The 72,089-nt window shown below is 43.0% G+C and overlaps 3 protein-coding genes across 5 annotated transcripts; 1 reads left to right on the forward strand and 2 right to left on the reverse strand.

Moving 5' to 3' along the window:
• On the forward strand, positions 20,494-21,950 carry LOC8080384 (expansin-A23). Its single transcript, XM_002451888.2, has 3 exons — positions 20,494-20,792; positions 20,940-21,258; positions 21,371-21,950. Exons 1-3 carry the CDS (start codon positions 20,648-20,650, stop codon positions 21,681-21,683), a joined length of 777 nt encoding a protein of 258 aa, XP_002451933.1. The 5' UTR covers positions 20,494-20,647; the 3' UTR covers positions 21,684-21,950.
• On the reverse strand, positions 22,770-31,447 carry LOC8080385 (protein LIKE COV 1). Its single transcript, XM_002453625.2, has 7 exons — positions 31,087-31,447; positions 30,879-30,931; positions 25,472-25,581; positions 24,360-24,527; positions 24,187-24,284; positions 23,446-23,572; positions 22,770-23,344 (listed from the first exon to the last, which is right to left on the reverse strand). The coding sequence occupies exons 1-7, from the start codon at positions 31,300-31,302 to the stop codon at positions 23,247-23,249; spliced, it is 870 nt and encodes a 289-aa protein (XP_002453670.1). The 5' UTR covers positions 31,303-31,447; the 3' UTR covers positions 22,770-23,246.
• Positions 35,129-52,709, reverse strand: LOC110434388. Of its 3 annotated transcripts, XM_021458318.1 has the most exons (8): positions 52,544-52,709; positions 52,295-52,451; positions 51,339-51,389; positions 49,225-51,238; positions 48,758-49,051; positions 48,583-48,652; positions 35,973-36,065; positions 35,129-35,574 (listed from the first exon to the last, which is right to left on the reverse strand). In XM_021458318.1, exons 4-8 carry the CDS (start codon positions 49,389-49,391, stop codon positions 35,461-35,463), a joined length of 738 nt encoding a protein of 245 aa, XP_021313993.1. In that variant the 5' UTR covers positions 49,392-51,238; positions 51,339-51,389; positions 52,295-52,451; positions 52,544-52,709; the 3' UTR covers positions 35,129-35,460. The 3 variants fall into 3 exon arrangements, 1 of the variants encoding a protein (XP_021313993.1); XR_002451879.1 differs by lacking the exons at positions 35,129-35,574; positions 35,973-36,065 and adding an exon at positions 48,099-48,482 and having other exon boundaries at positions 52,544-52,708; XR_002451880.1 differs by lacking the exons at positions 35,129-35,574; positions 35,973-36,065 and adding an exon at positions 48,173-48,447 and having other exon boundaries at positions 52,544-52,708.

Genomic DNA, 72,089 nt, shown 5'->3' on the forward strand with positions numbered 1-72,089 from the left:
GTGTCGATTAAGGACCGATCGTTGACGGCCCTCTTGTCATGTTGAACGCATGCCCCACATTTAGCTGGAAGGATAAGTCGTTCCGACCGCGAAGCCTGAGCACTATCCGGGCCGGGAATCGGCCCGATGTACGCGCTGTATTGGTGATGGTTGAGGAGAACGACGAGGGCGCGGCGCACAACCTTGGTATACCTTGGATACCTCGGTCGCCGGAACGGTCCTCGGGTACGGGCGGTGCCTGTCGAACCCGCGAATTGGTCCTGGATAGTGCAATACGGTGACCTGTAGCTCGCTTGATCAGTGAGTGTGGTTTGTGTGGGGAATAAACTCGCCAGCTGGTTAGAAATCGATTCGAATCGCCATCGCTCTTGGATAGTGAGCACTTGACATGAGCTTCGTCCTCGTAGTAAGGACTATGGAACACTTGGGTTATAATGAAAGGGTTTATGAATGCTATGATGAAGTACTATCATATCCCTATACTTGCTTGTAATAGTGCATGTGCAAACCTAGATAATAGGTAATGATACTTTCAACTGGAGCAAAATAAAAGAAGAAAGATTTATGTAGGTTATGATAGTAAAATTTCGCGGTTTTGCAAAATGGTTGTCAGCTACCCCACTATATAGCCTTCATGATCCTTGATGAGTCTTTATTTTAAGTTTATGTCGGGTAAGTCTAGCTGAGTACCTTCTCGTACTCAGGGTTCTACTCCCATGTTGTTTTGCAGATGGTCAAATGTACTATGGTTATTGCATCCTCTGTCTATACCCAGCCATGGGTGATGACTAGACCAAGGGCGATGGTCACTCCGTCTCTTCTTTTGCTTTTGTGGGAATGACCGAACTATGGCACTGTATCAGACTAAGCGTGTGTGTTGTATTTTCGAACTATGAAGCTTCCGCTACTTGAAGAACTTGGTTTGTAATAATTTTAAGAACTCTGATGTATTTTATGAATGTTGTAATCTGGATGTATTTGTGAATGGCGATCGCTAAACTTATTACGATCTTGGCTGTTGTGCGATGTGTGGTTTGAAATCCTTCGAGATTTCACGAACTACCGGGATTATATGGGCTTAAGCGTGACGGTTTGACTACGCAAATGGTCACTGTTAGGCTTAATCTCTTATAATTTGGTCGGTTCTGTTACAGCTGGCATCGGAGCAAGGTTTAGCGAATTACTGTTCATAAGTACGTTCTAAACAAAATCTAAACCGGTCTAATAAAGGATTTTATTAATTAATAATGATCAAGGTGTTAAACTAAGTTTTGGAAAACTATCTAGTGTGCCATGGTCATATCCTTTATGCCCAGTTAAGGACTCTAAGGTGGCTAGTTAAGTACTGACGTGGGGGTTAATGCATCATATTTTTATTTCGTCGCTCATACGGCGTGCAATAGTATGAGTACCATTCATTTGAGTGGTAATGTATGGATCCATTTTTCCTCTACGCCACAGTAAGTGGGAGCTGTGAGAGCATGATCGGATACACTGCCGGTCTAGGGGAGTGTTGTCAGGTACTGTGTCATGCACACATGTTTGGTGTGTCTTGGGAACAGTACCGCATGTTGGGAATTCCGTCTTGAGAGGTGATGCCGTCATTAGGGCGATGATGTGGGTAGTGACACGTCATATGCATGGACGGGTGTCCGTGTATGTGAAGTGCATAGTTTTAAATTCTTGTTCTGCACGATCATACTGTGGGTGGGCTGAAATGAGTTTTTCTGCAGGTACACTAACCACGTTCTCGCTTAGAACGCTAGTTACGTTTTGAGAGAACGTTGTGTGCCACCGCATATACCGCTTAGTGTTAATCTTTGTTTCTAAGTTTGTGAGGTCGTAAGTTCGTGCATGCATCATGTTCATGTCATATCATTGCTTACTTTCCCCCTTAATTTAATCTGTCCCAATTCTAAATAAAATAATTAAAGGTAATCCTCACTCTTACCCACGGTATTCCATTTGCAGCAGATGGCACGCACTAGGCTCACCGCTCGCAAGTCCACTGGTGGGCGGGCCCCTCGCCATCCGTTGGCAGCTAGGAGCTCACGACATAAGAGCAAGTTCCTGGAGGAGTTTGGGATGCCCACTTTGCTTTGGAGGGTGCTCAGTTCGATGGGGTATCCCGAAGGAAGGGAGCCTCGCTACTATTGGGATAAGGAGCCGCTTGGTGACGAGACCCTGGTGGGGATCGAGGCAGTTGTCCCTACCAGTGGAGGTGACCCTGCTTGGGGCGGCTGGGTGTACGAGTCCCGAGGTGTCACGCCTTTCCACGGTGCCAGCAGGGCAGCTTTCGCAGTTCTGAGGAACCTCATGGAGAGGTTTCCACAGGAGCTGGCCCACGCCTTCGCTGGGGTGTTTCCCCTGGGTGACCCCTACACTTCGGTGTGGGATCAGTCCGAGGTGAACGCTCTAGAGAGGAGTGCGGATGAGGACCAGCACAGTGACAGTGCAGCTATGAGTGCCATGTACGCGTTGATGAAGACCTATGGAGGCCTAGAGCGTTGTTTGGGTCGCTTGTCCGGGTCTCTTCTCACCGTCCAGGATGAGAAGCGTCAGTTGCAGCGTGAGTTCGACTCTGAGGTTGAGAGGCTACAGGCAGAGTTGGCCTGTGTGACCAGAGAGAGAGATCAGGCAGTCCAGAAGAACAGTGAGCTGAGTCGGGACCTGCTTGCAGTGCGAGAGCAGAGGGATAGGGTGACCACTACTCACAGGAACTGCGAGCGCATGCTAGTCCATGTGCTTGGACAGAGGAATGAAGCCTGGCACGAGGAGGACACTTTGAGGGCCCGACAGCTGGAGCTAGAGCAGCAGCTAGCTAATGCTGAGGAGTACAATGAGAACTTGTATGAGGAGATCCATCAGCTGCATAACCAGCTCCACCCTCAGCACCTGCCTAGAGCAGCTGAGCTAGACTCTGAGGACGAGATGGACGCGGATCCCGAGATAGGAGCAGCTGCTAGTGGAGATGAGGATGAGGATGGCTCCGGCATGGACAGTGACCATAGCAAGTAGATGCTAGGGCTCTAGAGCTAGTCCTTCTTCTTGTGTTGTTGTATGTTGCATGGCATGTCATGTACTTTTGGATCTGGGCTATGTAAGACTTTATGAGTTAATGCTAAAAGTCCAGTGTATGTATGCTGGCGAGTTGGATGTAGGCGAACCTTGTTGCGTGAACGTTAAGCAATCTGTTAGTGATGTTGTGCGTAGATGATGAATTGTTGAGCCTCTATTTATTGTGCGAATTTATTCCCTCAGTAAATTCAGTACGGCACAATTCTACACATTTCTACCGTTGATGGCAACTCCTAACAAATGCTTATCATTGACGTATGCAGATGGTGCAAACACGTGGCGGGGGTAACAGCAATCCGGGCCTTGGAGCAGGTAGATCCGGAGGTGGGGCTCAACGGAATGAGGACAGAGCACCAACACCGCCACCACCACCGCCTCCTCCGTACACTGCGGACGTGTTTTTCGCGCAGTTTCTGGGGAGCCAACGCAACATGGAACAAATGCAGCGCAACATGGAAGAGGCTCTGCGCAACATAGCTGACAACACCCGTCGTGGGGATAATCAGGGTGGCCGAGAGGTCAACCAGTACAGTTCGTTCAAGGACTTCATGGATACCAAGCCACCAATCTTCAAAGAGGCTTTGGAACCGCTTGAGGCAGATGAGTGGATCAACACTATGGAGCAGAAGTTTCATCTTCTCCGAATGACAGAAGAACTTAAGGCTGAGTATGCGGCACATCAGTTGCAAGGACCCGCTGGGATTTGGTGGTCCCATCACCGTACCACCTACCCAGAGGGGACCCCAATCACCTGGAACCGCTTCACCACCGCTTTCCAGGGAAATTACATTCCTCCGGGTGTGGTTGAAATGAAGGTTGGGGAGTTCATGAGGCTGTCCCAGGGGACGAAATCTGTGAAGGAGTATCTACACGCTTTCAATAATCTCGCTCGCTATGCCCCTGAGTTTGTAAACACGAAGGCTAAGAAGATTTCTAGTTTCCAGAGAGGCTTGAACCCAAAGATGCTGAAGACCATGGGTACAGGGGCCAGGGCTACCTTCAATGCCTATATCAGTGACTGTCTGACACAAGAGAACAATAACAACAACTACAGTGCATCCAAGTCACGTAAGAGGGCTTTTGAAGCCGGATCATCCTAGTCCAGGGCACCAGTGGCAGGGCGACAGCAGTATCGTCCTCCTGCCCCAGGTGCTAGGTTCCGCCCGCCGCAGAGAAGGAACACCGGGCATCCAACACAGCAGAAGCCGTACAAGGTGGCGATAGCCCCTGCCAAGCCAAAGGCAATTCAAGCTGCAGCACCTGCCGTCAACAATGCGCCCAAGGGTCCGTGCTATAACTGCCACAAGATGGGGCACTTTGCTAAGGAATGTCCCTACCCCAAGAGGCAGCAGCCAACCTATCCAGCTCGTGTGCACCATACCTCGATCGAGGAGATCCCGGAAGGAGAACCGGTAACAGCTGGTATGTTTCCTGTCAACCAACATCTCGCAGTTGTTTTGTTTGATTCTGGATCATCGCATTCATTCATGAGCCAAGCATTTGCACAAAAACATGACCAGCCAGTTACTGAGTTAGGTTATGGCTACCGCATCAGCTCAGCCGGAGCCGATGTGTTGACTAATAAAACAGTAACAGGAGTTACTTTGGATATCGGTGGCCGGAGGTTTCGCGTAAACCTTGTGGTCATGCCAGGACTGGTTTTGGATGTCATCATTGGAATGAACAAGATGACTGACTGGGGCGCGGTTATAGACGCCGGGAATAGAACCCTTTCCCTCAGAGACCCGCAAGGGAAGGGTGTGCTTCAGGTCAAGCTACCCCGACGGTTGGACTTCGCCAGTCTTTCGTGTGCAGTGCAGGTAGTTCCACTAGAACACATACCTGTGGTATGTGAGTTCCCTGATGTTTTTCCTGAGGAATTACCAGGACTTCCCCCAGATAGGGAAGTAGAGTTTGCAATCGAGTTGATACCAGGTACAGCACCAATATCGAGAAGGCCGTACCGGATGCCACCAAACGAACTCGCTGAGTTGAAGAATCAACTAAAAGAGTTACTGGATAAAGGGTTCATCCGGCCAAGCTCGTCGGAATGGGGTTGTCCCGCATTGTTTGTGAAAAAGAAGGATCAGTCATTGCGCATGTGCGTGGACTATCGTCCACTCAATGCAGTGACAATCAAGAATAAGTATCCTTTGCCAAGGATTGATATCCTGTTTGATCAGTTGTCCAAGGCAAGAGTGTTTTCTAAGATAGATTTGAGGTCTGGGTATCACCAAATCAAGATTCGTCCGCAAGACATCCCGAAGACTGCTTTTTCCACCAGATATGGGTTGTATGAGTATCTTGTCATGTCCTTTGGATTGACGAATGCTCCTGCATACTTTATGTATCTGATGAATTCAGTCTTTATGCCAGAATTGGATAAGTTTGTTGTGGTGTTTATTGATGATATTCTGGTTTATTCAGAAAATGAGCAAGATCACGCCGAGCATCTGAGAATCGTGCTGACACGATTACGAGAGCATCAGTTATATGCCAAGTTCAGCAAGTGTGAGTTCTGGTTGAAGAAAGTTCCTTTCCTAGGGCACATTCTGTCTGAAGAAGGGATTGTTGTGGATCCATCAAAAGTGCAGGAAGTCATGGACTGGAAGGCACCAACTTCTGTCTCGGAAGTTAGAAGTTTTCTTGGTCTGGCCGGGTATTATCGTCGTTTCATACCTGACTTCTCCAAGATTGCTAAGCCAATGACAAGTTTGCTACAAAAGGATCACAAGTTTGTCTGGACGGAAGGGTGTGAGTTAGCCTTCCGCACCTTGCGAAAGTTGCTAACCACTGCTCCCGTTCTGGCGCAACCTAATATAGAAAAGCCTTTTGATGTGTTTTGTGACGCATCGAAGAGTGGCCTGGGGTGTGTGTTGATGCAAGATGGCAGGGTGATAGCTTATGCTTCCCGACAGTTGAGAAAGCACGAAGTCAACTACCCAACGCACGACCTCGAGTTAGCCGCAGTAGTGCACGCTTTGAAGATTTGGAGACATTATCTGCTGGGAAATAAGTGTCACATTTATACCGATCATAAGAGTTTGAAGTACATCTTCACTCAGTCCGAGCTAAATATGAGGCAACGACGGCGGTTAGAGTTAATCAAGGACTATGATCTGGAAGTTCACTATCATCCAGGCAAGGCTAATGTAGTAGCAGATGCGTTGAGTCGTAAACCGCACTATCAAGTGGTTCAACCGTTGTTTGAAGATGGGTTCAATCTTATGCATCCTGAGGTCTTATGTCACATACAACTCAGTTGTTCACTCGAGAGTCAAGTCATTGAAGGACAGAAATCAGACAAGGGTATTTTCCACATCAAAGAGAAGATCAAAGATGACCCAAAAACTCAATTTCGAGTTGATGAAAAAGGGGTACTGTGGTTTCAACATCGGTTAGTAGTCCCGAAGGATCGGGAATTGAAGAATCGCATCATGGATGAAGCCCATCTCTCTAAGCTTTCTATTCATCCTGGCAGTAGCAAAATGTATCAAGATCTAAGACCCCACTTTTGGTGGACCAAGATGAAGAAAGAAATAGCCGCATATGTAGCCCGTTGCGACACATGTTGCAGAGTTAAGGCCATCCATATGAAACCTGCAGGTCTGTTGCAACCGTTATCAGTTCCAGAGTGGAAATGGGAAGAGGTCAGTATGGACTTTATCACAGGTTTACCAACCATGAGGAAGGGGAATGGCTCGATTTGGGTAATCATAGATCGGTTAACCAAGTCGGCTCATTTCATTCCAGTTAAGAACACATACAGACCTCCCGAGTATGCCGATATATATATGGCTGAGATTGTCAAGTTGCATGGTATTCCCAAGACCATCATATCAGATAGAGGACCACAGTTCACCGCTCACTTCTGGGAGCGAATGCATAAGAATTTGGGAACCAGTCTGATAAGGAGCACGGCGTATCATCCCCAGACTTCAGGCCAAACGGAGTGGTTAAATCAAGTGTTAGAAGATATGCTGAGGGCCTGTGTGCTATCGTCCAAAGGATCATGGGAGTCATGGTTACCTCTGGCTGAATTCTCCTACAATAACAGTTGTCAAGAGAGCATCAAGATGGCACCGTTCGAAGCCTTGTATTGTCGAAGGTGTAGAACTCCGTTAAATTGGGTTGAACCTGGTGAGAGAAGATACTATGGTATCGACTTCGTGAATGAGGCAGAGAAGAAGGTACAAATCATACAACAGCATATGCGCGCAGCGCAATCACGACAAAAGAGTTATGCTGATAAGAGAAGAAGGCCACTTGAATTCAAAGTAGGTGACTATGAGTACCTCAAGGTTACGCCGATGAAGAAAGTCCAGCGTTTCCGAGTTCGAAGCAAGCTTGCACCCAGATATGTGGGACCGTACCAAATACTGGAGAGAAAAGGCCCCGTGGCCTACAAGATTCAGTTACCTGAAGAGTTGAGCTTGATCTTTCCGGTTTTCCATGTGTCGCAACTGCGGAAATGTTTGAAAGTACCTGAGCAAAGAATTGAACCTCGAGGGATCAAAATAAAAGCAGATTTAGAGTATAAGGAGCAACCAGTGGGAATTGTGGATACCAAGGAACGGGTAACCCGAAACAGAATTGTCAGAACATATAAGGTGGTGTGGAGTCATCATGACGATAGGGATGCCACCTGGGAAACAGAGGATTACTTGAAAACAGTTTATCCAAAATTTCATAAGAAATGGTTAGTAACCCAAAATCTCGGGACGAGATTTCCCTAAGGGGGGAAGGGCTGTAACACCCTAGGTGTTAAGCATGCATTTAGCCCTATCACCACATGCATAAGCATTCTCATCAAGCATAGCATCATGAGCATGTCATTCATCCCAAAACATGATTTTATGTGCTTTATTTCATGTGTTTTAATTATGATAAAATATGATGCTTGCTTCTAAAAATGTGAAATATTCAAACTAGGTTGATTTATGTGTAAGAAGGATTTAGAGTATTTTTGTGCAATTTTTGGAGCTATGGAATTTGAGAAATGGAATTTATACAAGATTTCCAAATTGAATTTATTTAAAAACCTAGAACTAAGTTTTAATTTGTAATTCAAATTCTATTTAGAATTTGGTCTTGCTTATTAAAGCAAAGTTGTAGAGTTTTTGTTTTGGAACAACATTGTTTTTGGGAGCAAGAGGTAAAAATGATTTTAAACTGGTCCAAATGAATTTAGAAATAATTTGGAGAAAAGAAATTCAAAAAAAAGAAAGGGGCAGGCGCTGCTGGGCCAACCCCGCTTCCCTTTCGGCCCAGCGAGCGGCCCGGCCTGCCTCCCCTTTCCCCTCTCTCCCGCACGCGCGGCGCCCGCCTCGCTCCACCCGGCGCCGGCCACGTGGCGGCCGTACGCCGGCGTTGGACGCGCCGCGGCCGGCCTCCAACCCCCCCTGGTCGGGACGCCGGCTCGGGCACCCAGGCCATTTCCTCCGTTCTGTCCCCCGCGCCCTCCTTCTCCTTCCTCCCTCCGCTCGCACCGCGCAGCAGCAGCAGCTCCTCCGTGCGCCATCGCCGGAGAAAGCCCCGCCGCTCGCCGCCGACCGCACCAGAGCCTCAAGCTCACCGCCGAGAGCACCAGCGCCTTCGCCATCGTTAGGGTAAGCTTGTGCGCGCGTTCTACCGAGGTGAGAGTCCGTCGAGCGCCGTGAATCGCTCGCCGGAGTTACCCCGAGCTCGCCGGAGTGCTCCGCCGCGACGGATCTTGTGTTTCTCTGCCTCATTTCGTTGGTTCTTGGGTGCGCTAGGTCGGTAGGGTGGTGAGGAAGCTCGGAGAGCCGGTTGCGCACGCTCTACCGCACCGGAGCGGCCTGGCCGCGGCGAGCAGCGCCGCCGTGCCGCCATGCATGCTCGTCGGAGGTGTTCCGGTCATCCTCCGGCCAATCCAAGGGTACCGTTGGGTGCGCCTCGCTGCGGGGAGCACGTTGGTGCTTACCCCGTGGCCGGAGACCTCACCGCCGGCGAGATCTGCTCGTCGGAGGTGAGCTCCCTCTCGGTCTCGCTGACCGGTGGGGTCGGGGACCCACTGTCAGTCGCAGGGGGATCCCGGTGGGTGTAGATCTGGGTGTGTGTAGCCTTTTTCGTCGGTTTTCTTGAATAAAAGTTTTCTAGAAATTGATTTAAAACTTGTAAAATTCATATCTTGAGTTCTACAGCTCCAAATTGGATGAAATAAATTTTGGTGTGTTCTATATTTCTAGATCTACAGTTTGATGTAATTGCATGTCATGTTTGAATAACTTTTCTGTATGAATGTATTTAATCTATGTTTTTGCTAAATTTGGGAAATGCATAGTAAATAAAATATGGTTCAGAAAAATGTGAAACTTGATTTGTTGGCTCTGCATGTATGTTTACTCACTGGGAAAATATTGCTACATATTATTTGGTGTATAAATGAATTTATGGTAATTTAAATACTTGCATGGCAGTGATTTATGATTTTTAATAATTAATTGGATCATGCAATAAATCTGGAAAATTTTGTGGGTGTTTCTTATGATATTAGACAAATTATAAAAAATATGAAATCTGTTGTTTGACACTTATATCATAGTAGAGTGATTATACTTACCTTATTAATTAATCTTGTGATTTTTGTGACTCAAAATAAGTATCCAAAAATTTTGAAAAATTTACAGTAAACTTTATGCTTAGCTGGTAGTCTCCTGTAATTTTTGTGGAATTTATTGATGAACAAAACTGCATGTAAATTTTAAAGGGCCTAGAAATGAATAAAGCAAATTTTGAATTGTTGTATATATATATATATAGGTTGAATAGAATAAGTTGAGTTTGGTGTATCTTTGAAGCATCATGAGGGTTGCTGGTTGCATTTAAAAAAAATATAGTTGTGGAAGAGAATACAATAGATGTTTGATTCAATGGTTTGTTCTTGGACGATGTTGACTACCTTGTAATGAGCATGACCAAGTACATTACATATGCATCATGTCATGACTCCTTTGGTACTTTCTCATACAAGCATCCACTCGGGCATCTCGCACTCCACTCATAAGCACACATGCATCATACAGGCTCGCAGGAGAACGAGGTGGGACCCGAGGAACCCGAGGAGATTCAGGAGCAGGAACCTCCGGAAGCACAGGAACCCGGAGAGGAACTGCAGGAGTGTCCGGATCACCGACCCAGCACGTTTGAGAAAGGCAAGCCTCAGAGCATTCTAAGTCTCCCTATTCTCGCTAACTTATATGAAGTACTATACTTGTTCTACTATATTGCATCTAAGTGATAGGAATTGCTTGATACCGTTGATGCATATGTACTCCTTGTTATCCCTACTCGTTCACCTACCTTGTCCTATGTAGATAGGCACGGAGTCTATGCTTAGCTTGCTTAGTCCGGTAGAAGTCGGGTGATTTCCTGTCACCTGCGAGATATAGGTGGATACCTGCTTGATTAAGCATTGGTTGCTCGGGGAAAAGAATAACCAAGTGTGGAATGAATTTGGGGACCGGGCAGGGTCTTATGGTGGGTTAACCATAGTGCCCCTGCCTGTGTCGATTAAGGACCGATCGTTGACGGCCCTCTTGTCATGTTGAACGCATGCCCCACATTTAGCTGGAAGGATAAGTCGTTCCGACCGCGAAGCCTGAGCACTATCCGGGCCGGGAATCGGCCCGATGTACGCGCTGTATTGGTGATGGTTGAGGAGAACGACGAGGGCGCGGCGCACAACCTTGGTATACCTTGGATACCTCGGTCGCCGGAACGGTCCTCGGGTACGGGCGGTGCCTGTCGAACCCGCGAATTGGTCCTGGATAGTGCAATACGGTGACCTGTAGCTCGCTTGATCAGTGAGTGTGGTTTGTGTGGGGAATAAACTCGCCAGCTGGTTAGAAATCGATTCGAATCGCCATCGCTCCTGGATAGTGAGCACTTGACATGAGCTTCGTCCTCGTAGTAAGGACTATGGAACACTTGGGTTATAATGAAAGGGTTTATGAATGCTATGATGAAGTACTATCATATCCCTATACTTGCTTGTAATAGTGCAGGTGCAAACCTAGATAATAGGTAATGATACTTTCAACTGGAGCAAAATAAAAGAAGAAAGATTTATGTAGGTTATGATAGTAAAATTTCGCGGTTTTGCAAAATGGTTGTCAGCTACCCCACTATATAGCCTTCATGATCCTTGATGAGTCTTTATTTTAAGTTTATGTCGGGTAAGTCTAGCTGAGTACCTTCTCGTACTCAGGGTTCTACTCCCATGTTGTTTTGCAGATGGTCAAATGTACTATGGTTATTGCATCCTCTGTCTGTACCCAGCCATGGGTGATGACTAGACCAAGAGCGATGGTCACTCCGTCTCTTCTTTTGCTTTTGTGGGAATGACCGAACTATGGCACTGTATCAGACTAAGCGTGTGTGTTGTATTTTCGAACTATGAAGCTTCCGCTACTTGAAGAACTTGGTTTGTAATAATTTTAAGAACTCCGATGTATTTTATGAATGTTGTAATCTGGATGTATTTGTGAATGGCGACCGCTAAACTTATTACGATCTTGGCTGTTGTGCGATGTGTGGTTTGAAATCCTTCGAGATTTCACGGACTATCGGGATTATATGGGCTTAAGCGTGACGGTTTGACTACGCAAATGGTCACCGTTAGGCTTAATCTCTTATAATTTGGTCGGTTCTGTTACAGGGAGAGAGAAGAGGAGAGCGGAGGAGGAGCCGGATCTGTCGGATCTTCCTCAGCATTGTACTTTTGCAGCAACTGGTTCGTTCTTCATCGTTCTTCAAGTTCTTCAATTCATAATTCCTGAGTTCTTTAATTACTTTTATTTACATTCAAGTTATTTATTGGATTCCCGCTTGCATCAAGTGCTCTAGTCTTTATAACGCTAGAGTAGTAATTAATAGATTAGACGTGGTGTTTAGTCTTACAATTACCTGGAATTGCACCAAATCTTACGGATTGTTGTGGTAGCCCTAGGGTAGTGACAGCCCTAATGGTCGACGTATCCCACCTTGTTCGGATCGGTGTTTGTAGGACCATAGTCAGAGCTTCCAAGCCCCCTTCTCATCTCTTTGTGTGGTTAGTGTTCTGATGTCCCAAAATAAATAATCTTTGAAGTAATTCTTGATTCTTAGATCAACTAGAGAACTCTGAGGAAACTTCCTCTCTTCCCACCAAAAATAATTATATAGTTATCCTTGGGCGATCTTGAATCTTAATTAGTACACTCACGTTCCCTGTGGAAAATCGATACTCTAGAATACGGGTGAAAGCTACATCGGTATCCGTGCGCTTGCGGATTTTTCTGTTTGCGTTTAAAATACCCAACACATGCCCAATGAATAGAATCTTCAACGATGTCTCCAAGAAGACAGATAAAGCAAGTTACACCATCATTGCTCCCTAGAGTAAGAAGTAGGGTGGTGTTTTCATCGAGAATCCACTCGTCCATATATATATATATATATAGTAGTTACTCCCACTAGAGAGTATGCACATGATTCAAATTCTATCCCGTTAGCGGGTTGAGAAATACAACCCGATTTTAGTTGCCGTGAGTTTTTTTTGGACTGCATATATAGTTGACCAGAAGCCAGCCGGATAAGTAGCATGGAAAGCGGATCCGATTGTCATATGTGCACGGAAAGCGTATCTACACATACTCTAGTATAGGAGTTATTACGTATATGCATGTATTCAAGGGATACGTTACTTATAGGTTTCTTATTCGTTCAGAATCGGTTAGTTCGTCTTTTAGTATGGGCCCTTCACCACAGCATTGAATAAAGTATGGATGTATACTTTAAATAAGAAAAATGAGTATATATTTGTATACTTGTACGTAGAAGTATATCCAATAATCTGGGAATTATTTTTATTGTTTATTTTATACAGTATAACTTTTTAGCAGAGTATTAGTACGTACGCATTAACATGAAGCACGTACTATTTGCGTGCATAAAGTATGAGTACATACTTTTTATAAAAATGAGTATGTGTGCATACTTTGTATTTGAAGAGTATATCCATATACTCAGGGAAAAATATTACTGTTAGTATGAAGTGATACTTCCGTGATAGAAGTATCTGAGGATACAATAATTTGAAAAGAAAAGTATGCAAACTTTTTTAAATAGACTATGCATACATACTATTTATACAAACTTTTTAGAATATAGTATGTATAGATACTTTTGAAATAGAATATGTATACATACGCCAAGATTTCTACAGTATAACATAGTTAAAGCACACGGTCTGAGTATTTATACATATATTTTGGAATTTAATTTGTACATACTTTTTAGAAAAGTATTTATACATATTTTTTTGGAATGGAGTACGAATACAATTGCCAAGATTTAGATAGTACAAGTGCATACATGGCAGGATCAAGTATATGTACATATCATTCAAAAAAGAAGCATTACTACATATACATACATGTCCGTATAGGACTGCTGAAATGCGTAGATGGGTAGTATGAGTAGAAACATGCAAGGGAGTATGTCTATACTATTAACCTGGAACATAATATTTGAAGTATACTGCACGGAACATGTATCTAGTGATACTCTAGTCTAAATGTATCGAGACTGCATCATGCACAATCATCCTGCGAATGCCGACGATTAATTCTTGGAGCAGTAACACTTGAAAGCAGTGAGAGAAATCAAGTGGTTCAAAATCAGCAAATCAGTAGTGTTACAATACACTTACTACTCCCGTTCATAGAGTAAATGGCGCACCATCTCTGATCCGAACTGAAACTGGTGGCCATCCATCGCACGGCATCGCCACCAATGATGAGAGACAGAGAGAGACAGAGCTTAGCCGTCGGCCTGCAGGGAGGGGGCACCACCACCAGATCGATTGCCATCGACGCCTGTCCGCATCCTCCGATAAATGGAGGAGGTGCCACCAACGGACCCTTCAATAGGGAATATTTTTTTATTTTTAGCCCATTTTTAAAACAAATTTCAAATTTAGACCGTTTAGGAAAAAAATTTCAAAACTAGGCCGTTTGGCCCCGCCACCATGCATGGCGGGGCAAATACACATGACCCCGCCATGCATGGCAGCGGGGTGCACTAGTGACGTGGCGCATGGCTGGCAGAGTACGCTGACGTGTACCCCGCCGTGACTGATGGCGGGTTTGCGCACCCCGCCGTGGATCATGGCGGGGCACGCCCAGGACCACCAAAAGCTCTTTCTCTCCCTCTGTCCTACCCTACCCGCGCCCGCATCTTGTTTAGTTTAAAAAAATTTGGAAAATCGGTACTGTAGCACTTTCGTTTGTATTTGACAAATATTGTCCAATTATGGACTAACTAGGGTCAAAAGATTTGTCTCGTCAATTTCGATCAAACTGTACAATTAGTTTTTATTTTTGTTTTATATTTAATACTTTATACATATGTCTAAAGATTCGATGTGACGGAAAATCTAAAAAATTTTGCAAAATTTTTTGGAACTAAACAAGGCTGACAAGACTTGGTGGTGTGGTCACGTGAACATGCACGACCGACTCGGGAAAAGTGGCCGAACTGACCACTCAGGCCTTGTTTAGTTATGAAAAAATTTCGGATTTTGCTACTGTAGCACTTTCGTTTTTATTTGACAAATATTATCTAATTATGAACTAACTAGTATCAAAAGATTCATCTCGCGATTTACAGATAAATTGTATAATTAGTTTTTATTTTTGTCTATATTTAATGTATTATGCATATGCCACTATACTCAATGTGACGGGAAATCTAAAAAGTTTTGGGAACTAAACATTGGGAACTAAACAATGCCTGAACTATGGGCGCAGCTTTATGGACATGATGATGACTACGGCTGCTGCTAGAGCTAGGCTTTGTCCAAAGCGACATGATGACCTTAAAACTCAAAAACTTTTCAAGATTTTTTATAACATTAAATCTTGCAGCACATATATGGAATATTAAATATAGATAAAAACAAAAACTAATTACACAGTTTGCCAGTAAATTGCGAGATGAATCTTTTGAGTCTAGTTACTCTATGATTGGACAATGTTTGTCAAATAAAAACGAAAATGTTACAGTACCAAAACCAAAAAAATTTCGCAACTTAAACAAGACCCTAGACTAGACTCCATGATGTGCTCAATTCGTACGAGAGGACAAACATGTCCTGTCAGCCATGTTTAATTTCCAAAAAAATTTGCAAAATTTTTCAGATTCCCCGTCACATCGAATCTTAGACGTATGTATGAAGTATTAAATATAGATAAAAATAAAAACTAATTATACAGTTTAGTCGAAATTAACGAGACGAATCTTTTGACCCTAGTTAGTCCATAATTGGATAATATTTTTCAAATACAAACGAAAGTACTACAGTATCGACTTTTCCAAAATTTTTTGGAACTAAACAAGTCCAGCTCTCTGCCTCGTGTGCATTGCATTGCTTGGTACGTACCCCGCCATGATCCATGGCGGGGTAGCCCTAACCCGCCAGCGATCATGACGGGGTCCAGGTCAGCCACCTCGGCCATGCAGCGCCACGTGGCAGGGTCTACCCCGCCACCATGCATGGCGGGGTGCAGTGTTTTTGCCCCGCCATGCATGGTGGCGGGGCCAAACGGCCTAGATTTGAAAATTTTTTAAGAAGCGGTCTAAATTTGAAATTTGTTTTAAAAATGGACTAAAAATAAAAAAAAATTCTCAATAGGCCACTGCGGGTGAAGTGGGAGGGTGGAGATGAGAGCGCCGCCATCAGTGAAGTCGGAGTCGGGAGGAATCACCGTCTCTAGATGCGGCTGGCCTTTCGACCGGATTCCGCTGCTGGTGTGCCGCAAGGCCGCCTCCACCGGTGTGGCATGGGGCCGCTGCCACCGATAGTGTGGGCCCCGATGCCGCCGATGGATTGAGGGTGAGCACGATGAGCACCATGGGGAAGCCGCCGCCGCCGCCGCCGGCAGCACCTGTGCTTGCGGCCAAAAGAGGGTCGAATTTTCTTTTTTAAAGAATCACATGGTCAAATTTTCTTAAGATATATACAGTCCATTAACAGGCCGGGAAGCTTTTCTCAACCCGTTAACCAGTCTACCACTACGGTCAAACATGAGGAGAGGTTTGACGGGCGTATGGATGCGTGATTAGATGTAGGGAGTAACTACTCCTAGGGAGTAGAAAAAATTTACCCTATATATATATATATAGGCACAGGACATGGCCACCCGAAGCGGCCCGAGCACAGGCCGCAAGTAGGTGAGGGCGCAAGCACTGGCCATGGAGGACCCAAGCCGCCAAGGACAATAGCACGAACACGGCCTCAATGCTGTCGTGCAAGAGCATAAGCATTCATCAGGAACTCGCCCCCAGAGCACATGAATGACGATCCCTAGTAGCACCACCAGGGCCCAGTAGGATTCATACGACTCCAACAAGGAGGAGGTAGCACGCTAGCAACCTCAGGAAGCACCCCTGCGTGGAGGAGGCCACCTAGGAGCCATGCCCAACCCAGTGCCTCGCGGGGATCCACGAGGCCTGCCACGTAGGACGCCGCCGTGCTGACCAACGCTACACCTGTAGTAAATGAAAGGCTACCACTGTTGTACCACACTCTAGATTTGGGGAGAAAGGTGGGAGATCTGGGCCTAGATCCCCCGAAAGTCACTAGATACCCACTCAACCAAAGATGTAGGGAAGAGGAGTGGTGGTAGAAGAAGTGGAAGGTAGAAAGGAGAGGCACTATGGATGACACCTAGTTGAGCACTACCACTTGCTTGATAGTGGCACTGGAGGTTGGAGGGGTGGCCGGATATATAGGAGAGTTTGTGGCAGCACTGGAATCTTTTGTGTGCGTCTCTTACGTCACATGTCGAGGTCATGGTTGTTCCCAAAATGTATGCTGAGAAAGAAATACATAATGCTACAAACAATTGAAGGTTGTTGTAGACCATATTTATACTTTAAACGATCTCAAAATGATTAACATGGATCTTCTCGACCTTGCTCCACCAACCGCTTCATCACTTTTCGAACCAAACACCTAGAACTGAAACAACTTCACCCAAAAAAACTCCTTAATTCACGTTGACCAGGGCCAAAGATGGATGGTGAAGCTGAAAAAAAACAACTTCGTTCACCCACCGGCTTCGTTGTGGTCCCGTGGATCTAGCACACGACTGTGGATTAGTTTATTGAGTTACATGCATCGACCAATTCAACCTAAAAGCTTTATTGGTAAGATGGGCAATTCACTTTATATTCTAATGTTGGCATTTCTTAGCATCACTTAAAAGCTGGGTTGTTATCGCCAGCATGATGCTAAAAATACTCTATTGGTACTAATGCAAATTCCTTCTTGATATCCACAAGCGCACAAATATAATACCATTGTAGCACTTCACTAGAAGTAAACCAGATACCGTTATTTATATTTTTACCCATGGAAAAGGATGGCTAAGGAAATGATCATCACTTACATGTGACAATGGAGAGGCAAACCATGTCTTATCTATCTTTCTCATAAGGGTATATAGTAACTACTACTGGGAGTAAAAAGGAATTATATATATATATATATACGTGTTTTTTCTACACGCGCGTGTAGTTACTCTCATGTCTATATCTCTAGATTTAAGGTGTATATGATCGAACGAAATGTATATAGAGGAAATATATGATCATACTAGAACATATAGGGTGATATGTATGTTAAGTATCCATGCATACATAGAGTATATGGTTATACTTATTGTATATAATATAGCATTTTAGTAATATATTAAAAATATGAATTCCTTTGAAAAATTTTCGCGTGATAAGATCTAGAGTATCTTAAGTATGAGTATATAAACATACTTAAACTGATAAACAAGTATGAACACATACACAATGTGGTTTATTAAAGATGAGAGTAACTACATGACATGTAGAATGGAATTTTCCTATATATATATATATAATGAATAAATGATAAACCACATGTAATAATAGATAAACATCTCGTCAAAGTACTCTAGTCTATAGCACTAGCATCAATTAGGTAGAACTAAAGGATAAATCCAATGTTATTCTAACTGTAAGTCAAAGCATACTATGATTAGTGCAATTACACTTGGAAACATGGCAAGACAGATTTATATGTACGCATAGGGACATTGCTAATTAAGAAAGATCAAGAATAGAGCAATCCTTTCTTCGTAATCAGGTCCTACAGGATCTACATTAGTGTCACATCTGTGATCTACCACAAGGCCTAGAATAAACACAGACGAACCTAGTATAGACACCACGCCTACACAATGTCGACCACTCACCCATGAGTTCAATGAGCGAGCGCTATATGATCGTATGTTTGAATATAAAACTAATCCAACTATACCAAGCATATAATCAAAGTACACTAAGAACATTATAATTAATCACATAAGCAAATAGAGTAAAGTCGATCATATCCAATAGAATAGAATAGAATAGAATAAAGTCATATTCATTGTAGCTAGATGAATAATATGAGTAATACAGAAAGAACTCAAAATAGAAGACGTCACAAGGATTTACTGAGCAAACTCTCTTGGTAGATCTAGAAACCAAGCTGATGCTTGCCTCCTCTAATTCTAAACCTATGTAGCTAGGCTTCTAAACTATATGGATCTCTAGATGAGATTAGATCTTTCTAGCTTTGGTGGCTTGATCAAATGACTTGATGACTTTAGATGTTGTGAAATCCTTGAGCCAGGGCCTGATTATATATCCCCATAGAATGAACCGTGTCCTTTGGATCAAACCGCCTTTTGCTAATGGCTGAGATGATAGATCAAAGACGGTTTAGCACCGACATAGAAGCTGAGGCCGACAGGTGGACCCACACCAGGGCGGGCGCCTTGGGGTGAGGGCGGCCACCTTGCCCCTATGGCAGGTGGGCCCCACCTATGGTCTAGTGCCTTCTAGTTATATGTAGCCTCTTTATCTCTATGTAAACCTGACATGTTGGTCTTCCTTGGCTCTTTTCATATAGAACCCTACAAAAATAGATATTTACCAAAACTCATGGAATTCTATCAATGTACACCTTGTATCTATGTGGTGATTGCTTTTAAGTCCTTTCTCATGTTTCGTTGATGGTTTAAAATTAGAGTTATCTACTATCAACATCCAACATGTTTTGCCCCCAAAAACAACATAGGGAGACATTATTGGGGCAGCACTGCTTGGGTAGTAAGCAACCCTGAGGTCTGGGGACAATGGCACTTGGGCATTGAAGGTGACACTAGGGGCAGTGGACATAGGCAGAGGAGAGGTGTAAGGGGGTGGCAATGGAGATGAGCGGGTTTGGCGGTGGTGGAGGAGGTGATGCGTGAGGACAGGAAGGGGCGGGATGTGTTGCTAGATGTGTGCTAGTAGCATTCGTAGAGGGTGAAAATGTTATATTGGTTTCTTTAGGATTTTCTGCATGGAGTGCTGTGCATGACCCCCTTTTTTTGCCATGACTGCAATCTACAGGAAATTTTCTATAGGGCATGAAGTAATATTCTTTTTGTGCCATAGGTCAAGGATGGGTCATGTCTGTTCTTTCGCCATAAGAGCAAGTATTATAGTGGGCTGTAAGCTGGCTAAATACTGAGGTGGAGGACAGAAGGGAGGAGAGAGAGAGGAGAAGCAGGCTGTAAGCTTACAGCCAGCTTAGGCACAGGAACCAAAAACCTTGTGAGAGAGATAAGTGGGCCATGTATTAATAGTGAATAGCTAACTATTGTATGGGTAGGCTGGGAGAAGACTGCAAGAAACCTTACAGGCAGCAGTGGGCTGTATTATTAAACTTGCTCTAAGATAGCATTGCTATCGATTTTTGGCGGTCGTCAAGAGTTGTCGACCTACACATAAGTTTTTGGCAATCTACGCTGCATGAGTCTAGATTTTTTTTGTTCCTTTTTTAAATCTCCTTGAGATGGAGATGCTCGAAGAACGTGTCATTAATAAATGTCACTTACACGCAGATGGGCGCAGCCAATATATAGCAGATGTTTCGTTCAAGTCCAGGTGCAGATCATCACTCGTAGGTACGTGCCTCTGACGAAACAAACGACCGACGATCGACATCCTTTCTTAGACAAGGGGATTATACTAGTTGATTATACTAGCAAGTATTATATACATATATGATCATATATAACGCCCATCTGTGGCAGCGGCGTACTTGCGTCTCTCTTGTGGATTGCACCTTAAGCCATGCATATGCTGGGGCTGCACATAGCCATAGATATGTGCACGCTAACTAGTGGATTACCAGGCTTGCTTCGTTCGACGCACTTACCAATTCCCAAGCTGACCTCGCGCCGCCTTGCAATCAACCGTAATCACGAAGGCCTCAACCGTCATTACGAAGGCTAGTGGTGGCTGTTGTGTGTGTATATATACACGACCAATCATCGATTCATCACAACAAAATCCATCCATACCCATACTTACATATATATACACACACACACCAACAATTTATTCAGGCAACACGATCTCCACTTTCTGAGCTACATATATACAGTAGTACTCCAGATTCTTCTCGATCGTACGGTTCATAGAGGTGGTATCTATTATGGCTCAAGCTCGAGTCTTCACGCTCTTGGTGCTCGCAGCTGCCGGTTGGGTGTCGGCCATGGCAGCTAATGCTCCGGCACCAACCGGGTGGCTGAAGGCACATGCCACCTTCTACGGAGGCGCTGATGCCTCCGACACCATGGGTAAGCTAGCTAGCCGCTCAAGAACCTGCATTGTATAGCTTTCCTATGCCACGAAAATGATGCACGCACTGTGCCGACCGATATCACACATATGTCGTCGTCTAATCTGTTCTAAGAATATATATGTGTGTGTATGCATGGTGGCAGGCGGCGCGTGCGGGTACGGCAACCTCTTCTCACAGGGCTACGGCACGCGGACGGCGGCGCTGAGCACGGTGCTCTTCAACGACGGCGCCTCATGCGGGCAGTGCTACAAGATCGCGTGTGACCGCAAGAGAGCCGACCCCATGTTCTGTAAACCTGGTGTCACGGTGACCATCACGGCCACCAACTTCTGCCCGCCTAACATGGCGCTGCCTGAGGGCGGCTGGTGCAATCAGCAGCGCCCGCACTTTGACATGGCGCAGCCGGCGTTTGAGAAAATCGGCGTCTACAGCGGCGGCATCATCCCCGTCATGTACAAGAGGTCTCTTTAATTTAATTTCCAACATGTTCCTAGTCCGCCTCGACCTATCATCATAAAAAAAAAGACAAACAAATTGGGATGCAATATCTTACGATGACTTTCTTGCTTGTAGAGTTCCTTGCGTGAAGCGAGGTGGAGTCAGGTTCACAATCAATGGGCATGACTACTTCAATCTTGTGCTTGTGACCAATGTTGCGGCTGCCGGCTCCATCAAGTCCATGGATGTCAAGAGCTCGAATTCGACCGAATGGACCCCAATGGCACGAAACTGGGGCGCAAACTGGCACTCTCTGGCCTATCTCACAGGGCAACTGCTCTCGTTCAGAGTCACCGACACGGATGGACAAACTATTGAATTCACAAACGTGGTGCCACAGGGATGGAAGTTTGGCCAAACATTTGCATCCAAGTTGCAGTTCAAGTGACGATGAGAGCTCCATCATCCAGGATTATTTCCGGTGACTCGTCACTAGTCACAGGAGTATGATTCAAAAAAGTTGCTGGTCAAAATGCATGAATAATGGAGTTGCTTGTGCTAGCTGTACGCTATATATGTGCATGACTTGTATATACCGCCTATTCATCAGAGCGACGGCTATATATGACTTGTACCTCTCACTCTTTTTATTTATATTGTAATAATAATAGTCATGTCTAAATTCAATTTATATGGTGTATATAAATATGTTCTTAATTTTATATCTTCAACAAGTCTGCTGCAATGACGGGATTTTGTTGGCATATACTTGGGGCATGTTTGTTTCATCTTAATTATAATCCCAGTTTTCACCGCACGAGACACATCCACATCAAAAATGAACTAAGGACTCGCGTTTCCCATGCCGCGTGCAGGAGGTACTGATGCTGCATTGCACGGCCTCCCCGCCACGGTGGCAAACACGCCGCCATGGTGGCAAACACGCCCTTATATAAGCAACTACTCCCTCCATTCCTAATTATAAGTCATTCCAAAAATATTGGAGAGTCAAAGCATCTTAAGTTTGACCAAAATTATAGAAAAATTTACAAAGTTTTGTGACATCAAATAGATATACTATGAAAATATAATTAATGAAGAACCTAATAATACTTAGTTGATATCATAAATATTATTATTCTACCATATAAATTTGGTCAAACTTGAAATACTTTGACTCTCCAAGATTCTTGGAGAGTCTTACAATTTGGGATGGAGGAATAACTGTTTATGTAAGCCTCAAGGGATCCTGCATACGGCATTCTAAAAAATTATGCTAAGGGATAATGGATCATGTTACGAACAAGAACAATTGAAGGTCGCCGTAGACTGTAGTGACATTAAATTACACCTTAAACGGTCACATAAAGCTGTCAATGCATGAGATATCGATGTTAAATGCTCAATTTATTATTAGGTCCTATATTTTCTGAGTTCTAACAGATAGCCAATATCAAACAATTGCTGCCACAAATTTCATGCAAATCACAGATACCAAACAATTGATGTTCACCCGGCCACTTCTGAACAGTCCTGCTGCATGCAACTGACTCCGTTTGTACCATTATAAGTTGTAGTAAAATTGAAGGAATGGAAACTGCTGGAGGCCTTTTAGACCATCACGTACTAGTACAACCTTTTTGGGATTCAGATCAAGTTTGAACCAGACTGCAAAAGGAGGCAAAAAAAAAAGGCAAAAAAAAAAGAGAGAGGATCGCTCCCACTCAAACTGGCCTCACAAGACTCTTGGGACACGCATGAACCAATGGGTTAAAAAATTCTTCCACGGCAAAACTTGACAATTCTTGACATAGGTCAACTCCACTTCAACTGCTAAGTTACATTTCTGAAGAAGCTGAGACTGCCATACAAGCAATCGCGTTCAGGTGACATGTGTCCACAAACAGATTTTGCTTTCCACCCAGGAGAACTGTACAATCTGTCAGAACCTACTCCTGTACTTACACAAACAAGGACTCTGGAACACGAAATTACAAAATGTAAAGTCATCTCAGCTTCGAGTGGATCTGATCCTGTTCAACTGGTTTGGCTCAGTTTCCAGAATCGATAATACTTGAGGCATCGTCGTGCCCACAGAGACAACAATTTCTGCAATAGGATGATGTTTAATATCAAAGCAATTCAAAGCATACTTATCTGAATATATAAATAAGACGGAAAAAAAAGGAAAAGAACTGTAATGTGCATACCAATGCCTTCGCGAACAGACATGTTCGGCCTAATCACGTCACTTGAGCTGACCAGAAATATGTCCCCAATATAGAGATGGTTGGTTGGAACATAAACACAGTACATCTTTTCTTCACTAGAATAACCCTGAGTTCAAAAAGTGTAATACATCAGCAATAGTTTTTACACGAACTTACAGTCCAGATGAATGCAGTTAATTATGCAAACTTTTATCTCAGCTGTGCATAAAAAAGGGAATATCCATATACAATATTACATCCACATTAAACTAGGTAACACAGTTTCAGGAACCAAACGCATGAATTGAATCTACATGTTTGGCTCAGAGATTCTTTTTACTTAGGACACTGAATGTTTTCAACTTACAAAGCATATGACAATAGCACAAACTCCTGTTATCTCTAGATATGTTCCTAGGAAAAATCTGTTGTTCCACATTTGGACAACACATTAAGTACAATTAACAAATCAAGATGAATTTTCAGATAGCCTGTATCCAATAGCTCACACCAACACCCAAAGTTCCCAAACAAATATTAATTTCTGACTTTCTCAGTCTTTGTTAATTATAATAGTGACTGGTTCAGCAGATTCATAAATTGCTTAACTTGTTTAACAGGCATAACCTAAAATGTGGGGGAAAAAACCTGCAGGGAGCAGGAACTTCTATATGTATGAAAATAATCATGATATTATGATAATGGTTAATTGACCAGATCAAATAGTAAAAGCATACAAACCTGAAGTAGAACTTCCGAAGTGATAAATCCAAATGCATATTCGCCAATTCTTGGGTGCCTAATGATGACCACTTCCTTGAATGCATGCTTGTTTTGATCTGCATGAAACTGTGATTTGCTTAGAAACATTTGAATTATGATTTTTAGAATCATAAAATGGCAATGTATCTAACCAGGTGAAATGGCAGCACTGATTTGCTTAGATGCATCATAAATATGGCGAACAAATGGCATTCGTTTTATGAACCACTCTCCGAGACCAAGGATAGATGCCCCCAGCCAAGATGACATGAATACACCAACCACGAAAATGAAAGATATCGATGTTACAAAACCAAGCCCTGCAAGAAGGTAAAAAAAAAGGCATTAAATTTAAAAATTTAGTGAAAAAACAAAGATGATTCTAAAGATTTCCATATAAAGCTACTCAACGTAGAAAGAACATCAAAGAAGAGAGGATTCCATGAACATGCTAAAAGAGAGTTAGTTTGCTTAGTATACAATGGAACTGGGCTTTGAATTTGGGAAAACAGGGCACTGATAGTAAACCAAGAGGATGGAGTTTAGGAACCAAGTTGAAGGAAAAGCTTGAACCCATCACTAGATTAAAAACAGTCATTCCAATGTCTCGCATGCACTTGCACAGTGCAGAAAACTATGGGCAGCAGGACAAGGTAGGCTCATGGTCATTGAGAGATATAAGCATTAACGATTTCATGAACTGACATAGCAAAACAAACAGCTAAATAGACCATGCGGTGTTTCCAAAGTCTATTTGTTATTGCATTTTACAGATACATGGAAATGCACTTAGATGGCTAGGTCTCAAGGTTGCCCAACATGTCAATGATAATGCAGCAGTTTGGATCCTCTGGTAAAGCTTGCCTCGTCTTGCCCAGCGAGGATTTGCAGCTAGATATGTGTTTGGACTGCTGGCAAGCACACCTTGTAGGCTGCAGAGGCAAGCTTGCTGCTGTGAGGGAGCCAATTCTGCTCTCCTATCTTGGCAAGGCAAAGCTCGCCTGGCAATCAAACACCCCAATAGGTGCACACATCACTCTTACACTATGAATTAAGATTCTGCAGCAAGTCTCATGACCATTATAAAATAGACAAAGGTAATAGTAATCTAGACTGAAGCAATACTTTGCTAATAGTGAGCTACATAAATAAACATTATTAGTTTTCAATAAAAATTGCATCTCACCATATGTACAAGTCAGAGTTCTGGTAAGTATTCTAGAAAGTAAATTGCAGCAACAATCACTCTGCATCTCATACATACCAAATATTTTGATTCCCAAGTGAGCATATATTGGGGAGAAAAAGCCATCCACAAAACGAAAGAACCACCATGTCACATAGAATGTAACTGCAATTGGGAAGAGGATGACACTGCAAGAGAATTAGGGAAACCACATCAGTTGAGTGATCAAGAAATAACCTGAAAAGAATGTACCTTGCACTAATCTCTACTTAAGCACACAACAGTACAATAGCTTGTGAATATGCCAAACTATAGTGAAGATAATATGATCAGAACATTGGTCCATCTCAAATTTCATTGTATGCTGATCCTTCCCTGACACAAATAGAGAAATCATGCAAACATGGCTGACCCGATCTAGATAAACAGAAGCCTTGCCCAAACAAACCAAAAAAAAAAACTCAGTATAGTGTACTATTCTAGCCCATGGGTTTAATGCTAAATCAATTTTATAGTACCACTTTTTAACATTACAAATAGTACATATTTTGCTTAAATCATGTTGACAAAGCATATGTCAGGCCAAAACAAATAAAGTAGACAGAAAACTCAAAAAAATGCTTCTTTCCTAAATATTCATTTGCATAGCCAACTTATGATGAAATGCATTCATGTTAAGTTTATGCTATGACATCATTAATAACAAGATAGATAATGATGAAACCGAAAAAGAAAAGTAGAAAGTGGAATTGAAACGTTATTGTGAGAGATATAGAGAAGAAAAGAAGATACAGTGAGACAATTCTAAATTCATCTTTTCAAGAAACTTATCCATAACTTTCTAGATCTAAATGCACAAAATTATAGTTCATTCCGTGTTTCACTAATATCTTCTGGTGCTACACTCTGCATCTTATTCAATTTATGCATGTCATTTATGGCCAGCATCAACATACTGGTACTAAGAACCCCTCTAGTGGTACTAACTCTCATTTCTACCATTTTCCAACATCAAACACTTCGAAAGCACTCAAGGATAATATAATATTCTGTCACCCTCCCAAATGGAGTTCCCCATAGCGGGCCTAGCAGGCCGGCAGGGGGCCAAGACCCAGCAGCTGCCGACGCTGGGGGCACCCCACGCACACCAGAAGGGGACACGGCAAGGGGGGTCCGTCCACCACTGCCACTGTGTTATCCCGGATTTTAGAAGAATTAGGAAAATAAGGAGATTTAAGGGGGAAATAGGAATGATAGGTAGAGATTTGTTTAGGAAAAAGAATTGAGATTACTTAGGAAAGAACAGAGATTTGCTTTAGGAAAAAAGAGCTCAAATCTATAAGGACTCCTTCATAATTTCCTTGGTGTGCAAGTCCAATAAGCCATACTTTTTCTGCCGTACTTTTTCAGGGCTCCGTTCGCTTGTCTTATAAGCCGTACTTATAGGGGCATTGTAAATATTTCAATCAAGCAAAGGAATAAGCATTGCTCTTTAAACAAATCTCTCCCTCTCTCTCTCTAGCTCTCAAGCCGCTGCCGCCCCCTCCCTCTGCCCTAGCCGCCGCCACCACCAACGGCACCAGCAGCAGCTGGCACGGCCTCACACCGCCACTGATCAGCCATGCCGCCTCTCTCCCTGCCCTAGCCGCCCCTAACCGGCCACCACCAAGAAAGACCGTGGCATATTCACGTTGCTCCATTTGTACCCAGAAGAAGGATAACTGACAATATTATTCAGCAAAATTATCAGAAAACATAGCTAAAAGTTCTGCTAGGACAGTACACATAATATGAGGGCAACAGCGAAGGTAAACAACTACTGATAATGTTTTCATGTCTGGTGGCACAGGGGCGAAGCCCAGTAGTGGCCCGTGGATGCGGATGCACCCCCCAAAAATCAGAAACTAGTTATTACTATCAGATTTCGGCCCTGTATGCACCCCCCTTGGGCCAATATGCTGCACCCCCCCCCCCCCCCCCCTAGCCCAGCTCAGAGCAGCCAGTCCAGTTAACTTGAGCCCATCGCTGGAAGATGAAACGCGCAGCGCCGGAGTGCGTCGACTCCGCTGCTTTCCCTCGAGGCTCGCATCCGTCGCGACGTTCTTTCTCCCCCTCCGTGTGTCTCCATGGCCATTGGCCGTCGCTGAGCCTGAGCCTAAGCTTTGGAGCATGCCTGCTGTCTATGTCTATGCGCCCCTGCTCTGCAATCCAGGCATCCGCCGGCTGTCGACAGTTCCGTCTTGCCAGTTCTGAGTGGTGAGCCTTAGTTTGCATTTTGCAACGTTTCTGCCTACTGAAGTTCACAAAGCTCAAAGTTGTTGTCTCCTGTCTGGCCGGTATACAGTCTCAGTGTCCAGGCATCAAGGATTCAATCTTTCAAGGTACGAAGTAGTATTTTAGGTCTGTAGCTGTAGTCTTGTACTCATGTAGATATTTCATATTTGCCTCTATTTCTTTCTCAAGTTATTTACTGGACGGTGTACTGATGACAGATTAATCAATGGAAAGATTTTTCAAAAGAAAAGCGCCAGAACCAGATAGTGCCAACAATGCTCGCAATTTGTGTTTGGATGATATCAACTGGGAAGAGGAGATTAAATATGATCCTGGGTTGCGGAAACAAATTGATGACTACCATCCTAATCAAAGAGAAATGGTGAGAAGGAAGTACTTGGAAAAAGGGCCTTGTCAGCCTCGCACATTTAGTTTTCCAGTGACAAATATTGGAGGAGGGCCAAGAAGGTTTATTCCAGAATGGTTCGATGAGTTTGGAAGTTGGCTTGTGAAGCTTTTGTGAAAAATGGTTGGAATGGTTTTCATAGAAAACAAAGGCTCAAAGATCATGTGGGTGATGTCGGTGGCTCACACTATCTAGCAATGAAGAAGTGTGATGATTTGCTGCAAACAAGACAACACATTAATGTGGCTTTCCGTGGTGTGAATGAAAGTGCTAAGAGGGACTATATTACTCGATTGAATGGGTCTATTGATGTTGCTAGAATGTTAGCAAAGCAAGGCTTGCCTTTTCGAGGCCACGATGAGTCGAAGGATTCTTTAAATAGAGGAAATTTCAGGGAATTTCGTGATTTTGCAGCGGAGCAAAATCCAATCTTAAGAAAGGCAACAAGTAAAGGAAAATCAGAAAATAGTCTTTTGGTTTCCCTTGAAATACAAAGGGACATTGTGCATTGTTTTGCAAAGGAGGTGCTACAGGCTATTCTAGAAGAAATTGGGAATGATGTTTTTTGCTTGCTAGTTGATGAGTCAAGAGATGTTTCTTGGAAAGAACAAATGGCTGTGGTCTTGAGATATGTAGATAAATATGGAATTGTGAAAGAGAGATTTGTTGGACTTGTTCATGTGAGTGAAACAACTTCAGCCCATCTCAAGTCTTCTATTGATGCACTATTTGCTGAACTTAACTTAAGTTTAAAGCAAGTTAGAGGCCAAGGATATGATGGTGCTAGCAATATGAGAGGTGAGTTCAATGGCTTGCAATCATTGATCATGAGAGAAAATAGTTCAGCTTATTATGTTCATTGTTTTGCTCACCAACTCCAATTAGTCCTTGTGGCTATTGTGAGAAAGCATAGAGGGGTTAGTGATTTTTTTACCAAGGTTTCCATGTTACTAAATGTTGTTGGTGGATCATCTAAGAGAAGGGAAATGATTAGAGATATTAACCTTACAGAAATGAGTAAGGCACTTGGGTGTGGGCAACTTCAAACTGGGACAGGGTTAAATCAAGAGCAAAGTATTCAAAGACCTGGAGATACTCGTTGGAGTTCTCATTATAAATCTCTCAAGAGTATAGTTGACATGTTTTCTACAATAGTCAAGGTGCTAGAAATTGTGGAAAATGATAAAAAGGACTAGAAAATTAGAGATCAAGCATCAAATCTTCTAGAGTATTTCCAGTCTTTTGACTCTATCTTCTATTTGCATCTCATGTTGACTATATTAGGAATCACAAATACCTTGTCCTTAGCACTGCAGCGCAAGGATCAGGACATAGTGAATGCTATTAATTGTGTGAGAGCCACTAGATGCCAATTGGATGAGCTTAGAAGAGAAAAGTGGGGAAAACTTTTGGATGACGTGTATGAATTTTGTGAGAGGAATGATATTTCCATATTGAAAATGGAAGATGAATATATTGATCCAAAGAAGAGGAGGCAAAAATCTGGAATTACAAACCAGCATTACTATCAAGTAGATTGTTTCAATGATATTATTGATTGGCTACTTCAAGAGCTTGACAGCCGCTTCAATGAGACAAGCTCTCAATTGCTTGTATGCTCGGCCTCTTTTAGCCCAAGAGACTCATTTTGTGATTTTAATGTGGACAAGTTGTTGACCCTAGCGAAGCTTTATCCACATGATTTTGATTCCGGAAATCTGAGGGACCTTAGCAATGAACTTGGCCTCTACATATTTGATGTGAGAGATGATGACAGGTTCTCCAGCATACAAACTATTGCCGAGCTTTCTCAGAAAATGGTGGAGACTAGAAAACATGAACGTTACCCACTGGTTTATCGACTTTTGAAGCTTGTACTAGTACCGCCAGTTGCTACTGCTACAGTTGAGAGGATTTTCTCTCACATGAAGATTGTGAAAACAAATTTACGCAATCGCATTGGTGATCAATTTATGAGCGATTGTCTTATTTGCCATGTGGAGAAAGAAGAATGATGAAAATCACGAATGAGTCCGTGATTCGTCGCTTCATGAAAATGCAGGAACGCAGATTTGATGACAATTAAAGGTAATAGTTTCATGATAATATATTTTGTCTATCTTAATAGTTTTGACCATATGCGACTAGTACTTACATTGTTGTTTTTTTTCATTACTTCTTTATAGTCGCACCCCCCTTTATTGCGCTCTAGCTTCGCCACTGTGGTGGCATATATAGAAATCAAAAAATTACTTTAAACCAGTGTCCACATATAAAACAATTGTGAAACCCATGGCAGGACCAATAAAAGTTTTACTAGACTGTAAGCTTTTGCTTAAAGTTGACAAAGTAAAAGATGGGAATTTTGAGCTTTGGTATTTTGGTGCAAAAGCTTATAGCTTAGCAAAATGACCAATTGCATTGCAATCTCAGGTGCAGACATGTAGTCTATACTCAGTTTATAGTCCACATGATTTTCAATCGCAATTAACTGACAGTACAAAACCGCATTGACATTATACAATGTACAGAACAAACAGCTTCAGCATGCATCCATGTTCAATCTTAGGATATAAACCCAACAGTAGAACCACAAAACCTGCTGCATTTTTCATGTTTCAATGGTTTTAGCCCTACAAACGAAATACCAAAGCTTAAAAATCCCATCTTTTCACAGTATACAGCTACAGCAGCAAAAGATCCATTGGATTCAACGTCGCACAAATAAAATCCCTACAAAATGCGAGTCCCATAACGATACTACCAGTCCGGATTAGAGATTCAGAATCCAAGGAGCATACATACCATCCGGTCATGAACTTCTTGGACGCCCAGCTATGCACAACCTTATGGAACGCCTAAAACAAAAAGCACAAAAAAAATCAGCTACATTTCATATCCCACAACAATTCGCGCATTGACATTTCTCGGGCAGACCAAATCTGACTCGAGAAGCCACCGCCATGCGAGGCGAGGGGGAAGTAGGAGGAGGGGAAGAGGGAAGGGCGGCGACCTCGCGGCCGGTCTGCGCGGCGGCGGCGGCGGCGGAGGCAGAGGAGGGCTTGCTCTCGTCGTCGTCGGAGTCGGCGACGGCGCGGGCGGACGGGGACGCATGGGTGGCGACGGCGGCGGTCGGCACGAGCAGGTCCCGGTCCCGGTCCCGGTCGCGGTCGCGGTCGCGGCTGGGCATCGGGATTAGCACCGACGGCTTCGCGTCACCCATCGCCATCCGAAGATCTCCCTCCCTCTCGAGGCTCTCAGCTGGAGGCTGGAGCGGCCGGCTCCAGCTGCCTCCTCTCTCTCTCTCTCTCTCTGGTTTCTTGTTTGGGGACTTGGGATGTTCGTGGTTTTGGGCTACTGCTGGCCTCGTTTTCGGTTTTTTTTTTTTTTTTTTTTTGGCTGAGGCCGACGCCCTCCGGAACCAGAGTAGGCGCAGCGGCGGCACATGGAATCGGCTGTCGATTCTCGGAGGTTCGGATATGTTTGGCTCGAGTCAACGTACTTCATCTTGGGCCTTGTTTACTTCCTCAATATTTTACAAAATGTTTCAGATTTTTCGTCACATCAAATCTTACGGCATATGTATAAAGTATTAAATATAGATAAAAATATAACTAATTATACAGTTTGTATGTAATTTACGAGACGAATCTTTTGAGCCTAGTTAATCTATGATTGAACAATATTTGTTAAATACAAACAAATGTGTTATTGTTCACATTTTGCAAGTTTTTTTGCAAGTAAACAAGGCCTGTATGTTATTCTACAAATTATAGGTTACTAGCAAAACTACCCGTGCGTTGCAATGGGAGAAAAAAAGTTATCAAATCTATATCTATATTTCTATTATATAATTATATATAATAACAAAGAGGCAAAATTTTAGCCTATTTTTTGTCCATCTATTTTTTGTTCATCTCCCTCTAACTACCGGACAATGCAGAGTTTCTTTCGTCCGAAATTATATATAACTCGTGCTTATACGAGTTAAAATAACTCTTGTCTAATATGATATGGAGTTCTATTCTAGTTTTATATAGGTCATATATACGGTAACCTTGATAGCTAGAAAAAGTCCTAATCTTAATATAAATAGATTACTTTAATCTTTTGAGTAAGCTAAATAAGAATTCTAATTCAAGAGTTTGATTCCAGATTTATATTGATACTATATAGGGTAATATTGATAGCTAGGAATCCTAATCCTAATCCTATACAAATAGATTACTCATCTTTAAGTAATCCAAATAAAAAAAGATATAAAATTTTCTATTTTATTGGTTTACCTTTTTTCTATTATTTTTTATCTATCTCGTCCCGGACTACTCCCGCAAACCCATGGGGTTTTTAAACCCGGTTCACCATATCATCACACAATATAATTAGTACATAAAGAACAAAATGCAAGAAAAAATAAACAAAATAGAGAACATGCATGCTCGATACTTTTTTAGTAGAAGCTCCTTATGTAAAAACTACAGGTAGCTAGTGCGTCTTAGTGCATGCACTTAGTTTATCTGGACTCAAAGATATGACAGATGTTGACACTAAGCATTAGCAGGTCATGGCCCAATGCATGCTAGAGGTGAGTGTTTCTGTCTCAACTCGCAAATGTCTAGTGAGGAGGTGCAATAACACACAACATGATTCTCACCTTGCCAATTGATTCAACTTTAAGTATTTTGGTGCGCTATAAAGTAGACTTGCTCACTTGACTGGATGACCATCTTGTGACATGCTGTGACGGGCACGGGCAACCCGTTAAATACCCGTGACGTGACGGGTCATGGGTTTTTTAGTGGGCACATTATGTTAATGGGCATGAGTTTGGGATAGCAAAACCCAGCGGGTTTATACCCGTTGCCATCTTTAGTTAGGTTGGAAGGGACGTGTCAAGGAGAGACTTGTTGTTGGCCAGAGAGACACGCTACGAAATGGAAAAGATGACGATGTGATCGGATACTGGCGGACAGGATTGTGGCGGACAAAAAAAAGACAGGCTGAAATTTTTCTTTTTAATCAAGCATCACATTAAATAGGCTATCATAAAATTTTCATAATAATTGGAGTAAGATAATTACAATTTTAATTTTACACTAAAAAATATAGGCAAGCATCTCCGACAAAAACAAATATACTAAAAATTATGATATTTTTTGTTTACGACATGGATCTAAATATGTGGAGCTGAATAAAATTTGTTTTGTAATTTTTAGATTTATTTATGAATTACTATAAATTTATTAATTTTATAGGAGATTTTACATTAGGAACCTTAGAAAACTTTTATTTTTTTTTCTCTTTCAGCAGGCTACCTACAAGCTACAGGCCGATTGCGGAATGCGGATGCAGCCGATTGACGGCCAGATTTGCACTTAGAACCTTGTACTTTCTTTATTCTTAATATGCTCTAATATATATAAATGATTTTACATTGGGAACCCTAGAAAAACTTCTATTCTTCTTTTTTCTACTCCACAAGGTACAGGATTCGGATATGGTGGGCAGAAAACTTTTGGACGGAATGAAATTTTCCCTCTTTATAGATAGGTATAGATTTTGATTTTTTATGGCAAAATAATTTTTACCAAACATCAAAATATATATGGTATGTCTGAATATCCATTCTAAATTACAAAATTATAAGATGTTTTGGTTTTCTAAATAATATATCTAGAAAACCTAAAATATTTTATAATTTAAACAAAGGGATTGGGTACTAAGAATGATATACTTAAAATATTTTTATTGCAACTATTTATAATTTGCATTGAAGGAAGTATTTACTGATATGCGTAAGAGTATCTTCAAGAGTTTCCAAATTAACTCTACTTTTGATCGCAAGAATTCCATAGGAATTGTGTAGTAATTTTATACAAATCAGTTAATTTTCATAGAGAAAACGTAGAAAACTGATAAATCTCGCAATCCAAAGTGGTCTTGAATCTTGTTTTTTAGCAAGATTAGGAAAAAAACTCAGTCTCCAATAACCCCTTAGAGCATCTCTAAGAATAGAGCATTTGCATCACAAACTCACAATAACTAGGAGAATTCCCCGCGCGTTGCCGCGGATATGAAGGAGGAATATAATAAATATATAACTCTTTTATTAGCATAATCATTGGAAATTGTATCCATAGTGGATGATGTGTCTCGTTGATGTGGATGTCATAATTCTTGTGCTAGTTAACTTTAATGCAAACGATAGTAGATTGCTGAGGTGGACACCTTGCATGTCAGGAGAAATTGATAGAGGCAAATGATAGTGGACTGCTGAGATGGACGCTTTGTATTTTAAGAAAAATAGATAGTGGAGTTGATAATGGACTGCTGAGGTGGACGCATTGCATGTCAAGAGAAATAGATAGTGGGGTTTTGCTTTATAAGAGTTATAGATATGTATACCTCATAGCACACCTAGAGAGGAATACTAAAGTTTATTTCACTGCATTTATATTTTTATTAATTCCTTAAGAAATTAATTTGTTTCTCCAACATAAGGCAAATATAGCAAACAAATCATTATAAAGTAAAAGGTACATTTGCAGATGTTTTTTATAGTTAGGAAACATCATAAATTTAAGGAAATTGGGTTTTTCAAATTTTAAGTGCAATAGTTAGTGCTAGAGGAGCCAAACCAGACAATAGCTTTATACTAGTGGAGCTATTAGCTAACCTATGAGAAGAGCTCCATTTGGATCCTAGATCTAATAGTTAGTCGGTCTTTAGGGCCTATTTATTTGAGATGCATCTTTTGGTGTATTGGCTCAAAAGCTATTTTCTGTTTTTTGGTTTATGGCTTCTGGCTATAGACTTTTGTAATAATGTTTTAGCTTCTTATCTGCGACGTTTGTTGGCTACACGTGTCGCAGATAAGCCCTTATCTGCGACATGTGGAGCCAATAAGAGTCACTGATAACGAACTATCTGCGACGCGTGTAGCTAATACGCGTCACTGATAACAATTTCCGAAAAATAAAAAAAATCATATATATATATAGGGCATATATATATACCCTATATATATGTATATGATTTTTTTATAAATATATATATAAGCACACACAAATGTTTCACCATTTCAACAATACATTCTTTACAAGGTTTTTAGATACAATTCATACTACAAAATATTCATGTCGTCTCAGGGTGAGCCAAGCTCATTACATAGATATCAAGTTCTTGCATAGATATCAAGTTCTTGTAAGTTCAACAGATAGCAAATAATAGTACTCTATATGAAGAAACTCATTACATAGATATCAAGTTCAACAGATTCACATTCATGTCAAATTCATCGACAACAAGTTCCGTCACAAGATTGTACAACTTATTCACTCACACACTGGACACATTGATAATAATGGCAATCACACATCACTGGAGCTTAACTAGGATTATGGAACTCCCCTCTCTTGTTGATGATCTGTTCCATAAAGAACTTGCTCAGCTTCTCCCTAATTGCGTTGAAATCGATAGGCGCCGTCAGCACTTCAAATTCCTGTGTCAAGATATAACTCTAGTAAAAATGAAAACATGGCACAATGCAAAGTACAAATCATATTAGTAAAACTCAAATGCACTGTTGGCTTATATATATTTCTTGTGTTGGATAGGAGAGGTAGAAATGAAACCATCCTAATGCCGCCTATTTCATTTTTGAAAGATTCAACAATTGATAATTCCATTCTAATCTAGTACCTTCTGATCTAGTAGTAGGGCACTAAAAACATGGACACTAAAATGCTGTAAAGCAAAGATTTATAGAATCCAATAGATTTTCTGATCAGGTATGCTTTTAACCATTTTAACAGTGAAGTAATGATGTCAAATGGAAGATTTGCAGAGCTGGGAAAACTGTGGCTAGTAATTTATTCAGAGATCATTCTAGAAGAATACCTCAGGGCATTCCAAGTCTGTCTTTTGCATGGCTAACATCAAGTTGTGTGCAGCATAGAAGCTGGATGTCTTGCTAGAAGTTTGTTGTTGGCACTGCAACATATATATTAATTAGAGGTGAATACACACAATCATTTGAAAATGGAAGTGGGACACAATACTGTTGATGCAAAAGCTGATCTGCAAACACAAAGGGCTAATACCCGATTTAAACGTTAAGGCGTGCCAGCCGATTTGACCTTACTATCGGCAAAGGTGGTAACTCGAATACTTTGGTCCCGACAACAGCGATGCGCCCGGATGCCACGGCCAAAAGGTATTCACACGAAACTTGAGAACACGTCGAGCTTAAGTCGACGAATTCCTAAGAACTCGTAACGAAAAGGAAAAAAGTATGACGAAGTCGTCGAAAAAGTAGATGCTAGAATTTGAGTAAAAACGTGTGTTTGATTGATTGATAGATAAATTCTTTACAAGGCCCTAGGGTCTACATTTATACCCTGCTCAAAGAGCTACAACCAGACACGACTAGGATTCGAATTCCAAATTTAAACAGAATCCGTGTACAAAACGACTTAAATAACTAAGGAAAACGCAAAACTATCCTCACGTGACAAACTAGAACACCCCCACAAGCCGACCGGCAACTTCCAGGCTCTCCCTCCGTATCATCGGCAGACTCCCTTATCATAGCCATCGGCACAAGCACATCGTCACCTATGGACTCGGTCACGTTCCGCCATACTTCCATCGGCAACCATCCTCATCGGCAACTCACCCTGTAGATCAAGCACTGCCGTCTTATCTTACCGACCTACACTTTACCAATCATGGACACGTGCCTAAAAACGGTGTCAACACATGCCCCCCAATTTCGGAGTATGAAATCATTAATACTCCAAAATTCTCTGCAGTAATGATGCCTTTCCGCAATTAATGCTCCCAATCTGGTAACCGACAGCCTTAATCTGAACAACTCTGATCATATTCCTCTGCAGATTCCTCCAAATCCTCAACCTCCCAAACGGACATTTCCACTTTAGTCGCGCATCTGCAATATTACCGTTACAGGGACTTGCCGATGGACGTCCATATCCCATCCTCCCAAACGGCTATCTCCACTTTATTCGCCCATCGGCAATATGACCGTTACAAGGCGCTGCCGATGGACCGACCAGGAGATCTCGCACAGTGAAATATCTGTGGACAATGACCGCTTCCTGTCAAATCGCCTGCACAATCCCTTGATTACCGTGCGAACAGTTACCCCTCGGATTTCACGGATACGGCGAAGAGATAAGTCAAATTTACCCTTGCCCGTTTTGTTCTATAAATAGTTCCTTCTCGGGTACTCCTTCTTCATCACATCATTCCACAGCTCCAACTTCACTTTCCCGGCGGCGGTGCTGTTCAAGAGCTCCAAGATCCCCAAGGAAACCCCTTCTTCACCAACTCCGAAGCCTTCGACCATCCTCTTCGTGACAAGATGGCCATCAACTTCACCGTTCCTGAGGTTAGTTCTTCACTCCACCTTTTGTGCTTTTTCTCACATCCCTGTTCATCCGCAATCCATTTTACTGAACATTTTCTTTTTCTTTCTTTGTTCTTCTTTTACCTTCAAAAACCATTAGGATCTGTCCAACAAAATTGTCATCCCCACCGATCAACCACACCTCCAATGCCTTGGTCCGTTAGGGAATCCAGATCCAACCGAGCTCATTAACGCAGAAACCAACAGAATCCCTTTTAGAGCCGAGAACTTTTCTTTAGATCTATGGAAGGATACTTTCCGTTCTTGGCTCAGTCCTACCGTGGGATGGACGGATTGTTTCTTGAGGGTTAGCCACTCAAATGAAGTCCAGTGGGGCGAGAGAAAACTAGACCAATGCATCAGGTTGTCTATTGCCGATATGCATAGAAATGAATCACTGCTGATAGCTGCATCACACTTCTGGTCAGACACGCTCAACGCTTTTGTCTTTGGCCACGGCCCTGCCTCCCCTACTCTTGCCGATGTAGCTATGCTCACTGGCCTAGATGTATCTTCTGCCGATAGCACTCATTTCTTCGATACCAAACCCAGTGCTAAGATAGAAACTCGTGTCATCGGCGGTTGGTCAGGGTACATCCAAAAATACAGACGAACAGGCCCTGTCAACATAAAGGAGCAGACCAGCTTCCTGAACATGTGGTTAGATAAATTCGTGTTTTGCGGCCGATCGGCAGGACCAACTTCCGTTTACCTAGCAGCAGCAAGAAAATTTGGCTAACGGTGGCCGATTTCCCCTCGGCCGATACCTGCTCGGTGCAGCCTATCACCTCCTTCACCAAGTGACTAGGAAACTCCTACTCGGCCAGTCTATCGTCAACTTGGGAGGTCCCTGGTGGTTCATCAACATGTGGCTCAGTCTCCACATGCACAAGCGTCTTGAGTTTGACCTTTTTGCACAGCGTTTTCCAAGAGACATAGCCGAGGACTATGAACTGGATGAAGAAGAATCGGCAACACGCCCTCCCCTAAACTTTGGTGAAGCTGTCATAGTTCTACCTGGTACAGGGGGTAATGCAGACCAGGTCAGTCGATTCTTCCAAACCTTGTATGAAGGCTTGACCAGAGAGGAGCGAGCATGGTTGGCTTATGACGATCCAGACACCATGTTTCCTCTGGTTTTCAACCCATTCAATGATGCTCTTATCACGGATCACGAAGTGAAGATGGCACTGGTCACTCCCAGAGCTATACCAGTGAATTTCTTTGGCAGTGGGAAAACCTCCAACCAGACCTATGAGTTTTACAACCCATCGGCATTAGCTCGTCAATTAGCTTTTGGCCAGCTGCCGATTGCACTCTGTTATGACGATGTGATAAAACCCAGGGAAACCATCACTAGCCTCCTTGAATGGATCCGAGTAGCCCAACTGCCATCAAGTGCCGATACAGATGTAGACTTGTCAGAGTGGGTTCCAGCCGCCTTCATCACTCAGGCGTACAAGCAATGGTGGGCAGAATGGAAGGAACATCTGTTCTGCAGATCGGCTCTTACGTATCGCGGCATGATCGACCCCGAGTACAAAGTTCCCGATAACACTGTAAGTATCTTCAAACCGATGTTTCAATTTTCTCATTTTTATTTCCATTGGCGATTTACCTTTGTATCATCCTGCAGGTTGACAACACCCCTCCATCGGTCAGCAGGAGTGGCAAGCCGATTGACCTATTCCCATCTGGTCCAATCTCTTCAATCGGCAACAACTCTCCCACCCTGGCCGCCATCATGCATCGAGGTGTACGCCTCAAGAAAGTCACCACTAGGAGGACTCAAATATCTCCATCGGTAGCCGCTTCCACTTTGGCATAGGTATTCAAGGTAATTGTTAAACCTTTTCATTCATACCAATTCTTATTTTACATCTGCCACACTTGTACTCATAAACCTTTTCCACATCAGCAGACCGGCGCATCGGCAAAGACCAGAAGCAAAAGTGCCGATGCCCCCCAGTCCAGTCAACCGAAGAGAAAGGGTGCCAAGAACACCAGGGCACAAGCAAAGCGCCAAAGGGTAGCAACGCCTCCTCCTCCTCCCCCGGTATCTCCAATCCCAGTGGAATCTTCTCCTTCTTCTCCAGAAGCCCAGATGCAACAAGTGCCATCTCCCCCTCCAGTGCAAGAAGCACCACAAGTGGAAGAACCCCAACCAGAAGAGCCTCAACCAGAAGTACCTCAACCAGAAGACACATCGGCTGATGTGCATGAACGAACTACCGATCCAGCAGGTTCCATTATAGCATCGGTGGTCTCTTCCATCCAGACAAGTACTGCTCTTCCTCAAGGTAACACACTTTTATAATATTACTGCCGATGAACTTATTTTTCCAACTTTATAACCTCTTCTGTTAATTTTTAGCTGACATAGTTCCATCGGCAACTCTGGCCGATCAACCCGTGGCTCCATCGGCATCTTCGAGTCAGAGGCGGGAGATTGCCCTGAAACAAGTAAGTTATCCAACCCCTGTTTGCATCATTTATCAATACCTGACCATAGAATAACTCGTTTTATTTCCTTTTCAGGAGCAGGACTCTCCCGACAGCTTGTTCTCTTTCGCCATCGACATCTCCGAAGATGAGGGTGAAGAAGCAAGCTCTTCTCGAGCAGTTGTGATCACATCGGCAGAAGTCAGGGCGAAGCTGGAAGAATTATCGGCTCTCCTCCACCAAGACACAGCCCAGCTAGTCGATGATTCCGATCCGGCTAAGGCTTTATTCATGACTCTGAGGGGCCACATCCCCGTCGATGCCGAAGAAGTTCTCTTTCAAGCAGCACACCTGGAGAGCCGTCAACTGCAATACCAGAGGGCTGCCCAGCGCCTTGCCGACAGAGTCGCTCAGACTCGTCTTTCCGAGGAGATGATGAAAGAAAAACTTCTTACCGATGAAAAGCATAAGACCATCGGCACCCTGAAGTCCCCGGGAGATGCACTGAAGCACAAAATCTCCGATCTGTCGGCAAAAAGAGAAGCTCTATTGGCAGAACTTAAACAAGTAGAGAATGCCCTGTCCCAAGCCAGACAGGAAGAAAGCCAACTGCCGGAAACAATCAAGCTTCTTGAGCAAGAGCGAAATGTCCATAGTCACAAAGCACTGTAGTTGAAGAAGAAGTTGAAGCCAGTAGAAGGTTCTGAAGATGAAGACGTCAAAGAGATAGAAGCAGCCAATCAAATCCGCCTGCGTGCTATATCAGCCATCCAAGCGCTGCTAAACATGTGAGCACTTCATCGGCAACATACTCACCTCTCTCTGCTTTCCAGCTTTCTTGATGTTTAGTCTAGCCGATAGGACTGTTATCGGCATCTTTTGAAACATTAAGCTCGGCCTCAGACACATTTCAATTTAGCCGATAGGAGTGTTATCGGCACTTAAACCTTTATGCATCGACCCATATGCTTGGGTAGTACTTCTTCAGATATTTGCCATTTAATGCTCTGGGAAATTCAACTCCTTCGAGAGTTTCTAGAATATAGGCATTACCAGGAGCCGATCGACTTATCCGATAGGGACCCTCCCAATTGGGAGACCACTTCCCAAATTTTGAACTTTTAGTCCCGATCGGCAAGATCAATTTCCATACCAAGTCTCCATCGGCAAACTCCTTAGCCTTCACTTTCTTATCGTACCATCTAGCAACTCTCTTCTTATTTTCTTCTATACTCATTAAAGCCTTTAACCGATGTCCTGCTAGATCGTCTAACTCATCGGTCATCAAAGTGGCATAATCATCGACAGCCAATTGATCTTGAAAAGATAGTCGCCTAGATCCAGTCTTAATTTCCCAAGGTAACACTGCATCATGCCCATACACCAACTGATAAGGTGAAACCTTAGTTGATCCATGATAAGCCATTCGATAGGACCATAAAGCTTCACTTAACAATGTGTGCCACCGCTTAGGATTTTCTTCAATTTTTCGTTTGATAAGCTTGATAATTCCTTTGTTAGATGCCTCGGCCTGTCCATTAGCTTGAGCATAATAAGGAGAAGAGTTTAACACCTTAATTCCCATACCGATTGCGAATTCATCAAACTCCCCCGATGTGAACATAGTACCCTGATCGGTAGTGATTGTTTGAGGAATCCCAAATCGGTAAATAATGTGCTCCTTCACAAAATCAATCATATTGGCCGAGGTAACTTTCTTCAAAGGAATAGCCTCAACCCATTTGGTGAAATAATCGGTGACAACCAAGATAAACTTATGCCCTTTGCTAGATGGCGGATAAATCTGACCGATTAAGTCAATAGCCCACCCCTGGAACGGCCAAGGTTTGATAATAGGATTCATGGCCGATGCGAGTGCTCTTTGAATGTTGCCAAATTTCTGACATCCTTGACATCCCTTGAAATATTTAAAGCAATATTCAAGTATGGTCGGCCAATAATACCCGTTCCTCCTAATCATCCACTTCATCTTAAAAGCCGACTGATGTGCTCAACATACCCCTTCATGGATTTCTCCCATCAAACTCTTAGCTTCATCATCACCTAAGCATCGGAGAAGAATCCCATCAACAGTTCGATAATACAATCCATCTTTGAGGAGCACATACTTGGTGGCTTGAAACCGAACTCGTCTTTCGACTTTCTTGGATGGATCTTTCAAATAGTCAACGATTTCTTTTCTCCAATCATCGGCACCAATTGCCGATATTGCATTAATCATAGCTGATATCCCGAGGCTTGCTGAGCCAACCGATTGGTCTCTTCATTATGCAATCGAGGAACATACTCTAATCGAAAATCCTTGAATTCCTTTAACAATTGCATACTCCGCTCGTAATAAGTTATGAGAACTTCATTTCGGCACTCATAGCTTCTAGTCAATTGATTTATAACTAGCATAGAATCCCCAAAAACTTCGACAGCATCAGCATGAACTTCCCTTAACAATTCCAATCCCTTTATTAAAGCTTGATACTCAGCCTGATTATTCGTCGACGTGGCAACAATTGGCAAGGAAAACTCATACTTCCTTCCCCGAGGGGAAATTAATACTATACCCATTCCTGCCCCCTGGTCACATGTAGATCCATCAAAGAAAAGCGTCCAAGGTACAATTCCCAAAGCCTCCACTGTACCGCAATGTTGAGTTACAAAATTGGCCACAATCTGCCCTTTAACTGCCTTAGCCGATTCATAACGCAGATCGAACTCCGACAGCGCCAAAATCCATTTACCGATCCTGCCACTCATAATCGGCATGGACAGCATGTACCGGACCACGTCATCTTTGCAAATAACAGTGCATTCGGCCGATAACAAGTAGTGCCTTAACTTGATACAAAAGAAATATAGGCACAAACATAGTTTCTCAATAGCCGAATACCTGGTCTCAGCATCAATCAACCTCCTGCTTAAGTAATAAATTACACGCTCCTTCCCTTCAAATTCTTGAATTAAAGCCGAACCGATGGCCATCCCATCGGTAGACAAATACAATCTGAAGGGCTTCCCTTGCTGAGGTGGAATTAGAACTGGAGGGTTCACTAAATAATTCTTGATTTCGTCCAGAGCCAACTGTTGTTCCTTCCCCCAAACAAACTCTTGATCGGCCTTTAACTTAAGAAGAGGACTGAAAGCACGAATTTTACCAGACAAATTAGATATAAACCTTCTGATAAAATTTACCTTGCCGATCAAGGACTGGAGCTCGGTCTTGTTGGTAGGGGCCACTATCTTATTGATGGCATCAATAGATCTTCGACTGATTTCAATCCCCCTTTGGTGCACCATGAAACCAAGAAATTGTCATGCCGATACACCAAATGCACACTTATTGGGATTCATTTTCAAACCATGCTTCCTTGTGCACTCTAACACCTTTCGTAAATCGGCAAGATGCTTTGTGAAGTCTCCAGATTTTACCACCACATCATCAATATAAATCTCCACCAGCTTGCCGATGAACTCATGAAATATAAAATTCATGGCCCTTTGATAAGTAGCACCAGCATTCTTTAAGCCGAAGGTCATGACTATCCATTCAAACAATCCAACATGACCAGGGCACCTGAACGCGGTCTTTGGAATATCCTCTTCAGCCATGAATATTTGATTGTATCCTGCATTGCCATCCATAAAGCTAATAATCCGATGCCCAGCCGCAGCGTCAACTAGCAGATCGGCAACTGTCATTGGGTATCCATCCATCGGTGTAGCTTTGTTGAGATTCCTGAAATCAATGCAGACCCGAAGCTTCCCATTCTTCTTATAGACCGGAACAACATTGGAAATCCGCTCGGCATACCGACACTGCCGAATAAACTTGGCTTCAATAAGTTTGGTTATCTCGGCCTTAATATCAGGGAGGATATTAGGATTTCATCGGCGAGCCGGCTGCTGATGTGGCCGAAATCCAGACTTGATAGGTAACCGATGTTCAACAATTGATTGGTCCAAACCAGGCATCTCAGTATAATCCCAAGCAAAGCAATCTTTATATTCCTTTAACAAATCGGTTAACTGTTGCTTACACTCAGAATCTAATTTAGCACTAATAAAAGTGGGTCTAGGCTTATCACCACTACCTATATCTACTTCTACTAGATCATCGGCCGATGTGAATCCCTGGCCTAACTTTCCATCATCGGCGAACCTATCCATTAAAAACCTTCATCAGAACCGACTGCTTGGATCGGTGGAATCTCGTAATCGGCAACCTTAAGAAAATCCTTTTCCCAAATTTCTCCTGAAATACACCTAGTCTTTTCGTAGGTGTCTGCCTCTGCTGATGTGATGACATAAGAAGAATCTCCTGGGACAATTTCAATCTTGTCACCTACCCACTGGACCAAGCATTGGTGCATTGTAGACGGGATGCAACAATTAGCATGAATCCTATCTCTTCCCAACAGTAAGTTGTAAGCACCCTTTCCACTGATCACGAAGAATGTTGTCGACAAGGTTTTACTGCCGATGGTCAACTCTACGCATATTGCCCCCTTTACCGGAGACACATTTCCTTCAAAATCCTTAAGCATCATATCAGTCTTGGTTAAATCCTGATCCCCTTTCCCAAGCTTCCGATACACTGCATATGGCATGATATTAATAGCGGCTCCACCATCAATCAGAATCTTGGTCATCGGCTGACCATCCACTTTTCCTTTAACAAACAGGGCCTTGAGGTGCTGCCTTTCATCATCGGCAGGCTTCTCGAAGATAGCCGTCATCGGATCCAGAGCCAACTGAGCTATCTGGTCAGAAAATTCCAACTCATCATCACTGGATGGTGCAAGGAACTCCATCGGCAACATTAATACCATGTTGACATCTGCCGATGGACCTTTCCCCTTAGGATCTGATTGTTGCTGATCCCCAGACTGTCCAGAGTTCTCCCCTTTGCTTAACTCTTCTCGCCTTTCGTGCTGCAGTCTTCTCTTTTGAGTCCTGGTCAACCCCTCTGGACACCATGGAGGCAGTTGCTGCTGCCTTACCGATGGGCGATGACTCTCCCTTGACTCCACCCGATAAGTATTGGCATCCCTACAAAATACGAACTCATCGGGAACCCGAGCATTAGCCATTTCTTCAAGTTCTTCCTGGTTCCTGGGAGAATATTGAACACGATCGCCAAGCCTGTCGTGCACGCTGAGCCTGCCCCCAGCCGATCGTGAACGGACGCTCTTCCTCTGATCGGCCCATTAGATCGCCGATTGTCGTCGTGATAGCGCCGATTGGATCTATCATACCGATCATAACCGTTGCACTCAGGGCACTCTCTGACAGTGGGAAGCTTAATATTCTCCTCCCAACAATGAATGAAGAACGGGCAATTCCAGTGATCCCTATGCCGATTCCATTCTTGTCGGCGTCTTTCCTCTTCCCGACGATAATCCTCTTGCTGGCGCCGGTACCGATCTTCACGTTGCTGCCAAGTCTCCCGAGGCCTCCTGTGAGTTATCACAATACCAGATCGGGGAGGCCTTCCTGAGTTAGCTCCCTCCTGGATCAAGCCTTTTCCTTTGGCATCGGCAGTAGTGATCTGATGCTGAGGATCCACCGATGCACTTCTTTCAGCTGCTTCCGACGTCAAGACCTTGGCCTTTCCCTTAGCATCCAACATGTTCGTTGGGAAAGGATGTTGATCAATCTTCATCGGCTTCTGGGTCTTGGAACTATCAAATTTGATCCTTCCAGACTCTATAGCCGATTGCAGCTGCTGTCTGAAAACCTTGCACTCATTAGTGTCGTGAGAAGTTGCATTGTGCCACTTGCAATACTTCATCCTTTTTAATTCTTCAACCGATGGGATCACATGATTAGGTGACAGCTTGATCTGACCTTCCTGGAGCAGAAAGTCAAATATCCTATCAGCCTTGGTGGTGTCGAACGCGAACTTCCCTGGTTCTTTATGTCCAAAAGGACAAGACATCGGCTTTTTATTTTTCACCCATTCTGCCAAGCCGATGACTGGTTCTTCATCGGAGTCCGAACTTGCCGCTTCATCCACAAATGATACCTTTTTATTCCATGCTCTCTTGGATTCAAACGGCTTGATGTCCTGATCAGAGATTCTCTGCACCAAATGACTTAAGCTTTCAAACTCCTGAGATGCATATTTGTCCCTTATGTGCGGCAACAAGCCCTGGAAAGCCAAATCGGCTAGCTGCCGATCATCCAGAACCAGGCTATAGCATTTGTTCTTGACCTCCCGTATCCTCTGCACGAAACTTTCAACCGATTCATCATTGCGTTGCCTTAATTTGACCAAATCGGTGATCTTCTTCTCATGGACCCCAGAAAAGAAGTATTTGTGGAATTGTTTCTCCAAATCGGCCCAGGTAATCACTGAGTTGGGAGGTAATGATATAAACCAGGTGAAAGCTGATCCAGACAACGATGACGAGAATAAGCGAACCCTTAACTCGTCTCTGTTACCAGCTTCCCCGCATTGAATGATGAACCTGTTGACATGCTTCATGGTTGACGTGTCATCCTGCCCAGAAAACTTAGTAAAATCCGGTACCTTGTACTGATTTGGAAGCGGCATAGACTTTGGGAGGATACGGTGTCCGATAAGAATAAGTGTTGACTTTGGGCTTTATCCCAAATTGATCCCTCATTACTTCAGCAATCTTATCGGCCCAATAAGCATCGACATCTTGCCGATGAGGTGGTTGCGGATCCGGCGCCTGCTGGTAAGCTTCCACGTGTCTGTGCGGCGCACGATCTGCATGAAACATTGGGTTAATCATTTGGCCCCCAATCTGCGGACCCCCAAGCTGTTGCCTGCCAATCTGCTGTCCGCCGACCTGCTACCCGAGATTCATTGGCTGGTTAGGGATCCCCTGATTCTGGAACCCGAGATGGATCTGGCCTTGCTGGAACCCTGTAGCCTGATGACTCTGTTGGGGTGTTTGCGGAAAGACTTGCTGCCCAAGCCATCCACTATTAGCATTCATCGGCATAGGCCCTGCCGATGATTGGTAATTGGGCATTATCATTGAATTGACATACCCTGGTTGAGTCATAAACCTCTGTTGCATCAGCATTGAGTCTGCCGATGCGTTAGGCATCTGGAACGTTGGAGCTTGAGAATTCCCAGTGTAAGGTCTTGCAGTAGTAGTTGTAGTATACTGGGGACTTTGATTCATCGGCATATTAGGAGGTGTCGATGCCATAGGAGCCTTGCCTCTCATGTCAGTTGCCTGAGATGTGCCAGGCGTCTTCAAGTATTCCGGGGGCATACCGAAACCCCACCAGTTAGGAGGAGGAACCGGTCCTGACATTGCCGATGCTAATAGATCTGTAGTGAGCCTAATCTGCTCATCTGAAGTCGGTGGATTGGCTGTCATCGGCGTAGATTGTGCATTAGTGACTCCCAACGTACTTGGAGGAACGGTAGTCTGTATTCCCGCAGCGGGTGTAGCGGCTGGTGGAGCTGTGACCACCGGTGACCCTGGCTAGTGATGAGAGGAGCCCACATAATCTGGTGGCAATTGTCTTTCCTTGAAGGTTCTGGCCACGACATTGAAAACCGTATTGGACAGTACACCAGCTTGGTTGATCAAAGCACGGTTGATAGCACTATCAACCATCTCTTGAAGTTTACCAGGATTGGCTTCAAAAGTAACCTGCCGAGGCGTCGGCAGTGCATCCTTCTGGATCACTTCGCCGCTCCTGTTCATACTGAAGGATCTCAGGCACTGCTGCTTGTAATCCTCCATGGCTTTAGCAATAGCTTGCTTCTGCTCATCCTTGAGATTGGCTTCCATCACGGGGATGACGTTCTCTTGATCAAACTCAGAAGTCGACATGTTGATCTTGATCTTGAATCTGTCCCACTGGGCATGCCAAAAGATGTGTTGATGCAAAAGCTGATCTGCATACACAAAGGGCTAATACCCGATTTAAACGTTAAGGCGTGCCAGCCGATTTGACCTTACTATCGGCAAAGGTGGTAACTCGAATACTTTGGTCCCGACAACAGCGATGCGCCCGGATGCCACGGCCAACAGGTATTCACGCGGAACTTGAGAACACGTCGAGCTTAAGTCAACAAATTCCTAAGAACTCGTAACGAAAAGGAAAAAAGTATGACGAAGTCGTCAAAAAAGTAGATGCTAGAATTTGAGTAAAAACGTGTGTTTGATTGATTGATAGATAAATTCTTTACAAGGCCCTAGGGTCTACATTTATACCCTGCTCAAAGAGCTACAACCAGACACGACTAGGATTCGAATTCCAAATTTAAACAGAATCCGTGTACAAAACGACTTAAATAACTAAGGAAAACGCAAAACTATCCTCACGTGACAAACTAGAACACCCCCACAAGCCGACCGGCAACTTCCAGGCTCTCCCTCCGTATCATCGGCAGACTCCCTTATCATAGCCATCGGCACAAGCACATCGTCACCTATGGACTCAGTCACGTTCCGCCATACTTCCATCGGCAACCATCCTCATCGGCAACTCACCCTGTAGATCAAGCACTGCAGTCTTATCTTACCGACCTACACTTTACCAATTATGGACACGTGCCCAAAAACGGTGTCAACAAATACTAAATATACTAGAGGCACAATACTGAATTTTATATTTGGAAACACTTACCGGATATTTAGAAGCGTGCGTCAATGGTTGCGGCCTGTCTTTCATCTTGCTTGTGTGTTTTTCATAAGCCCTACATGCAATCCAGTACAGCACACACATATATGCCTCATTATTTTTGTTCAATGACATTGGCATTTATAAAACAAGTCATATAGTAGGTAAGGAAAGAACTCACTCATCAATCAAGGATTTTAACATGCTGAAATCATGTTTTGCAGATCTGTTGGAATCAAGGTATATGACCTTATTCCACTTTTGAATTATTATCACCACGATCCAATGAGCACCAGCTAAGCCACCAATGTTGTAGGCAAACATTATGAAGTCTCTATTGGTATACCTAGTGAAGGCCTTTTGAACATTCTGCATAACTCGGTCTCTATCAAAGTTTATGCTATCTAGTGACATCAGTTGTGGATCAAGAAAGCCCACATGAATGTTCTTGGTCTTAGCTTCCAGAACCAGTGATCTAAAAATAATAAAGAACATGTAGAGAAAATAAGAAATAAGAGGTACTTGCAGCTGAAGATAAGTGCAAAACAGACCCTAAATCATGTTAGCATCACAAGCATATATTCTATCTTTAGTCATTGCAAATGCAGAAATAATAGTACTATCAATAGGACTATAGCAGTTACTTACAATGTCAAACATTGAAGAAGCGAGGAATCCAAAGCACCGAAGTTGAAAAGGTCATAAAGAACATTATATCTCACAAGGCTGACCTCAAAGTCTGCTGAGTTTAGCATATAAGTACCTCTGAACCGAACCAATATCCCACTCTTCACATTTTCAATGCAATCTTTCATGTAATAAGAATGAAGAGCGATACATCCCGGTCCTGCCTTCTTGAGGTCCAGTGAATGGAGAAATGCCTGCCCACACTTGTACTTAGAAGCCCCTTTTTGCTGCTGTTGTTGTTGTTTTAGACTCCCTCTAGCATCCTCACTAGCCGCCTTGTGTTGCTTAGGTGGCTTTGCACTCCCTCCAGCATCCTCACTAGCCACTTTGTGTTGCTTGTGTGGCTTTGCTGCATCAGATGTGGCAGGAGATTGCTGCTTTGAAGGAGCTGAATTGCCTCCACAAAGTTGCTTTGTCGAGATTATAGCACTATTGCCCTTCGAAGCACTCTTGGCACTATTTATGTTCTCAATTTGTTGAGATTGGGCTGGCTGGGTAGGATTGACATAAATGCGATCCCTCCTCCATTGTATTCTCTGCAGTAGAGCGTCTCCAAGTGTTTCGGTCTCATCATTGGGGGGAAGCTGCAACACATGATCCTCATGCCCCTAACATACACATTCCACTTGGACTACTGCATGATCATACTGTATTGGGACTGTGTGTAGCTCAAGTTGCTTTGGGAACACTCGACCCTCTGCAACCACAACTCGTAAGCCTCTAAGGTCTGCCAGAAGAGAACATTGTGTTGGCTCTGTGAGAAGATCAGTAGTATCCGGATCAATTGAATTAGGCCCCAACTCAGCAGCATCGGAGGCAGAGCCACAACTGCTCCTTCGTCCGCAAGCAGGACTAGGGGTCCTAGAAGGTGGTGGTCTTACCAACAATCCTTGGTCAGCAAGAGTTTTGATGACATCCTGTGTAACTTCTCATCTGAGTTGTTCCAAATCTAATGCACTAGGCCTCTTCCGCTTTCTGTACGTGCCAGAGCACTCAGGCCAACCATGCTTCCAGCTGGTATAACTTGAAACAGCGCGTACTCGACCTGGCTGTTCAGGGCCCAAACATGCAGTTAGCAGATCATTCTCCCTGACCCAAGTGATGCCCGATGCTTCTGCAGCTGAATGCTTCACTTTGATGTCTTCAGAGATTTTTTTGTTGCATCTTATGTCCAGATGATCTCAGCTTTATTTTCTGATATATCAAGCTTACTCCTTCCTCGCATAAACCTCATGTGGCGGCCTTCAGGGAATTCTTGCCATGGGTTACTGATGCCTTTACTGGCTAAAGTTGCATCCTCCGTCTCCCACTGTTTTGATTTGCCCTCATACCCTGCTGTGCCCAAACAATGGTTGTGCACATTCTTTTGGCAAAGAATTTTGTATTTCTCACTTATTGTTGCTGCTTCTGTGGACTGCTTCAATGCCACAAATTCATCCCAATCATCAGGTTCAAGGTATGGGTGCTTCTCAAAGGGACTAAGGTTTTTCTCAATATAACCAGTTACTAGCCTACATTTGTGGCTTCTCTCTTAGATATCACCTTCATTATATACTTAAACCCCCCTGTCTTCATTGCAGTTGGGAACTCCAAGTAAGGCATGACATGTCTATCAAACAATTTCCATTTCCTCTCATCAGTAAGGTTTTTGAATGATGGCATCACTAAGGATAGTTTTTCCATAGCAATAAACGAGCAAGCAACCACAATCTTCGTTGTGCTCTCACCTCAGTTGGCATCCCATCCGGACGAATCACTGTGACGACAATCTTGTCCGTCGGCCACTTAGACGGTGTCTTTGGTTTTCTAGGACGACGCATAGGCCCAGGCAAACACTGCTGCTGCTCGTCTTCAATGGAACATTGCTGCTGCTCGTCTTCAATGGAACACTGCTGCTGCTCGTCTTCAATTGGTGACTCTACGTCCTCAGAAACATTTCGTCGTCACCACTTGACGAAGATTCCGCGGAAGACACCTATCAATCAAAGATGCGGTTCAACAAATTGCACAAGACTAAATTTAGATGCTAGAAATATGTTATTCGCTGGAAATGATTGTGGAGACTGATAGCTTACCATTTTGATGTGGAACTTGATTCAATAGCACACACAACGCCAGCGACTCAGCTTCAGCATATCATACATGGGTTTGTTCACATGTAAAAAAGTGACCATCAGCACATTGTAATTATACTGTAAATAATCTGCATTAAATCAATACTGATGCAAAATGAGCTGCTACTCTAGTGAAAAAGAAATCAATACCCATGCCCAATATTGACTGAGTAATCATACAAATATTGACTGAGGAACAAATCACAGCCAATAGGAAGTTGTTGGGTTCACACAAGAAAGAAAAGGCTTACTGATATGCACAAGTTTTATAGAAAAAAACAGTGACATTATATATTCCAACTCTGCTATCATAGTGTAAAAAAATAAAAGATGCACATTCAGAGTTTTGTAGCAAAGTTTGGATAGCAGGTAAAAAAAGCCATTCAGAGTTTAGTTGTATAGTATGCTGTTACTGTTACTTATTCATTCACCATGCAGATGCACTAGTGTAAAGTGTAGTAAACTTTAACCACAGAAAGAAAAGAAAAGGCTGAAACAGTGAACCCTATCTACACATCGTTTTCAGTTTTCAGTTTTTCACCAATGACAGACACAAGACCACAGACAATTCCCATGAATTGAAATGCATCAAGCACGCAATCAAAGAGGCATACAAATTGTCAAAAGAGGCATACAAATTGTCAAAAGAGGCATACAAATTGTCACATATATACAGTCCTTCACATTTCAGCTTAAGTCACATATATACAGAATCTAAGATGACAAACCAATAAATAGGTCTCTCATTTTCAGTTCAACAATATCAGTAACTACAGAAGAACACAAGTTTCAGTAATGAACTAATAATGATATAGGCATCTAGCAAGGCACTCATCAACGAACCATAGGTGATGTTTGATTGAAATCAGAGCATTTGGAAGGAACAAATGAAATCAGAGCAAGTGGGGAGCACTCACCCTTTCGAAATTGGACTGGGAACACGCAGCTGCTGCAGGTGCTAGTCGCGGTGACTGGTGGATCTCCAGCCCGAGGCCCCAACTCTGCGCGCCGCCGGCGAAGCCGCTATGGCTTCCCTGCGTCGTCTACACCATCCTCGCCTCCTGACCTCTTGACCTATCAGCACCATGAAAAACAAATCAGTCGGCTGCGAGACTTGGGGACTTGGGGACTTGGGGACTTGGGGACTTGGGGAGTCAATGGCTTACCTGCTTCTTGCTCGAGAGTCGAAGGCGGCGCACAGGAGAGAGGCGGCGCACGGGGGAGAGAGGCGGCGCACGGGAGAGAGGCGGGACTTGGGGAGAGAGGCGGCGCACGGGAGAGAGGCGCACGAGACTTGGGGACTTGGGAGAGGCGGCTGCGAGACTTGGAGATATACTCGTACTTGGGCCTGTACGCTTCCGGCCTAAACAAAATAGAATGACCTCTGCACATGAGGAAACAAGTCAGCTTCACTGTCAATGCTCCCTCCTGCACCATTTGCTTGCCATTCTAGAATATGAATATGAGCAGTTAGCATGTTTACTAACCATGATATCAAATTATTTGAAGCAAGCTGAAACCTAATTCAACACAAGTAAATGCATACCTGAAGAAGAACAAGTAATTTGTTCACGATTCCATCCAGGTAAGGCTTCAAAATTTCCGGTGTACAATTCTCACTAAAATTCAAAATTGCTGAAGCTGCATGTGCCTGCCAACAAGAATAGCAAATTAGCAATAGTCGCCAGGTCCTAAGATGTATGACATGAATAGGTACACAGGCCGATTTAGAAAATAAGCATAAAGAATTGTCAGGCCAACAGCTCTTGCAGAATTGGTAATTTAGTATTTGTCAGGCCATTCCACAAGATGAATCCATGGAAAAAAATATTGTTCATAACATCCTGTTTCCTGATGCTGTGATGCAACATGCTAAAAATATCAATTTTATAACTACCCAAAAAAGAAAAACAAATATCCTTTGGGTTGATCAACTGATTACTAAATATTTGACATACTTATAAAGTTAAATCAGGCTAACCTTTGCACATCCTTCCGCAATCTGTGCAAGTGTAATGAGCGCAGCATGGTGCTTCTGCCACTCAGGAGCAGACAGGTACTGTGGTAGCAGCTCAGATGCAATTGGCACAATTGTGTTCCCACCAATGGCGATGGCAAGGCGGTCAAGTCCACTTGTCCTGTTGCCAATGCTCCACTGTTTTTTCAAAATCAACACGACCCACCATCTCAGCAAGGCCGACAAACTGGCCACTTGCATTCACCTTCAAAAAGAGAATACATAACAGCATAAGCATGGTGAATGATCTCAATGAAGCATTAGTTTTTGCGCGCTTGCAGTTTTCGACGACGTTTTGCCACGGTGACCTCTTCTACATGACCTTGTCTTAAGTATGGAGTTTTCTCACTCTCTAGAATCACAGGGAGGGTCCAATCACCAAATTGAGGGATTTCACCAGATGGATTGTACTCTTCCTCATCCACATCATCTTCAACTCCGGCCACCCGTTTTTTACCGGGGAGAACTACAAGGCGTTTCTTGTTTCTCGTGTCGAGCACATAAAAGACTTGTGAAACCTGAGCTGCAAGTACGAATGGTTCATCCTTGTACCCAACCTGTTCAAAGTCAACAATGGTGAATCCATATATGTCCTTCATGATGCCCCTTGTGCCCTTAACCCAACGGCACCGAAAAATGGGCACCTTGAAGGGCACCTTGACGCCAGGATAAGTGAGCTCCCAAATCTCCTCTATCTGACCATAGTATGCATCCTTTTGTACATCCGTGCTGTCGAAAGCATCTACGCGAACACCACTATTTTGGTACACGCTTTTCTGGTCTTGAGCCAAGGTGTAGAATGTGTATCCATTTATGTCATATCCCTGGTAAGTTGTGATTGTGAACAAAGGGCCTTCTGCTAGGTTCCGAAGGCCCTCATCTATACAAGAGCTGAAATGGAGGATTCACTTTTTGAACCAAATGTTGAATCCCTTCATATGTGCCTTCGCTATCCAAGCTTCGCTCCGACCTGGATTCTCTTCACGCAACTTGTCCTTATGCTCATCGATATAAGGAGACACCTCTGCTGTGTGTTCCAACACGAGAAAGTGAGCTCGCCGGTAATCATCCAGATCTGGAGTAAGTGTCTTCTTCCCAAGAGTCCCTGTCCCCACAATCCTTCCCTCGTGGCGAGACTTATACATGCCGATTGGATTTGTAGGATCAATGTAACTAAGGCACCACTCAACTACCTCCTCAGCAGAGTAACCCTGGACCATGCTTCCCTCTGGATGAACCCGACTCTTTGTATACCGATTCAAAGTGCTCATGAACCTCTCGTATGGATACATATGATGGAGGAACATAGGACCAAGATACCGTATTTCCTTAACCAGATGCGCAATGAGATAAACAGATATATCGAAGAATGTCGGTGGAAAATACGCCTCTAGAAGACACATTGTCTGGAAAATGTCCCTCTCAAGATTGTCCAGTGACCTCTCATCAAGAATCTTCTGAGATATTGTATTGAAGAAGAAGCATAAGCCCATGATTGTCTTTCTGACTTTTTCTGGCAAAATGTTCCTGATCCCAACCGCAAGCATTGTTGTGAGCATGACATCGCAATCAGGAGCCTTCATGGGGAGCATTTTGTTCTCTTTGGCTGCCACAAGCTTCCTGATGTCTGCGGAGTATCCTGAGGGAACTTTCACGCTACGGAAGAAGTCGTACAACTCCTGCTTCTCTTCCCTCTTTAGATTGATTACAGATAATGGTAGTGGGGCATTGGGGCTCTCGGGACGCAACTCGGGCCTTATATCCATATCTTCCATATACGCCCGTGCATTTGCATGGTCCTTGCTTTTCCCTTTGCTGTTCAAGAGTGTTCCGAGTAAGCTTTCACAAACATTCTTTTTCACATGCATGAGATCAAAGCTGTGGTGAACTGCTATGTCTTTCCAATAAGGCAACTCCCATAGAATTGACTTCTTCTTCCACCTCTTATCAGCAACTTCTTCCTCCTTGTCCTTGTGCTTTCTCTTCACAAGGGCAATCTTTTTGTTCTTCCCCAATGAAACATTGACATCCTTTACCTGCTCATAAACATCATGCCCACTGAAATGCCTCGGAGCAGATCCTGTCTCAACCGTGCCATCAAACTGGCCTTCCATGCGCCGGTAAGGATGAGATCGGCGAAGGAAACGACGATGTCTTGTGTACACCCTCTTCTTTGACTTGTTCAGCCAAAGACTCTCGGTGTCATCTAAGCAGTGAAAGTAATCTTTCTCTCCTTTAGACTTCCTAGATAAGCAACGGTGTCCTGGAACATCGGTAATGGTGGTTAACACCATGGCATGCAACTTGAATGACTCTCGCTTGTACCCATCATATACCTTGACACCATCTGACCACAAGATCTTGAGCTCATCCACAACCAGCCTCAAATACGTATCGATGTCATTGCCAGGCTAATGCGGACCTGGGATCAGAAGTGGCATCATCATGTATTTCCTTCTGTTACACAGCCATAGTGGGATATTGTAGATCGACAGCAACACAGGCCAGACACTGTGTGAGCTACTCATATTACCGAATGGGTTCATGCCATCGGTGCTCAGGGCAAAACGAATGTTCCTTGCCTCATCTTTAAAGAACTCATACTTGGAATCAATGATGCGCCACTGAATAGCATCTGCTGGATGCCGTAGGTAATCATCAATCTTGCGTCCCTCCTTGTGCCAACTCAGCAGTTGTGCGTCCTTAGCAGTTGCAAATAGACGCTTCAGGCGAGGAACTATAGGAAAGTACCACACCACCTTCCTGGCAGCTCCGTGTCTCTTGTTGTCATCACCCCCATCATTTCTTTGTTTGTATCGAGTTACTCCACACTCGGGGCACTCAGTCAGTTTAGCGTTGTCTTCACCATGGTACAGGATACAATCATTTTTACAAGCATGAATTTTCTCAACCTCCAGTCCCATAGGGCAAACAATCTGCTTGGCCTCATATGTGGTCTTGGGTAACTCATTGCCCTTAGGAAGTATGTCCTCTAATAGATGAAGAAGCTCATCAAAGCTCCGGTCAGTCCAATGATGTGTCGCCTTGAGCTGGAGAAGCTTGAGAGTGGCAAACAACTTTGTATACTTCTCCTTGCACCTCTGATAGAGCGGCGTCTTCATATCTGCCACTAGCCTCTTCAACTTCTTCAAATCCACTGTGGTGAACTCATCATACCCCATGGCATCAGGCACCATCTCCTCGAGATCCTCTGCCTTTTGGACATAATTGGCACCGATATCTTCTAGCTGATCATCAGTCACATCCGGGATGCAATCAGTAAGATCCGGGCTGCAAAAGGGTCTTTCCTCCTTGTCCTAACCAACAACATGAGTTCCATCATCCTGACGTTGACTACCAGAGACTCCTTGGTCCATACGACCAGCTTGCAAGTCTCGTCCATTGACTCCTTCTTCCCCATGCTTGTTCCAACATTTGTAGTCTTCCATAAATCCTCGCATGACCAGGTGGCCATATACTGTCAATGAACTCAAGAGCTCGTTTCCATTCTTACAATCTTGGCACGGACACCAGAGAGTTGTCTTCTGTTGATTCGACATATCCGCCTTTGCAGCACTTATGAATGATTTCAGACCATCTAAGTACTCAGCACAAGTGCGACAGCGAAGATACATCCAGCTCCGATCCTCCATATCTACAAAAGTATGAAGACAAAAATGAAACCAACCAATCAATTCCACACAAAGGACTGATAACTACTACTATGTTTGACAGTATGCCAGTTCCATCATCATAGTTTGACAAAATATCTTAACATAGATACGCGGACACAAAGGACTGACTACTACTATGCTAAATCTGAAATGAAACAAGATGGTGTCAAATGCAGCCTCGACTCAGCATGCATGACCAGGGAAAAAAATTAACAGCACCTTTGATCTAGTTAACTGTAGCTTACATTGATAAGCTACACTGTAGCACCCTTCCATATGTAAGAATATGCCATATATGCATGACTACATGAGTAAAGTGAAGGTATTTCTAACCTTTGAAATAAATTTGCTGCAAGTGGACGGCTCGGTGCTGCAGGTGTTGCGAGGTGGCGCCGGCCGGAGCGCCTCCCGAGCTGGAGCTGAAGAGTTCTGATCCAGCAGCAGAACTGGAGCTAGGGTTGTCGAGCTCCTCCCGAGCTGGAGCTGGAGCGGCCGGAGCGCTGGGGTTATCAGCTGGAGCGGCTGGAGCAGCAGCTTCGCGGACGCGGCGCGGGGCGGGCGGGCGGCCGGCACGGCGCGGCGCGGGAGGGCGGGCGGGCGGCCGGCGCGGCGCGGGCAAGGCGGGCGGCCGGAGCGGCGCGGATAGGGTGCGGGCAGGGCAGCCGGCCGGAGCGGCGCAGACAGTGCGGCCGGCGTTGGGAAGGGCGTCGGCGCTGCGGAGAATTTTTTTTACCGGAGAAGGAGCGGTGGCGTTGTGTAATGGGGTGCTGTGTACATGCATTAAGATTCGTGCTGTGTACAAGGTATCTGTGACCCTTGTAAGCAATATGAGTCACTGATATGTCCCTCTATCAGTGACGCGTCACTTCTATTATCAGTAACGCGCCTTCATAAAACGCCTCACTAATAGTACCTCCTATCTGTGACGCGTGTTGTTAATACGCGTCGCAGACTATATCAGCGACGCGTTTTCTTTACCCGCGTCGCTGATATATTGTTCTCAGCATTACAGGCCATGGTGGCAGCTTATCAGCGACGCGTCTAGCTAACCCGCGTTGCTGATAGCCTTATCAGTGACTCTTTTTGTTCTTAGTCTATGTAGAAGCGTCACTGATAAGGCTTTTTGGCATAGTGCCTATCGCCATGTTTTTCAACTTTTAGTCCATTTCCTCGGTCAACTTTTAGCTTTCAAAAGACAGCTCAACAGCTATACTGTTTGTTTTATCTTATAGCTTCTAGTTAACAAAAACTAGCAAAAAGCTAAAACAAACAGGCCCGGGAAAGATATTTTAGCTATTAGTTAGAGTATTAAGTAGGTTGTTTGATCTACTAGTGTGTAACACCCAAATTTTTTATTTCAATTAATAGGAATTAATTTGATTTATCTAAGTATTTTTGTGAACATTTAATGTAGTAATTTCAATAAATTTTATTGAAATTAAAATCCATCATAAAGTATAGTAACTTGTTTATGCATTCATGCTGAAGCATATTTTATTTTGTGTTGGTTGCCTTTGGCTAGAATTTAATTGCATTCAAAATTCTATTTGGAAAATGTTTTGAAGAAAAGGAAATAAAAAAACAAGAAAGGCCAGTAGCAGCAGCGGCTTGCCAGCCCAGCTCGCGGCCCATTTTCCCCGCAGCCCACGCGCGCCCCACCTCTCCCCTCTCCCTTCTTCGGCTGACGGCCGAGACCGCTGCGACACACGCTGACACCCGGGCCCCACCTGGCAGTGCCCTGCCCTCCCTTCTTCCTTCGCTCGTGACCGAGCCGGAGTTGAGGGCGTCTACCGAATCTTCCCAATCCCGATTTCTCAGGGATTCGATCTCCCTGAGTCCTTTTTAAGCACCGTGGAGCAAACCACGACTTCCTTTTCCATCTATCGCACCGGGGAAGCCCCTCTAACCCTTGTTTGGCGAGGTCTAGATCCCGCCGAACCTGTCCCCAAGCCGCCGTCGTGATTGTCACCAATCGAAGCTTCTCTGCGGCTTGAGATTCGTCGCCGAGGTCCGCGTGGAGTTTCCAAAGTCGCTGAGCCTCTCCATTCTCTCTCTCGTGTGATCTAAGCCGCGCTAACCGCTGCCGAACCTACAGGAACGCTTTCGGCCGCCATTCGAAGCACTACACCGCCCTCGTGGATTCCTCGTCCCTGTCTTTGTGCTAGGTGAGTTCGCACAAAGCTCCGCTTTGTTTCCGTACCCTCGGCTAGGAGAATGGTGCACTGAATCGCGAGGTGGGTGATCTCCGGTGAGGTTTTCGGCCTCACGGCCATGGCGCCACCGAGCCGGGCCTGGGCTCCGGCGGCCGGCCGCCGCCTGGGACTCTCCCAGCTGAATCTCAGCCGTTGGATCGGCCCTGGATGGTTAGGATTAGAAGGTACCCCTTCGAGGGGATTTTTCTTTAAGAGACCCTGGAAAAATTGAGACTCACCCCGTGGTCCTTGGCGCCCTGTGCAAGTTTCCGCTTTCCAAGTTAGAAAGTGTATTCCTATCGGTTGAGTTCAAATGCGCTTTCTAGAAATTACAGTTTTGCTATTGGTTTTGTTTTGGTCATAAAATATTTGTTTTAACTCCGTTTTGGTCCATTCAAATTTCGTTAGATTCATATTTACGAGCTCTACATGTTAGAAGTATTATTTCACTGTTTTGAATCTTTTTAATTTCGTGGTACTATTTAATTAATTATTTCTCTATAGGAATCTTGGAAAATTCATAACTTCTACGTTTTAAATCCGATTTTCGTGAACTTTATGTTTGTGTGATCGTAGCGCTGCATAGAACATTTTGATAAACTTTTATCTTTGTTTTACTACTATTTGGTGTATTGTTCTAATTATATCTTGCTTGCATCGTGTATGATTGTCTACATTGGATTGCGTGTTGTTGATTGATGATCGAGTATAGACGGTGAGCGATACGTTGGTGATCAAGGTCAAGCTTTTGACGACCAACAGCAGTCTCAGGAGAGCTTTGATCAAGGCAAGTATAACTTGAGACCATCCTTGTTACCTATACACAATTAATACAATATATCATATGCATGTGTCTACCTTGATGACCTTAGCAAAATTATAGATGATTGTTATCCTGAATTTCTTGTTACCTATTTGGATATGCATTTGCGGTAGTTCTTGCTAGTGTTTGATTAATAATCCATGATCTTGTAATATGAATATTTGGATATACAATAAACAATAAAATAAGCTTTCTAGCAACTTGAACATAAAGGGTGGAAAGAACTCTAGCTTTTGCTAGATTGATCTTGACCCTCCATAAGGACTTATCCCTTGGCAAAAGCTGGGACAACTCGTACAACCATGAGGGCTACATGGCTCTGGTTTTAGCTCAGTATGAGGACCTTTTTCTAGCTTGTTAGCGGTTACCTTAAATGGCGTAAGAATGGCTAGACACGTTGGGTATAGTGTGGCCTCTATCCATGTGTATAGGCTGTGGGTTATGTGCCATGGAAGGGGGGCTCTATATCTGCCTGCTGAGTGAATCTAATGGCCCTAATTTGTTAGACGAAACCTTTAAAAGGCTTCATAGTGATCCCTGCCGACCTTCCTAGGAAGGAGGTTAAGAGACTTGCAACCTCGGGCGAAAGGGTAAATCACGACTCATGGGTAAAGATGTACAACCTCTGCAGAGTGTTAAATCTGGTATACTAGCCGTGCCCACGGATACGGGTGGCCCGGAAAACTGACGGAATAGATGGACACTGATGAACATGATTAATGATGATAATTGATGGTTTATTATGTTGTTTATATGTGTTATTCTTAGTTCTTGTATACATTGATCATGTGGTTATGAGATTATTTATGCTACCTTGATATTTGCTATCCAATGATTAAACATGCTATCCACTATTAAAAGCTAAATGCAGTCAAATCAGTGGCAGCTATTTGAGCCTCATGAACCACTGGTTATACTTGTTGAGTACGATATGTGCTCACTCTTGCAATTTTCCAACACCCCAGGTTATGCAAGTGATGATGTTTGGAATGAGGACTACCGTTATGAGTACTAGGCTTGGAGTCAACCAGTCAACAGTGTCCCTGTGTGGAGCTTCCGTCGAGAGCGTTGTTTAATATTATTATCATTTTTGTGTAAGACTATGTGATTTATTATGTTCCGCTATGTTATAAACACTGCAATGGTACATTTGAGATTTGTCTACTTATGTGTGCGACTATTCCTTGGGCACATATGAGTCTTTTATGCATCCTATTTTGTTCTTAAAATATGGGTGTGACAATTTGGTATCAAATCCTTGTTGACTGTCGGACGCAAGCCTTGTTAGAAATTGGCCGTCTTAAGGTTTTGAAATTGCTATAAAATTTTTGTTCTATAAACCTTGATATTTTATCCTATACTATATCATTTTCATTGCTATCCATCTTTACCTTGTTGCTTATTTTAAAGACTTGTTCTTACCCCCACTCTTGCTTGATATACTTTTAGAACCTTGTCTTACCACTTTCTGGCGTCATTGAAATAGGAGTCTTAGGACCTTTACCCTTAATAGTAAGAGAACGATAGTACCGCAAGTTGAGTCAATGCTTGAAGTGTGAACTTTTGATGCTTGGTTTGGTTTGTTATTATGCCTATGTTTGATTTGGATCTTTGTAATGAGTGTAATGATCTTGTGGAAATTTCTCCATAATTTCATTGACTTTATAGGCCTAAGGCATAAGGATTAATGAACTAAATAGTTTGGTTCGGTTAAAATTCTGCTTTTATCCCTTGCTGTGTTCTGAAGCAGTCTGCACTAATTCTGGCATATCTCAAACTCTGTTCGTGCAAAGTTTATCAAATTTTTCTGGGAACAAGTAGACTATCATATCTTTCCAACGCCACAAGAATGACATTATTAACTGTTATGAGCTGTGAGTTATGGCTGTTCAAAGTTGAGGTTTCTGTGCAGTCTGGAATTCTGGAACAGTTTCGGTTGTGCCCAGTTTTTGGTTAATTTAACGATGGAATCTGTCAATATGGTCCAAATAAAAGTTGTAGGTAATTTCTTTATCTTTCCAACGGTGTATAGAATGTATCCTTTTGAATTCTGGGACTCAAGATATGACAGATTTTCTGAACTGCTGATGTTGGATGTTACCCAGAAAATTCCAGATTCCGTTAACTCTTGTAATTGTCATGTTGGACATTACTAAGATATGTTTCTATATCTTGGAATGCAGATGGCAGCAAGGGAAAGAGGCAGAGGTAGAGGCCTTGGTAGGGGTGCTAATGCTCCAATCTCAGTGGAGGAACTTATGCATACATAGAATGAGATGATGCATGCATTCCTACAACATCTTCAGCACCAGCCTACAGCTCCACCACCACCACCACCTGCCTATGTGATGGATAAGCGTGGCGAGTTTATGAAGGGACGACCTCCAGTGTTCACTCATTCTGCTGATCCTATGGAAGTAGATGATTGGTTGCGTGCTGTGGAAAGACAGTTAAACATAGCTCAGTGCAATGATCTAGAGAAGGTGCTATATGCTTCTGGACAGCTACAGGGAGCAGCTCAAACTTGGTGGGAATCATACCAAGCTGCTCGTCCTGATAATGCTCCCGCCGTCACTTGGCAAGAATTATGTAGAGATTTTAAGGCACGTCACATCAATGAAGGGATGATAGAGATAAAGCAAGAAGAGTTTAGATCACTCAGAATGGGCTCTATGACCGTTGCAGAGTATCATGATGTCTTTGAGCAGCTGGCTCGCTATGCTCCGAATGAGGTCAAGGAAGATGTTGATAAGCAGCGTCTATTTATGAAAGGCCTTTACTATGATCTCAGATTGCAGTTGGCTGGAAACACTTACCCTACTTTCCAAGCTCTGGTGAACCGTGCCATTGTGCTGGATGATATGCGCAAGAGTCAGGATCGGAAGAGGAGAATGCAAGGACAAAGTTCGGGTAGTAATAACCGCCTGTGCTTTGGCTCTCAACAAGGTTTCCATCAGAGTTATCAGGGACCAGTTAGTCAGTGGAACCATGATCAGTATCCTCAGCATACCAGAATCAACAGCAGAGTGGGAATCAGCGCTTTCATTTTCAGCAACGTAACTCTTATTAGTAGCAGGATGGTCGACAGACACCTCAATCAAGGAATCCTAATGCCACCCCTAGGAAGAACAGTGCTCCCAAGACTCCTAACAGGTGTTTCCACTGTGGAAAGGATGGACATATGTCTTATAATTGTCCAAAGAATTTCAACCCACAGAATTCCCAAGGGCAAAACAGCAACCAGGAGAACAATCGGACACCTAACACTAGAAGAGTGAATCATGTGTCTGCAGAGACAACTATGGAGGATCCTAAAGTTATGATTGGTATGTTTGATGTCCATTCCACTCCCGCTACCGTTCTTTTTGATTCTGGAGCTTCACATACTTTCATTTCACAAGCTTTTGTTAGAACCCATAATATACCTGCTTGTGCCATGAAGAGCCCCATAACCGTAAATTCACCAGAAGGGACTATACCAGCTTCACATTGTTGCTTTCCAGTTAATTTGACTTTAAGGGGGGTAGACTTTAAAGTGAGCCCCATAGTGTTGAGAACAGTTGGAGTTGATCTCATATTGGGTACAGATTGGATGATGCAACAAGATGCAAAGATTGAGTGTGAAGGGAAGGTAATGGAACTAACATCACCAACTGGAGACCGACTCAAGGTAGAGGTTAAGGTGCAGGAACAAAAGACTTCCATAGTGAACCAGTTGAATGAAGATGCTAAACCTCAGGACCGTGTTGTGAATGAATTCCCAGATGTATTTACAGATGAATTGCCGGGTATGCCACCTAACCGTGACATCGAGTTTATAATTGAATTACTAGCTGGTACTGCACCTATCGCTAAAAGACCATATAGAATGGGGGTTAATGAGCTAGAAGAACTTAAGAAACAAATAAAGGAATTGCAAGATAAAGGGTTCATTCGTCCTAGTTCATCACCATGGGGTGCACCAGTTATCTTTGTTGATAAGAAGGATGGTAGTCAAAGGATGTGTGTTGATTATCGGTCACTTAATGAGGTCACTATCAAGAATAAATATCCCTTGCCTAGGATTGATGACTTGTTTGATTAGCTAAGAGGTGCTTGTGTGTTCTCTAAGATTGATTTGCATTCTGGTTATCATAAATTGAAGATTCAGAATTCAGATATACCAAAGACAGCTTTCACATCAAGGTATGGGTTGTATGAGTATACAGTTATGTCTTTTGGTTTGACCAATGCACCAGCTTACTTTATGTACATGATGAATAAAGTATTTATGGAGTATCTTGATAAGTTTGTGGTGGTCTTTATTGATGATATTCTGGTATTCTCTAAAACCAATGAAGAACATGCTGAACATCTGAGAATGGTCTTACAGAAACTATTGGGTATTCTTAACATCATTACCAAAAGTAGACTTAGTTTTCTAATTCTGATAACGGTGCCAAAAATGCCAAACCTATCTCTCATACCACTTAAGCCAAGTTGTCATCCCCAGCATGACATGAGAGACGCGGTATTAAAATATGCAATTGCTCTTCTAAATAAATAATGAATGAGATCTGCAAGCGCACAGATTAATACCAATGTAGCATTTTAACCGGGAAGTATTCCAGGTATCGTTATTTATATTTTTATCACTGGGAAGGGATTAGCAATCATCAATATTGATTACAGAATGGAATATGAGATTGAGTATCTATCATTGCATGTATAATTGAGAACATTTATATAATTCTTTCATACAGGGCTAAGTGTCACATAAAAGATATATGAAGTAATGAATAGTGACAAAGATAATTAATCTGATCAGCATAACTTAGCCACATATAAATATGATAAGCACCTCAATCAGATATTCTAGAAAGTCATTAGCATGGTATTAGAACAAACTACAAGAATATTTCCTAAGTTATTCTCAACTATATAGTCTAGCATTATCATAGTTAGTGCAATCATACTTAGCAATCATTGCGAGACAAGACTACGCCCATGCATAGTGATATTAGCAAGGTAAATGAGAAACATAGCAATCACCCCCCTGTAATAATATTGCTCTACCAGCCCAATACACGAGAGGGGGACTATATAAGAATCAATGAAGCTGTCACTATCACGAACTACCCCACGATCTGGCATATTGGGTACAATCGCAGATAAATACAGTATAAGCACCACGCCTACACAATATCTATCATTTACCCATGGATCCGATGGATAAACACTATACGATCCTAAACATGTATATAGATCCAATCTAACTAAGACAAGTATATAACTATGATAAACTAAGAACAATATAATCTTGAATATAAACAAGTAGAGCAAAGTCATAAGCAATATATTGAAGTAGAACAAAGTCATATTCATAACATTGAAGAACAAAGATGATTAGAAGAACAATTAGAAGAACAATTAGAGAATTACCAAGAATCCTCTTGACAGATCCGGAAACCAATCGAAGATTGACTCCTTCTAGTTCTAATCCTATGTAGCTATGCTAATCTAGATATCTAATTGATGTGGTGGCTCTAATCTTGATCAGAGGCTTCTTCTCCCTTATGGAATAATGAATTAGGGTTGAGAGGCTCCCTCCTCCAGGGGCCAGGGGGTCTGGTTTTATAGTCCCTTCAAGTGAATATGGGCCGTTGGATCAAACCGACATTGATTGAACGGTTATCCTTGATCCTTTAGGTCGGTGGAGATTAGTCCCGAAAGAGAGTCCTGTTTGGACTCCAGGAGGGGGCGGGCGCCCAGTGCCTGGCCCTGTTCGGCCTCCGCTTCCTTCCCGTGGCTTCTGGAGTCTTCTAGATGTAAGATAATTGCGCGGCACGTTGATATCTCTATGTAATACCGACGTGTGGGCCTTTCTTCCGTATTTCCTGATAACCCCCTGCAGAAATAGACAAACACCAAAACTCGTGGAATTCTATCAGATAAAACCCTAAGTCTGGATGTTGATTTCATTTTGATCCTTTTCTTTGTTTATTTGATAATTAAATTTGATACTTAAGGATCGTCAACAAACTCCCCCAAGCTTACCTCTTGCTCGTCCCTGAGCAAGGATAATCTCAGCGATGGATCAGAAGTTGTTGTAATGCCTTTAAAAATTGACGGTACACATGATTTTAAATAAGGTCTCATCTCTGAGTTAGAGTAAACTATCAAGAACTAAAACTTATTCATTTTACCTTTCACCATGGGACTTGTAACCGTCACTTCTGTCTTGAGTAGTTAAAAGATAGAACAGTCTAGTCAAGTTCCATGTCTCTTATTCTTGATCAGCTATAGCTCTAAAGTTTTTGCAAATTTTCAAATAAAACTCAGAGATTCCTTGTATAACTCTCTCATATCTCTCTTTTGTGGTATTTTTGGATCCTTACCAAGGCAGTGATGGTATATGCCTTCTCTCAATATATATATGGTATTTATGGTATAAAGCATATTGCCCTCTCTCTCACCCTACTCTAATAAGGTTTTAATATCTGGAGCTCATAGGTGGAAGATAAAGTATACATACTCACAAGACATTTATTGTATAGTCAAACCATGGATCCAAAGAAACAAATCAATAAGTCAAATCAAGATGTGCATGTGTGGTGAATGAATGGTGTATGGTGATGATGGTGATAACAATGGTGAAAGTATAATTCTACTTTTTCTCTTTGAGGGGATACATACCTTCCTTGCTCTCTGAAACTTTGTGAGAAGAATGAGATGCTCTTCTTTTTCTTTTCTCTCAGGTGGGTATCTTGTACCCCTAATTCTACTGTCGGACACTTGTCCATTTTTACCTCTCGTCTCACTTTTTCTTTTCTTTCGAGGTTCTGGGCACTTGCCCCTTTTTATTTCCTCGTATATTTTTTTTCTTTTTTTTAGAGCACTCATCTCTTGAGATGGTATAGCAAGTGGTAATAACAGGATAACTTAAGCATTTATTTCACAGGGGAAAACAAAGATGTTTTTGGCTTTTCTCTCCCGGATTAGGAGTAGAATATTTTTGGGTGGTTCTAGAGATGGAAATGAGTGGATATATGTGGATGGTACTTCCGGAGTAGAAGCAGCATATGTGAGTGAACGTGCAAGTGAATCTTGATTTAAACCACATGACAAGCTCCTAAGGGTCTACACAGCTTGACCACACTCAATGCTCATAAGTAGTAAAAAGTAAATGTGTGGCTCAAAGTCTAGCAAACATGTATATATGGCTGTGGTAGGAATTTAAACTCTCATCATACAGGAACTCATCATGCAACATTTTAAATATTTTCAAAGATAAAATTCTCCAGAATTCTAGCATCTCTAGGAACAGATAAACAACAGCTCAACCTTCCCATATCATATCCGTTAACAACTTAGACTTCAGATCAAGTTTTCTTCCCACAAGTTTAGGTTTAGAGCAAGCTTTAAATTATAACAGTTATGTCTAAACTTGAGAGAGAACTCAAATTTAAAAATTAGGCAGAGCAACTATTCATCATATCCATGCTAGAGTTTTTTTTATTAAGATTCAGATTAGCATAGCCACTTTATTTATTTATTAAGCATACTAAGTAAAAGATATATATATATATATATAAGCACAAAATCTTTATTTAGTTTTCCATAGTAATGTATATTTTAATATAGTATAAGTATAAAGATAGATAGAAATACTTAGCGGGATAAATGGGGGTGCTCTCCCCCAAGCTGAATTTTGACGTAATTTCTCTTGATGTAGCTAGCAGGTGGCAGAGGTGTATTTGAAAGTCGGCAGTATTCTGACAGCGATTAGAATGTCCTCCGTCTGCTAGTCTTCTTGATTCTTAAATTCTATGGAGCTCAAATAAACAACAAAGCTTGTGGAACTGATTAAGTGTTAGCATAAATATCTAGCCTTCATCATATTGAGTCTCCTGAATAACTATTACTCCCTATTTTTATATTTTTTATTTTATAAAGTAGAAAAAATATTTTTATGCCACCACAGTGAATGTACTTATGGGTTTTATGCCACTCGTATACTCACATGGGGCTTACTGTTTTTTTTACCTTTTTATTTTCTTTTTAGGATAGTATTAACATAATTAACTAAGCAAACTATTTTAAATAATTGAAAGGAAAAAGATAACTACCAAGTTTACCTCTTGGCAAAGCGTTCAGTGTTTTTAAGTCCTCCGAACGGGACTCTCCGTTTTCTCAATTCTCGTGGGATTCGTTGGTTGGCGTAGTCGGTACTTCCGGCGGCGCCTCCTCTTCATGTATAGTTATCTTCTCTCTGCATACCTGACTCGGTGCTACGGTCTCCTCTGGATAATTCTGTTTAAACTGTACGTCTTATGACCTCACAACTTCTCCTTCATAGTATGCCCATCCGTCCTTGATGATTTCCCTCCTCTGGTTGCGATTGCATCGTTTTTTGACCTGCTTAGATTCTTCAACGATATAGTTAGGGTCAGTAAAATAGCGGCGCAACTTCTCTGAGGGGAAGTGCATATGGACTTCTCCGGTTCCAATGTAGATTATTGCTTTAACGGTGCTGAGGAACGACGGTCTTCCAAGGATGATGGGTGGATCGTACTCGTCTTTTCCCATGTCAATAACCTAAAAGTCTGTGTAGACAAAATGATCGTCTATTTTAACTCAGACATCAGTTACCGTACCTTTAACCTCTCGAAATGTCTGATCTGCCATCTAGAGCTGAATGTATATTGGTTTTAGGGGCATGGTTCCGAACAAGAGCCGATAGGTGACTGAGGCCATTATGTTGACGCTCGATCCGGTGTCGCAAGTCGTCTTGTAGGAGTTGTATGTATTTATGGAGCAATAGATGCTTGGCATTCCTGGGTCGTCCTTCTTGGTCAAAAATGGTGAATTAAGTCGATGATCTTGACCTCCATGAACTGCAGTGACCATCTTAGCTGACTCGGTCCACACTTGCTTGTTCCTGTTCCTCCTATTGGTCCTCTTCCTTGATTCACGTCTGTATTGATCTGGGATTTGTGTAGCCTTGTTCTTGAAGGAAAACGTCTCCTTCTTCCCTCTGATATAGAAACTGATCTTGGTAGCACTAGCGTAGATGACAGCTCCCGAGGTGTTTAAGAATGGCCTCCCTAAGATGATGGGTGCTCTCTCATCATTACCGGTCTCTATCACCACGAAGTCTGCTGGGGCATATAAGGTACCAACTCGGACGCAAAGGTTCTTCAATATTCCTTTTGGAAAAATTATCGTCTGATCTGCAAACTGCAAACACATGGTTGTTTCTAATAAAGGATATGTAAAGAATTTTTCATAGAGTACCCTGGGTATAATGTTGACACTAGAGCCAAAGTCACAGAGTGCTTCTGGGACGTCCACCATGCCGATGGAGATCGGGATGACGGGGCGTCCTGAATCACCTCTCTTGACCGGTAGAAGGTCAGTAGTGAATTCAGTGACGGGGTTACTCCAATTACCTGCATCAAACATGTCTACAAGATTTGCAAATTCTAATCCTTCCGATTGTGATGGTATACCGAGGTTAGTAGTAGGAACAGCAGCAGCTATTTGATTTAACTGGGATTCAATCATTTTGTTAAAGCTAATTTGATTCTTGATGGCAGTAGAGAAATTATCCATTCTATTATTTATATTTTCTAGCATTTTATCATTTGATGGCAGTTTCTTAGATAGGTTCTCCATTAGCTTTCCTTGATTAGACACTAACTCTCTCAAAGGTGGAAAATTATTAGTATTATTGTAAGAATTATTACCTTGATAATTACCTGAGTAGTTAGGTCTTTGTTGATTCCAACCTTGATTTTGTTGAGGACGGTTGTAGTTGTTGTTGTTGATGTAGTTCTGTTGACACCGTTTTTGGGCACGCGTCCATGATTGGTAAAGTGTAGGTCGGCAAAATAAGGCGGCAGTGCTTGATCTACAGGGTGAGTTACCGATGAAGATGGTTGCCGATGGAAGGATGGTTGAACGTGACCAAGTCCATAGGTGATGATGTGTTTGTGCCGATGGCTGTGACAAAGGAGTCTGCCGATGATGTAGGGGAAGAACCTGGAAGTTGCCGATCGGCTTGTGAGGGTGTTTTAGTTTGTCACGTAAGGGTGGTTTTACGTTTTCCTTAGTTATTTAGGTCGTTTTGTACACGGATTCTGTTTAAATTTGGAATTCGAATTCTAGTCGTGTCTGGTTGTAGCTCTTTGAGCAGGGTATAAATGTAGACCCTAGGGCCTTGTAATAGACATCTAAATCAATCAATCAAACACAAGTTTTTACTCATATTCCAACATCTACTTTTCGACGACTTCGTCATACTTTTTTCCTTTTCATTACGAGTTCTTAGGAGTTCGTCGACTTAAGCTCGGTGTATTCTCGAGTTCCGCGTGAATACCTCTTGGCCGTGACATCCGGGTGCATCGCTGTTGTCGGGACCAAAGTATTCGAGTTATCACCTTTGCCGATACTAAGGTCAAATTGGCTGGCACACCTTAACGTTTAAATCGGGTATTAGCCCTTTGTGTTTGCAGATCAGCTTTTGCACCAACAAGTTCACATCCTCAAGCATCTCAGGGCAGTGATTGCCTGAGTGTCCAGTATCTCCACACTCCTCACAAGTCATGTGAGAGTCGTAGATGTGCATAACTTCTTTCTTGTCTCCAGCTCTATCTTCGAGCTTCTTCATGAGCAGGTCTAGCTTTGCAGATAGCATGTCTACCTCCTTGAGCTGATGCATACCTCCACCTCTCTTGCGTGTCTGGGTCCTCTCTTCATTCCAGCCTTGGTTGGACGCCATCTTCTCCACAAGAGCTGTGGCTTGTGATATGGTGAGTGATAAGAATGCTCCTCCAGCTGCAGCATCCATGGTCTCTCGAGCACTGTTGTCGAGCCCATGATAAAATGTTTGCATCAGTAGCCAGCTCTCCATTCCATGATGGGGACATTCTAGGATGTAGTCTTGAAAGCGCTCCCATGCTTCTAGAACAGATTCATCATTTTGTTGCTGAAAACTTGTAATCTTCCCACGAAGAGCATTGGTCTTGCCCATGGGAAAGAACTTAGCCAGAAAGTTTGTTGAGCAGAGTGCCCACGTAGTATTCTTTTCCTTTGTAGCGTAAAACCACTACTTTGCTCTTCCTAATAGTGAGAATGGGAAAAGGCGAAGTAGTATAGCATCTCTGGGGACTCCTGATATGGTAAACGTGCTGCAAATCTCAAGGAAGTGTTGGAGATGAGCACTAGCATCTTTGTGTGCCTTCCCACAGAACTGGTTGGATTGCACCATGTTGATAAGTCCAGGCTTGAGCTCAAAGTTGCCATCGATCTCTGCAGCAGGTCCAGTGCGGATGTTGTCCGTAGTGGGACCTGAGAACTCACGGATTGATTTGTTCGCCATAGCTTCAAACTCTGAAGACAAGTTCCGGTGATCTTCTTGATTGGATGAAGCTTCTTGCTGAAGTGTTGATGATCTCTTCTTGAGCTTAGCTCTTGTTTTTCTAAATAACGCTTCGGGATTGTCAACAAAATTTTCTAGAAGATGTCTTCTATTCATACATTCTCCTGCATAAGATAAAAATAGAAAAATATCGGGGTAAAACTGTATGAGAGAATTGATAAGCTCAATCATATTAGTGATGCGAATGATGACTCAAAATCCTTTATTCATTCCTGATTAGTAATCAACCTTCCCCGGCAACGGCGCTAAAAATGCTTGTTGGGTATTCTTAACATCATTACCAAAAGTAGACTTAGTTTTCTAATTCTGATAACGGTGCCAAAAATGCCAAACCTATCTCTCATACCACTTAAGCCAAGTTGTCATCCCCAGCATGACATGAGAGACGCGGTATTGAAATATGCAATTGCTCTTCTAAATAAATAATGAATGGGATCTGCAAGCGCACAGATTAATACCGATGTAGCATTTTAACCGGGAAGTATTCCAGGTATTGTTATTTATATTTTTACCACTGGGAAGGGATTAGCAATCATCAATATTGATTACAGAATAGAATATGAGATTGAGTATCTATCATTGCA

This window comes from Sorghum bicolor, chromosome 4, assembly GCF_000003195.3.
Source record: "Sorghum bicolor cultivar BTx623 chromosome 4, Sorghum_bicolor_NCBIv3, whole genome shotgun sequence".
NCBI lineage: Eukaryota > Viridiplantae > Streptophyta > Magnoliopsida > Poales > Poaceae > Sorghum > Sorghum bicolor.

Coding starts and splice junctions, on each gene's coding strand:
- LOC8080384 (XM_002451888.2), top strand. CDS start 20,648: ATGGCTCAAGCTCGAGTCTTCACGCTCTTGGTGCTCGCAGCTGCCGGT. Junction 20,793..20,939: donor TGATGCCTCCGACACCATGG/GTAAGCTAGCTA, acceptor GCATGGTGGCAG/GCGGCGCGTGCGGGTACGGC. Junction 21,259..21,370: donor ATCCCCGTCATGTACAAGAG/GTCTCTTTAATT, acceptor TCTTGCTTGTAG/AGTTCCTTGCGTGAAGCGAG.
- LOC8080385 (XM_002453625.2), bottom strand. CDS start 31,302: ATGGCGATGGGTGACGCGAAGCCGTCGGTGCTAATCCCGATGCCCAGC. Junction 30,932..31,086: donor CCGCGCAGACCGGCCGCGAG/GTCGCCGCCCTT, acceptor TTTTTGTTTTAG/GCGTTCCATAAGGTTGTGCA. Junction 23,573..24,186: donor CTTCGGAAGTTCTACTTCAG/GTTTGTATGCTT, acceptor TTTTGAACTCAG/GGTTATTCTAGTGAAGAAAA.
- LOC110434388 (XM_021458318.1), bottom strand. CDS start 49,391: ATGAAAGATTGCATTGAAAATGTGAAGAGTGGGATATTGGTTCGGTTC. Junction 49,052..49,224: donor CTTCTTCAATGTTTGACATT/GTAAGTAACTGC, acceptor TATTATTTTTAG/ATCACTGGTTCTGGAAGCTA. Junction 35,575..35,972: donor CAGACTTGGAATGCCCTGAG/GTATTCTTCTAG, acceptor ATCTTGACACAG/GAATTTGAAGTGCTGACGGC.